This window comes from Rhinolophus hipposideros (assembly GCF_964194185.1).
Source record: "Rhinolophus hipposideros genome assembly, chromosome: 9".
Classification (NCBI taxonomy): domain Eukaryota; kingdom Metazoa; phylum Chordata; class Mammalia; order Chiroptera; family Rhinolophidae; genus Rhinolophus; species Rhinolophus hipposideros.
Genome location: NC_138055.1, coordinates 17,879,522 through 17,951,610, shown reverse-complemented (window position 1 = coordinate 17,951,610; position 72,089 = coordinate 17,879,522). Strand labels below are relative to the sequence as shown.

At 37.7% G+C, this 72,089-nt stretch overlaps 2 protein-coding genes and 1 pseudogene across 3 annotated transcripts in view; 1 reads left to right on the top strand and 2 right to left on the bottom strand.

The window, feature by feature from the left end:
- The window catches only part of ANO4 (anoctamin 4), a 300,178-nt gene extending 294,371 nt beyond the window's left edge, over positions 1-5,807 (top strand). Inside the window, exons 25-27 of the mRNA XM_081061537.1 lie at positions 914-1,019; positions 2,770-2,965; positions 5,041-5,807. Of these exons, the coding sequence (XP_080917663.1) occupies positions 914-1,019; positions 2,770-2,961 (298 nt within the window). The 3' untranslated portion in view covers positions 2,962-2,965; positions 5,041-5,807. The remainder of the gene's footprint in view (positions 1-913; positions 1,020-2,769; positions 2,966-5,040) is intronic.
- Positions 5,808-13,818: 8,011 nt separating this feature from the next.
- On the bottom strand, positions 13,819-61,383 carry SLC5A8 (solute carrier family 5 member 8). Its single transcript, XM_081059521.1, has 15 exons — positions 60,992-61,383; positions 55,861-55,926; positions 53,826-53,877; positions 44,099-44,166; positions 42,954-43,108; positions 40,118-40,258; positions 36,960-37,089; positions 33,250-33,338; positions 32,026-32,138; positions 29,544-29,611; positions 25,534-25,620; positions 22,579-22,766; positions 19,279-19,382; positions 16,580-16,659; positions 13,819-16,106 (listed from the first exon to the last, which is right to left on the bottom strand). The coding sequence occupies exons 1-15, from the start codon at positions 61,340-61,342 to the stop codon at positions 15,981-15,983; spliced, it is 1,818 nt and encodes a 605-aa protein (XP_080915647.1). The 5' UTR covers positions 61,343-61,383; the 3' UTR covers positions 13,819-15,980.
- A 2,536-nt stretch (positions 61,384-63,919) lies between these two features.
- On the bottom strand, positions 63,920-65,899 carry LOC308501827 (la-related protein 7-like; annotated as a pseudogene). The gene is made up of 2 exons: positions 64,984-65,899; positions 63,920-63,988 (listed from the first exon to the last, which is right to left on the bottom strand). The product of its transcript is annotated as a la-related protein 7-like (transcript).
- Between the last annotated feature and the right edge of the window lie 6,190 nt (positions 65,900-72,089).

Here is a 72,089-nt window from a genome sequence, read left to right as displayed (position 1 = left end):
ATCCTGTATCCCCATATGCAAATTAGTGTTGACCTTGAGGTTAGGTACTATCTTAAATGAGAACCTGGATAATCATAATTTTTACTCAAACAAGAGAATTCGGTATGTCCAACAGCATAACTGTTGGAATAACCAATATTTCCAGATCTTTTCACATTTCTAGAGCTAATTAAAAGAACTCTGGATTCAAAACATGAAAACTTTTCAGTTTTCCCACCTGTGATAATAGTAATGGTGTGATAAGGATAAAGTGGAGCCACATGGATTTAAGTTCTTAGGATAATGTTTGGCCCCTAGTAGATGTTCAACAAACATTTGTGGAATTTGATTCTGACTCAAAAGTTACTGTTGGAGATGCATTAGGGAGGGCTCTTCCGTGGAACGTGACAGACATCCAGTATAAACTGACTCAAACAAAAAGAAATTCATTGGTTCAGGTAACTGTCAGTCGGAGGAGAGATATTAACATTAGTAACAGCTAGATCCCAAACCTCTGGCCGTGTCATCAGGACACTGCCCCTCTGCTGGCTCTGCTCTGCTCTGTTGCCTTCATTCTCTCCACGCAGTGCGTGGTGGTCACCAGGAGCTCCAGGCTTTTACCTTCTGTGGGCTGAATGATAAGTCGCTAAGTGATCATTCTAGCTGAAGTCCTGGTGATGAGTGTCGCTGATCCAGTCTGGCTCACCTTCTGAGGGGAGGGGGCAAGCCCTGCCTAATTCACACAGATTAGAGGAGAAGAGATATTCTTTTATCAGGAGAAGAAATACTGGACAAGCAAAACAACAGATATCTAGTATACGGAAGCTTTCTAAACTTTTCTCCCATGGATAAGGGCTACATAGTGGGAAGGAAAGAGATTCGGGAGTCAGGAAAATCACAGTTTGGAATGTAACATTCTCCTGTATATTCATAGATACCGAGACTACCGTGACCCCCCTCATTCGCTGGTGCCCTACGGCTATACACTGCAGTTCTGGCATGTCCTAGCAGCGCGACTGGCTTTTATCATTGTGTTTGAGGTAAGTTTTCTCAACTAATTCCTTTATATCCTTTGACATAATGAAGTAACTAAAAGTAATGAATAAACATGAGTTATGAGAACTTTCAATGGGATTATTTATGTCCGAAAGTAGTATAGTATTATTATGTAATCTCTTTTCCTTAAAGTCCTTGAATTGTCCAAGAAATACTTGGAAGTCCATTATTGATTGTTGATGCGTAAGTCTGGAATCACTGGTCCTAAATTTAATATTCTAGGGCATTGATTCTTAAACTTTTGGGAAATTGCTGGTTTTTCATCCCAACTCCTAGAGATTCTCATACATCATGTCTGTATTTGGCTTTTCACAAGCCCCCCAAGACAGTACTGCTGCAGGTGTTCAGGGACCGCAGTTTGGAAAGGATTGAACTGGGTATTACAAGTGGTAGCCTTGTGTATCAATCATCATGACATTACTTACGCTCAAGCACACAAATAGGTATTCATCATCTAAGACTCAAAGTAGACTTAGAAAGTATAATCTGCCTAGTCATCGCATGTAGTATGTGTCAATAAAAATATATTATCTATTATCTTTAGGTCTTTAAGAACATTGCTGCTAAAAATAGTTTGCATTTCTAACTATACGCATAGAAATTGTATCTCCTGTCACATATATTAAAGCCAAATTAATGCAAGCCAAGGCTGATTTTTAACTTGTTCCAGAAGCTTCTAACCTCTTTGAAAATATTCCTTCACTTTTTTTTTTTTCCTTCACTCCAGAAAACCAGTAGAAGACAATATTAAGCTGCTCTTCCCTGGCAGTTAACTTATCAAATGGCTCAGTCCCTCTTTAAAGAAATTTTAACCCATCACCGTCTTCAAGCTTTTCAGACATAATAGAAACAGGATTGCATTATTATTTGATTTATCAAGTAGAACTTTCCTTTTCAACATTATTGTTTGTAAGCTATTTTTAAAATAAATATATAGAAAATCCTCTTAATTGGCAGGATCATAAGCTATCCCTGAGTCACCAAATATACCAAGTTTTCAATAAAGTTAAGAATACTTAATGGTATCATTTGGACATGATTAATCATTATTTAATACTTTAGAATTGTAAGGGACTTTAAATTGTCTTCTGGTACTTTATCGGTCACCATCATATAGATGAACAGAAGTGACAGTGATTCTAGAGTTTCAGCTGTTAGTATTTCAGGTAAAGAATTTATGGCAGTTTGCCCCCCTGAAAAAAGAAAAAAAAGTTTCTTCCTGAACGATCACTTCTCTAGGCCCATTGATAATTCTTGCAATCCAGAGTAGCAGACCATTTAACAATCTACAAATCATCTTTAAACATTTTCTTATAATTTTCACAATAATACCCATTTTATAGATGAGCAAATTGAGGCCCAAGTGACTTATCTTCAGGTAGACTTACAACTCTTAAGTAGGAAAAGCTACAGAGCTGGGATTCAAACCTGGGTTTTCTGATTCCACAGTATACGTTCTTCTGGGTGTCCTTTGCATTCTTCAACCATTCCTTCTCCGCTTCCTTTTATGACCCTCTTCTCATTTCCTATGTGGTACCATCAGACCAAGTTCAGTTTTCATCTATCCCTGAGATCTTTCCTTACACACACCTCCCCTGGCCTCATCCCACTTTCCAGACATTCCAGACAGTCCATGTTGCCTGAGTAAGAGGAGTTCTTGAACCAATACCCAGAGTTCTTAACAGCTAAGGATGGACAATAGACCTGACTCTGCTGTATTCTCTGTGTTTTTAGCACCTCGTGTTTTGTATAAAGCACCTCATTTCGTATCTGATCCCAGACCTCCCAAAAGATCTAAGAGATCGAATGAGAAGAGAAAAGTACTTGATTCAGGAGATGATGTATGAAGCAGAGCTAGAGCGCCTGCAGAAGGAACGGAAGGAGAGGAAGAAAAATGGAAAAGCTCACCACAATGAGTGGCCATGACCAGGTAGGTGAGAGGTGTGCTCATGGTCTGAAACCTTTCCACGTGGGAGAGGGCGCCTTAAGCGCCCTACTCAAAGCTTGCTATTGTTCTACTGATAGGAATCAAAATTACTCCTGAGTAGCTTCCAAAACCAGCCCGTTGCCTACTTTAATCGCAAATTTAACTTGGTCTTCCCATCACACACAACTCCTGCAACTCTTCTTTGCCTCCTTGCCACACTCTGGCCGGGTAGTCAAGCTTTCATGAGTTGGCCTAGTGTTATCTGAAATCAACATTCCTCTTCTTTCTACCCCAGCCTGGCTATTCACTTTAATAATATCCCTAGGGCAACATGTCCCTTTTTTCTGGTTAAAGTCACCTGTTCATCTATCTAAGATGGCCCTCCCTCCAGTGTCTATTTATTGTTTCCTCCCAGGCTGATCCACGTCATGCCATACCCTCTAAGAAGTTTTCCCCAGACTCATCAGCCCATTAAGACTTAGTCCTTATAAAAGTCTCTGGTGATTGCATCAGTGCATGTAGTGATATATATTGATCTGTATTGCTAATTTATAATTTTCAAATAGTTATCAGGCTTTCCCAGCACAGTTGTAAGCATCTTTAGAAAAGACTCCATGGATGGCAATTTTATTCTCCAAACTAGTTAACACATGGCACCCATTAAATGCACATTCAATAATAATTTGGCTGGATATAGGCTAAAAACATTGTAAGGAAATTCCATAATGTAAGGAAGTTCCATAATGTCACATGTCTTATCTAAAAGTTCTGAAACCTTCTGTCTGGCAAGTCAATTACTAGCTGTGTGTCCTTGGATGAGTTATTTACCTTCTCTGGACCTCAGTTCCCTTGGTGACAGAATGATTAGATGAGTTCTCAGTTTAATACTCTGTGAATCTAATAATGTGTAGCATTTCTTTTGCCTTCCCATCCCTTCCTTTCTCTCTTTCTGCTTGTTTGCAGACTAACTTTGAAAACATTTTCTCAAATTCAGCCTCTAAAAGCCAGGTCTGTGATAAGAGTCCAGGAGATTATTATAAGTTGAATATGAGGGTGGACTTGGGAATCACCTAGACCCCAGGCTCGCAGGGATCACAGTGGTATATAGAGGTTGAACACTGGCCCTACCCTCAATTCCAGAGTAGACTTTGTTTTCCCTACAGGCAAGAAATGTTTTGCTACTTAGTAATTTAGCTATTCCCTAGATCTGCCATTTGGTTATGTGACTTTGGGAAAATTATTTAATTTTTCTGAGCCCGCTTATTAAGAACTAATATTCAGCTCAAATAGGCACTGCATGCAAGACATTTATGAGATAACGAAATGCTATTAAATACTATATGGGATTTGTATTGTTGCTAACTAAGCATTGTGTTGTAGTCTACCCAATTCTGAACCTAGCTTTTCCATTCTCTGGCTATATGACCTGGGATTGAACATTCATGTGGATTCTATGGCCACATTTACAAAAGTAAGAGAGTTGGACTGAAGAAGACTTTAAGAGCCTGTCGTGTTTTAACATTCTGGGATCCTGTAATTTGTTCCAAACCTTTGGTCCTTGGCCCCATTCTGATCACCTCTTCTCTGGCTCTGGTCAGCCTTCGGAGGAGAAAGCTGACTATCCAGACAGCTTTGGTTGGGGTAGGAGGCAGACATTAGTGAAGAGAATTGGTCCTGGGAGCTCCAGTGGCCGGAGACCAAGGGCAGCTGTGGCATTATCCATACCTCTGGGCTGCGGGGCTGTAGGACCAGTAATTAATTGGGAGTTTCTTCTTGGCCTCCTCGTTATGGGCTGCTTTCTCTGTAATGGGGCCATTTCTCATTTTTTATTAAAAGCAATGTTTGCCTGCCTGTTTCTATTCCCTTAACAACTGGCAGGATGGCCCCTTGCTTCAGACTGCCTCTCTGACTCAGCCTGTTCACCTGTAAAGTGGGTACAATAATATGTAGACCATATGTGACTCCGTTCAGGGTTACAAATTCTTTGAATGCCTTTGTTTCATGGTAAGTACACACCATTGCACATTGTGTTCTTAAGCCATCATGTCATAGGATGTTAATGCCTTTTCTCTTTCCAGGTAATAATTCATTTCCAGGCCAAGGACTGGAATTCTGTTTACTTCTCCTGGCTGTGCAGAAGCACATTCAAGTGAATAACTAAAATGCAACCGCAGTGCATGTCGCAGACATTGCAGCAGCAGGGGAGACGGCACCCTGACACGACTGCCTGAGAAATCACGTTGCAGTCCAGCACACAATTGCTATCTATCCATAGACCATTCTTGACCAAGCAAGCATGCACATCACGGGCAGTTACAATCTCGAGTTTTTAAAACCAAGGGGAACTTGTATACCGGGCCTGTTTTTCAGCCTGTTTGCTACCTTTTTTGCATTCTGTCCCATGTGAATTTTACAGACACTGGGCTAATAAAAAGGGTATTCGGACACCAGGACACACATTCCTAGAATGTCATCAGATGGTCCTAATTCCATGTCACCAAACAACACAAACAAGACCCTGTTTACAACCTTTTCTTTCTTTCTTTTTTTTAATTTCAGATCTTTCAGAGGAAATTATTATATATGACATATCTATAGCTATGTGTATGGCCATAGATGTATTTCTGTGTGTACATATGTATAGTCATGTATTCTTACATATGTACATACAAATACAGAGATATATAAAGTACATAAAAATTCCTTACTTGTAAATAGCCAAAAGGTACTGACATGAATGATGAATTTTCACATTTAAATAGTCATCAACATGAAGCCATGTTTAATGCTTGTATAATGTGATGCAATAAAATTTAAAATAAATTTATGCACATGGAATATTTGCAGCTGAGTCTTCTGAAATTCTGTTGTATTTCCTTCTCATAGAATAAGAGGAACCATAGTAGAGTGAGATCTTTAAAGAAAGATCTCTCACTCCCAAACACCCCTCAGAAATCACTTTACCCTGCAGAGAAACATTTTTCTTCCTAACCCATCTTTTCCATCTACTTTCTTAGGGTACCAAGCCGACTAATTAGAAATCACTCCAAAGAGCTCGGGAAATGCTATTGACACAATTTGTTGAGGAAATATGAACTATAACCAATCATACTTACAATGCTTTTGCTTATCCTGCCTACTAGTACACTCTTCTAATCTGAGGAAAGGGGTGTCTGTCTGGGGGGAAATGATGTTTCTCTTCTTCCAGACATTATAGAACCTGCCCTTGAACCGTGTTTTCACCTTTCCTAGGCCAGCTGGGGAGAGGAGAGTGCTCCCATTACATCCACCAAACACTGTCTCATTTTGGCTGTGTGTTCACCTTAGCTGATTGATGTCCGTCCCTCAGATGGCAACAGTCACAGTGGTTTTGGGCCTGCTAGAACTTCAGCCATTCTTTAGTTTCATCTTACTAGCACTCCTTCTGACCTGACGTTCCTGGAAGTGAAATACTAAACCTAGCAGAGCCCAAACTAAGGAGATACACTTTACTGGAACAAAGACAAGAGGCCATTAACAGAGTTTTCTTCTCAATCATTGGCCAATAAATCTGTGAAATATTTCACACCAGTCCCAGGGAGAGGAATTTCCAAGGAAGGTCTCAAGAGAAGAAGTACAAGAGAAGTTACAAAAAGACAAAAAAGATACAATGCTGCTCTACTGAGTCGGCGTTGTAACTTCTGCTTTCTATGCCTGAAGCTCCAACATGACCCAGTTAATCCTGGATTTGACACATCCATAGCTGCTCTCCTACTCCTTCGGGCAAAGGGAGTGGCGGGCAGAGAGACCTTGGGTTTGAAATGGGCTGTGAACTTTCAGAACTAGTAGAGGACCACTCAAGGCACCAGTCAGGATAAAGAAGTGACCATTTATCAAATGCTACTTTCTACCTGCTCTGAACATAAGCTGAACCTAAGCCAACTCCATGGCCACAATTTTTTTCTGTCTGTGGAATTCTGCCTTTGCTATTCCAAGTGTCTCTGGCAGTCACAATTCCTGATAAGTTTATAGTACACAAATCTTTTCTTTCCTTCCTCTCTCCCTTCCACTTTCTTCCCTCCAATCTACCCACTCTTCCTTCATTTCTTTTTAGTGGCACAGCGAATGCACTTATTCACCTTCCCTGTTTTTGGTGCAGGGAATGTGGTGACTATCTTGATGTTTTTCAGGTTCGTTGGGGGAGAAAGGCAAAGAAAGTTGTAGAGGGGAATTTCTGAGGGACTTTTTAAGGATTCAAGTATTGGGAATAATGACACCAAGGTGGTGACATAGGTCATTCCTAACTTTGCTCTCCCTCACAAGAAGACAACTATTCATTAACAAGATATCACTGAGGTAATCCTAGAACACAGGGGTGAGGCTGAAACACCCCCCTGTACCAGAAACCCAAACAGACCTCATTGGAAGGGTGAGAGGAGCGGCTATATGACGACCACATTGCCCCTTCCCCAGGTTGGCATAGCGCCTGACCAAGAGGACTTCCTTGAGCCTACAGTTTCTTCAGGGGTAAAAGAGAGCCCGGTGTGGACATCTAGCTCCCCCAGCATTGTGGGTCACTACTTGGGAGCCCCTCTTCAGTCTCACCCCACAAGGATGACAGGAGAATCTGCACGACTCGACCACTGGGAATCTGACTGTGATGGAGAAGGGGGCAAGGGTTTGTAGCCACCAGCACTCACATCTTTGTGGACTGAGATCCTACCTGCAGTACCCAAGTAGCAGTGCCAACCAATAGCTTTGCTCATCTGCAGGGAACTTGGCAGGGTGCAGGTCTGCCTGATTTGGGTCCTCCAAAGAAGATCCTTTCCATCCCTGGAGACTGGTCTGCTTCCACACAGGCGAGGAAGCTGAGTCGTAGCCCCACCCAATGCTCCGGGCCCCTCCCAACCAGAGAGCACAGCTGGAACTGGAAGCTGTGTAGCCTAGCAACATGCATGCAATGAGTACAGCTGGCACAGCTGATTCACTGCAGAGCAAAGCCCATTGCTTCCCTCGAAACCTCCCAACATTGGGAATCCATTTCTACTTTAGGGGGTCTGAGAACCTAGCTCTCACCTTCCAAGACATTTTTATCCTTATTAACCTATTTGACACTCAAATGCCAAGAAAACCCTCTTTTCTCTGGTAGTGGCTGAAGCATCCTTTTAATGAGTTATAAACATCAAAGACCTGATTATTTGAATGTGAAAAAGAGCCAAGGTGTCAATGGAGTCAAAGGAGCCAGGGAGGGCGAAGGTAATTGCTTAAATTTTATGAATCATCTCGCCACTATACTTTCCCCTGAAGCTCCTCACATACCTCTTCTCTGCTAGATTACTGCCCCTATAGACAGCCTCCTTGAGTCAGCCCCTTGCCTTTCCAACAGCATGTGAAACAAGGTATTTCTTGACTCCCACAATTTTTTTTTAATTTTTAAAATTACAGTTGACATACAATATTATATTGGTTTCAGGTGTACAACACAGTGATTAGACTTTATATACCTGATTACGAAGTGATCACCCCAATAAATCTAGTAATCATCTGACATCATACATAGTTATTACAATATTACTGACAATATTCCCTATGCTGTACTTTACATCTCCTTGACTATTTTGTAACTGCCAGTTTGTACTTCTTAAACTCTTCACCTTTTTAACCCACCCCTCAACCCTGCTCCTATCTGGCAACCATCAGTTTGTTCTCTGTGTCTATAAGTTTGTTTCTGTTTTGTTTGTTCATTTTATTTTTTTAGATTCCAGATATAAGTGAAATCACATTGCATTTGTCTTTCTCTGTCTGACTTATTTCACTTAGCATAATACCCTCTAGGTCCATCCGTGGTGTCACAAATGGCAAGATTTCATGCTTTTTTTATGGCTGAGCAATATTCCATCGTATATATGTACCACATCTTCTTTATCCTGTTGTCTTATCAATGGGCACTTAGGTTGCTTCCATATCTTGGCTATTGTAAATAATAGCATTTGTTTTTGTCATGGAACATTGCTTGAAACAGGATACAGTTGGATAAATACTGGTGTAGGGGTTTGTCTAGTATCCAGCCTACTATAATAGCCCCTCTACAATTTCATGCATATCCCTTCATATCCCTTTTCTCTGAGCCACAGGGCCTCATCTGATACTTTTCCCACTGCACTGAGAAAGTGAAGAGATGATATGAATATATCGAAGTCAAAGAAATCTGTACAAGGCTGTCATTGAACAGTTCTATTTCTTTTACCTTCTTGTCCTTTTTTAAAAGACTTTTATTAAAGATATAGCTAACATACAATATTACATTACTTTCAGGTGTACACCACAGTTATTCAACATTTCTATACCTAAAGAAGCAATCACCATGATAAGCCCAGCAACCATCTGACACCATACTATGTTATCACAACACTATTGACTATATTCCCTATGCTGTATATTACACCCTCATGACTTACTTGTTTTATACCTGGAAATTTGGACCTCTTATTCGCCTTCCTCTTCCCCCTCCTTTAAATATATTAATTAGAGTTGATATTCAATACTATTTTATATTAATTTCAGGTGTACAGCATAGTGGTTAGGCATTTATATAATTTGAGAAGTGATCCCCCTGACTAGTCTAGTACCCACCCGGAACTATACATAGTTATTACCATATTATTGACTATATTCCCTATGCTTTACTTTACATCATCATGACTATTTTGTAACCACCAATTTGTACTTCCTAATACCTTCCCCTTCTTTCACCCATAAGCCCAACCCTTCTCCCATCTGGCAACTATCAAAATCTTTTCTGTATCTATGAGTTTGTTTCTGTTTTGTTTGTTAATGTTTTTCTTAGATTCCACATATAAGTGAAATCACATTGCATCTGTCTTTGTCTGATGTAGTCTCCACTCAGTACAACATTTTCCAGGTCCATTCATGTTGCTGCAGATGGCAAGGGTACCCATTCCCTTCCATGGCTGAGCAATATTCCATTGTATATACAGTATTACCTCCTCTTTAACCATTCTTCCATCAACAGACACCCAGACTGCTTCCACATCTTGACCATTGTAAACAATGTGCAACAAACATATGGATGCCCAGGTCCCCTTGAAGTAGTGTTTTGAGTTTCTTCAGATAAATACCCTGAAGTGGGATTACTGGGTCCTTCATTGTCTCTTATTATAGCCTTTGTTTTAAAGTCTATTTTGTCTGGTATAAGTATTGATACCCCAGCTTTTTTCTTTTTTCATGAAATATCTTTTTCCATCTTTCTACTTTCTGTCTGTGTGTGTCTTTCAATCTGAAGTGAATCTCTTGTTGGCAGCACATGTAAATGTTTTGTTTTCTTATCCACTCAACCTTCCTATGTATTTTCATTGGAGTGTTTAATCCATTTACATTGAAAGTAATTGTTGCTAGATATGTAGCTATTGCCGTTTTATTAGTCATAATTTTGATTTTTTTTTTAATTTTTTTTTTTTTGTCTTAAAGAAGTCCCTCTAACATTCCTTGCAATACTGGTTTGGTGGTGAACTCCTTTAGCTTTTTCTTGTCTGGGAAGCTCTTTATCTGTCCTTCCATTTTAAATGATAATCTTGCTGGCTGCTCATGGAGAAAGTGCCTCCAGCTGTGCGTGAGTTGGGTGAAGTGGGGTCCCAGGTGAGTCAGCAGGGTGGAGCAGTGGAGCTCAAACCTGCCAATCAGGTTCAGATTTCACCTGTGGGGGTGGGCTCAACATAGGAAAGATGGCGCCTGCCTGCCGGCTGCACGGGAGAAGTACCTCTCCCTGGGAAAATGCTGACTGTCCTCCAGCCCTCCACCTGCAGCCACACACCTCAGTCTGCCCCCGGTATGTCTCCCAGACCCCCCCAGAGTCACCGTTCCTCCAGTGGAGCTCAAGGTGAGTGCCTGGAACTGAGTAACCCTGTGCATGGGCCGTTTTAAGAGGATGTCTGTGGTTTTTGCCGCCTTCCATCCCACGCAAACGGTAGGAATCCCCACTGTTTTTCACTGCCAGATGTTGTGGGGACTCCTTTTCCAGTACTCAGGGCTGAGGAGCCTGGTGTGGGAGCCCAGGGTCCCTTGGTCCTCCAGGAGGAACCTCTGTGGACGAGATATACCTCCTGATTCTCAACCTCCACAAGGAGGTTTGGGGCCTGTTTGGCGTCTTCACCCTTCCTACCAGCCTCAATGTGGCTTCTTTATATTTTTAGTTATAGGACTCCTGTTTGGCTAGACTTCAGATGATTATCCAGGTTGATTGTTGTGTAATTTAGTTGTAATTTTAATGTGTTCACAGAAGGACTCAGGCACAGTGTTTATCTACTCTGCCATCTTGGATCTCCTGTCCTACCATTTTTTGAATACTTGTCTTTGGCTGGGTATATTGGATTCCACCCAGCACAGCATTATATAAAAATGCTGTGCACAGCATCAGCTGGAGGGACATCTATGTATTTCTGTGTTTCCTATCTCTTGTCTTTCCACCTCTTTCACCTAGCTCCTTTTTTCTCTCCATCTATCTCAACTGGCACTATTTTAAACTGCATTGTACTTTTTATGTCTTACTTACTGAAACATCACGTTTCTTATGCTGTCTTAAATGTGTGAATAGGAGGCTTTATATCTCTTTATATTTCTCTACTTCAAAATTACATTATACTTTACTTCTGTTTAGATTTTAAGTGACTTTTCTCTGTAATTGTCCAGGATACAGCACATACATATAACAAGATGGATGTCATGAACCAGATTAGGAGACATGGAGGACAGGACAATAAGTTGCAACACTTATCTAATAGGAGTTAAAGAGTTATAGAATAGAGAAAATGGGAGACGGGGTATATTCAAAGTGATAACGACTATGAAATTTCCAGTACTAAAGATATTAGTTTCTACTTTCCAATATAGTTACTTAATTACTTAAAATATAATACATTCTTCAGTGACAAAAATTTGCATGTTTATTTGCTTACAATTGTATAATCTATATGTAGTATGAAGGAAGAGGATTTTTTTTGTGGTAAATAAAGTGGAAAGAACCTTTTGTAAAAGCTGATAGAATTAATTATATTCAATTTGACATTATCCCCCAAGATCAGACAACTGCAAAGACAGTTATAGAGAGTTTAATCAGCCAGTTGAAAAATCAGAAATGCAACCGTGTTTTACATTTTAATGTTTAAGTCACTAAAATTTTTTCACAAACAGTGGACAAACAACATAAGTGTAAAAGTAAATTTTACTGTGAACTTTTAGTAACTAAATGGTCATGCACTCAGCTGACTCTGTATCAACAATCATTATTGGAAAAACTCAGAATTTCCTACAAGAATCAACATAGAGAGTCACTTCCCCCATCGCAACTCCATCCCAGTCCTGTATATCTACATCATAGACAGGCACTCAGTTGTTAACAATAAACTATACTTTCGGGGGTATTTGTAAATAAAACAATATTAGGAAATCTTCATATACATATACTTAATATTTCCTTCATTCTAACGTGTGTAAATGTTGGAAATCATGTTGGGAAACAAAACTCTCTTAAGAGTTGTTTTCATAATGATTCCCAATTCTATAGTCCTTAATATTTTCAAAATGCTGTGAAAATACATGGTCATTATTCTACATCATAACATTTTGTATGCTAGTGATATTTACTCCTCACCTATAGATGAGAAAGATCAGATAGAAGAGTCATGGCAATTTCCCTAAAGGAACACAATCAGGGTGTGTGACTTCAGGAAAATCTAGATTGCAACCTTATCCACTAGGTTTTCAAACTCAGAATCATTTTTTGTTGTGGAGGAGAGCGCTGCTCTGTGCATCTAGGATGTTTAGCAGCATCCCTGAATTCTATCCACTAGGTGCCAGTAGTACCTCCTCACCAGCTGTAACAACAAAAAATATATCTAGATATTTCTAAATATCCCCTGAGGTGCAAAAGTGCCCCACTGAGAACCATTGGGGTAGAGAAAAAATGATTGCATCAACAACCAAATAGGTGAATATACATTTATACTGTATCCTATAGGATTTTATATTCTATATATAAAAATTTCATTCTTTATGGAGTGAATATGATTGTTCTATAGCTTTCTTTAAAGTTTACATTCTCTCTGTTAGAATAAACCTGTTGTGATTCTTAAATATATTTTAATGGCACATATTTTTTTTTAGAGAAGGAGCTATCTCCACATAATTACATTGCAAATTATGAACAGCTCATCTTTTTTTTTAAGCTAGCAAATGACCTTTGTCTCAAATTTTGATTAACACTATTTGAAATTTTAAGTAACACTATTTGAGTTAATAAAGTGCTATCTAATCTTCTACACTCACGTTATTTCTGTGAGGTAGGTAATGTTTAGTGTTATGTTCCATCATTAGAGGAGATTAAGGATAAAATCAAGGTCATACAATTTGTCAGAGAAAAAATAAAAATCAAACAACTTTTCCCTCCTGTTAGGGTTGTTGTGATTGAAAATAATTAAGAACATTAGATTATTTAATTTACATGATAATATAGTAACATTTTACCTCTATTTGATTTTACCCAAAGATTTAGATAAGGTAAGTAATTTTTAATAATTAATAACATCACTTGGATTTCTTACGCATTCTATGTGGCACTCATATATAAAGTAAAATATAAATAGTTCCTACTATCACAAAGGTATACTTTGTTAAAAGAAAATGAACAAGAATGGAAGTACTGTATCTCTCATTAACAATGCATTGCAAAACCTCTTGGCAGTAAGATAAGAGAAAAAAATTATTTAAATAACCTGATTTTGATTTTCAAAATTGAAGAATTCTACACACTTGTGCATTTAGAATTATTAAATAAATAACAATAGTTCAAATCACACTCACATAAAACAAATAAGACTGTATTTTCTTATTCATTAAAAAATTATAGATTTACAAAGTTTGATGTATGCTTATAAATATATTAATTAAAAAATAACATCTATACATATGTAAAATCTATGAATACATTGTTAATTTAAATATTATATAAATCTTTTTGCTTTAGATAAATGCTACTCCCTATTTTTTATTGCTTAAAGTTTTCAATTGGCAAACTCTAAATGTACAGAGCATGCTTACCTAAATATCAGAAAATAAGCAAAATAAAATATTTTAATGTACCTAAATTTTCTGAAATTACTATTTTAAAGCATTATAAAGCTAAAAAAAAAATTCCTAAACATCTAATGTGGGTACTATAGGAAAAAAAAGTTATTGTTAAAAGCCTTACCAAACTCTTAGCTAGAAACATAGCAAAATAAAAATTTAAAAAAAAGAAACTTTGAGACTGCTACTTGTAATTTTAAAACATGAAACAAAGCATATATTTAATATTTCCAATATATTAAAGAAAAATAGTAGTGTTAGCCTATGTAATTTAGATCTCTAACTAGATGAATATAGAATTCAAGATTTCTAAGTATATATACCATTAAATTTAATTGATTGCAAAGTAGTTGACATTCAAAAATTTAACTTAATAGCATTCAATGTCATCATCTAACTCCATGGAGCTTAACCATGTTTAATCATGTAAACATTCTTGGATCATCAAATCCATGAGTACCCATGTTGAAAGTAATTTAGTCAGTATCAGGCTCATGGGTGTTTATAATTCATAGGCTGAGGCTTAGTGAACCAGGATATTGGTTAGCATGATTCAAATGGGGTGTCTTAAGATATACATATGCAAGCCCAAGAAAATAAACAGAAAATTAGAAAGGTAAGCAAAGGTAAAGTGCACAATAAAATCAAAGTTGATGGGTCAGAAACAAGGAATGCAGATAAGAATAAGAGTCTGAGAAAAGTAATACAAGCAGCCAGTGGCCAAGAACTCTAGATAACAAGTAAAAAGGCACAAGAATAGACACACAGAACCAAGAACTTGATCATTGGGCCTATGCTCTGTCCCAAACAGGATAGTTCTTGATTATCACCTGCCTGAGCCAGAATTGGTTCCAAGGCTAATATGTGCCCTGGGCAGATAGGGGTCAATGAGAAGCAAAGATATACATAAAACAGACCTGTCACCTCATTGCTCCCTAAGAATAGAGTATGTAGTAGTAGTGAGAAAAGCTCTTTTTAACATTCGTTATGATTTTGACAAACCCCCAAATTTACATGCTAGCATCAAAGGCATGGAAAATATTTTTAAGAATGCCTGAATTTAAGAATATGCTTTTGGGGCCGGCCCGGTGGCTCAAGCAGTTGGAGCTCCGTGCTCCTAACTCCGAAGGCTGCCGGTTCGATTCCCACATGGGCCAGTGGGCTCTCAACCACAAGGTTGCCAGTTCGATTTCCCGCAAGGGATGGTGGGCAGCGCCCCCTGCAACTAAGATTGAACACGGCACCTTGAGCTGGGCTGCCACTGAGCTCCTGGATGGCTCAGTTGGTTGGAATGCATCCTCTCAAGGTTGCTGGTTCGACTCCCGCAAGGGATGGTGGGCTGTGCCCCCTACAACTAGCAACAGCAACTGGACCTGGAGCTGAGCTGCGCCCTCCACAACTAAGACTGAAAGGACAACAACTTGAAGCTGAAGAGCACCCATCATAACTAAGATTGAAAGGACAACAACTTGGAAAAAAATCCTGAAAAAATACACACTGTTCCCCAATCAAGTCCTGTTCCCCTTCCCCAATTTAAAAAAAAAAAAAAAAGAACTTTTTAAAGAATATGCTTTTGACCATCAAGTATGCATGTACGTATTAGCTTTTCAGCACATATGCAGTCATAACTTCCATAGCTTTCACATCTACAACTTTATGGTAATAAAACAGAAGGAAATGTTGATGTGGAAATACTTAACTCCAGAGTAGCACTGATTAGTGAGTGTAGTTAAGTGAAGAAAATCAGGACTTTGAAAGTCAGGGCTTTAACAAAAATTTATCCCCCAAAAGTTCCCCCCAAAACATGCTAGACCAAAAAAAATCTAAACCTGATCCAATTGTCTTAGAAAACATATAAAACTGGCACACTGTTGTAAGATCATCTAGCATCACAGCTGCTTCACAAACGAGTCCCATCGATCTTGCCACTTTGATCTGTGAAGTTCAATTCAATGTGGTTGAAAGCAGGATTATCAGTTCCACCATCTTCTATCGGATGAGACTTATAGCTTAAAACGCGTTTCTTCTAAAAGAAAATGTTAACATGGTGATTACAAAAATATATATATTCATTTATGCAATTCTAAATAATTGTTACTACTGCTTTTCTTTCACTAAATCAGCTTTGTAGTCTATTGAGGGAGAGATGTACAACAAAAATAGATCGTCAAACAGGGCGAACACCTTTCTCGTCCATCAGAGTTCAAAAGTCTGAAGACCTGGGGGGTGGGAGATGAGGATAAGGGGGATCAAATATATAATGATGGAAGGAGAACTGACTCTGGGTGGTGAACACACAATGGGATTTATAGATGCTGTATTACAGAATTGTACACCTGAAATCTATGTAATTTTACTAACAATTGTCACCCCAATAAATTTAAAAAAGGTTACACGGCAGAAAACCCAATTAAAAAAAGAAGTCTGAAGACCAACTAGTAGTCTATCTAGGTGATAAAAGCAGTCTTACTAATTTGAGGAAAAAGAAAGCTAACTTACTTTCTTACAAATGTCAAAACTGGATAAAACATCCTCTTTGGTCAATAGAAATCTGTGGTCTATGTTTTGTTTTCTTCCTCCTGAAAAACATATAAATTACCTAATTGTTAAAGAGATAACTAGAACCACCCAGTGACGGTCCATCATACAGGCATTTAACTTGTACACATTCAACTCTATGTGCTCATAAAACTCAAAGAGAATGTGAATCTTCTAAATAGTGCTGGAGACAGCCCACTACTTCCCTTCCTTCAGTCGGTCTCACATTCTACAAGGGTCTCACTGTGATAAACCTGAGTTCAGTGTTTAAAGGTAAATGCAAACCAACTAGAGTCATCTGGCCCAATGCTGGTAGGAAAACTGGTTCAAAAGCATTCTTCATGATCTACCAATAAAACATCAAACCATATGCCTCTGTTTCAGACGGTAGAGTTGCCCTTCCCCAATTTAGTGGCCATGAATGTAGATGTGTGTGTGAAGAAATGCAGGAAATTATGAATTGTTGAATAAATTATTTAAATGAAAATCAATATGGTGATTGGTGTTTGATCCAATTCCTCTCACCTAACGTTTTGCTTTATAAAAAAATATCCTTTGGTTTGGTGTTTTATTTGTGGATCAAAGAAGATGCTTTCAAAACCGTGTTGTTCTCAAACTACCTCTACCCAAATCACCTAGGAGATGCGCTAGCAGTTCCCTGGACTCCCACCTGGATTACCCCAGTTAGAACCTCTGGGGTGGGGCCACTGAATCTTGAATTTTACCAAATTTCCAAAGTGATTATTATGTCCTCTAATGTTTGAGAACAAGTTTAATAAAAAATACTAGACTTAATTATGGGAGCCTATGCTGTCCTAGAGATGGGATCAACTGTAAATTAATTGACTCAACATTGTTGAGTGCCTACCCTGTGCTAGAGACCCTACTAGGTGTTCGAGAGGAACAGATGAATAAAACAGTCACTGCACTCACAGTCTAAGTAGCTCACAGTCTACTTAGGGAATCATTTACCCTACTTTTCTGATGAAGAGCTCCACTCATGGTGCACAGTACATGGTTAGGTAAAGCTGAAATGCCCACCAAGTCTGTCTGGCCTGAATTCTTAGATTCTTAGTACCCTACAGTAGATTTTAAAATATATTTCCCAAGGAGTGCCAGGATTTTACATTTCTAGATTTTTTCCAATGTGCTCAATGCTGCTGTGGAATGGGAGTAAATCATTTATGAAATTCATGAAGTTGAAGTGTTTTTCATCACTGCATGCTTACTCACCCAGAAAAAGCATTACTTTTTAAAACACAATATATTGTTGTATATGGTTATCAGAATCAAAGCATTTAAGGGGGGAAAAAGGAGTACTCTAATAGCCCATTCTTAAAGAAAAACAAAAACTGGGTGAACAAGGACCAACGACCAAATAGTACAAGAAAATTGGTTAGGTGTATTCCAAATCTGAACAATTGGGTTAGTGGTGAGAAAAGTTCAAAATCTTCCTTAAAATATATCACAATAGATGAGAGAATAAACCTACTATGCTGGTCATTTTATTTATGAGAAAAAGCACTATCCTTTTTAAAAAGAAAGAGAATAGTTTAAAACAACTGTTTGAGAAGTAACAAATAGGTACAGACTTTATTATAAATGTATAATAAATATATTATAATAATATAATGATGGATATAATTATATTATCACCAGTAATTATTAACATAATTCATTAATTATAAATACAAGTGTCAGAAGTTTGAAAGACAGTGCTGTCCAGGTGCCAAACACAATGATTGATAGCTGGATTCCTTAAAGTGTCACAGTGCTGGTAGCTTTGTAGCATAAGGCAAACCAAGATATCACACGTACTTGCACAAAGTGTAAGACTTCTAACTAGTTATTACACATTTGATAAAGAGGACAGTGAGATGCCTTCTCCTAGTTTGGTTCCTATGGATGTCCACATGGGAGGGAATGTACAAAATTAGAGAGCCCAGCATTTTTCACTAACTCCACACTACTACCCTGGTCTAAGCCACTGGGACTGCTCACCTGGATTCCTGCAATAGCCTTCTACCTGCCCTCCTTCCCTTACAGAATATTCTCAACACGGGATCAGAGTGCTCCTTTGAGAATTATTGGAAAAGTAATTGAAAAAGTATCCCATGTAGTAGACCTAAAAGACACAGAGATGGAAAATTGGAGAGAAAAGATAAGAAAATTAGAAGAACGGTCTAAAAACTCAAACATTTGACTAATTGGAGTTTCCAGAAAGAGAAAATTAGAAAATGGCAGGAAATCATAAAAGAAATAATGCAGGAAAATGCCCTCAAACTGAAGGACCTGGGCCTTCAGATTCACAGGGCCTAGGACAAAGCAGCCACTGTGAAATGGGTCACATGCGAAGGTCAACAGGTAGCATGGCATTCACATTCTCAACAGCAACATGGTAAGCTAGAAGAGCTGGTACAGTGTCACGCGCAAGAGCATAAATTGTTGGCAAAAAGTTCAGGTCGTCTAACTTTTTCACGCAGCCTTTTCAGCACTTCCAAATAGTAAACTTAGTTAACTGTTTGTCCAGATGGTACAAATTCATAATGATTGATCCCTCTGGTATCAAAAAAGGTGAGCAACATCGTTGCAATAAGTTTGAGAACTTAATTGTTAGACCACGTAGAGGTAAATACAGCAATAGTAGTGTTTATAGTTACCTGTTGGTAGACTGATAAGCATTCCCACAAATAATGTTACCAAGGTTCCAAGAGCACTGAAGTACAGATAGGAAATAGAATACCAATTATCCATCAGTGGAGTCCTAAGAGAGAGCAGAAGCAGAACCATAAGATTTCATATAATGCTACTAGCAACTTAGAGTATGTGTCAATAATCCTCGCGGCAGTGTCAAAATACAATACTTAATAATGTTTTAAATGGCATAATTTGCTATCCTAATTTTATCTTATTGGATCAGGTCAAGGTCTTAACCTTTACCATACACTATAATACTAAATATCCACGTGTATTCCTTTAAGTCTGCTTTATGTGCCATGCACGGTTCTTATCATTGGAAAGTCTACCATAAACAAAGTAGATAAGACTCCTTCCCTCATAAAGTTTACATTCTAATGGGGAAAGAAATACAATAAACAAGTAAACTAATAAATATAATAATTTCCACTGATGGAAAGTGCTATACGGAAAATAAAGCAAGGTAGTGTGTCATTAACAGGCTGGAAAGAAGGAACTACACTCTAATGCAGAGTCAGGGACAGCCTGTCTAAAGAAGGGACATTTACCTGAGATCTGAATAACAAAAAGTTCTTATCAAAGCGTCCTAGAGAGAAGTAAACAACAGCTGACCAAAGCACAGTGCACAAGTACTGGGAACTTAAAAAATAAAAACTGAATCTGGGTCATTGACACCCAGAAGCTAAGCTTCTGGTATCTTACTTCATCTTCAGCTGTGTTGTTCCCTCCTCTTGTACACTAGCGATACTGACCTACGACATTGAATTACGTATGGTTTCCCAAGGTGCCATCTGGCTTTGGGCCTTCAGGCCTTTGCATACGTTGCTTTTCCATTTTGCAATCTACATTCCTGCTTCCTTTTGTCCCTCTGCCCAACCTTGATCACCTGATGAACTCCTGCTCATGTAATACTCCTCTAAGAAGGTTTCCTTGACTCCACCCAGGAATAGTTAGGCTCTTCCTCCTCCTGGCTCCCAGGATGGCCTATGAATACCACTTATCACAAAAAATTGTTTATTTTCTTGTCCAACTTTCCTCCTGGTCATTTTCTGTGACAAGAATGATTTTCCAGACCTTCTCTCTCTAGCCAACCTCTGCATTCTTCAAGTAATACTACATCTCTCTTGTTAACCTGCACTCCAAGTTTGTTTATATTCATTCTATTAACAATTATGTATCAAGTATTTATTAGCTATTTACCATGTGCTAGTTATTATACTTATCGTGTTTATTGAGTTAATTGTTTTGTGTATATTGACACATTCTCTCCAGCTAAATTATAATTTTCTATAAGGCAGGAACCACAGAGAATGGGAGGGGAAGACTTTCCATGGGTATTGTATAAACGGCCAGCCCAGGACTGAGTACGTAATTCATGCTCAAAAGTTCTTGTTTATTAGCTATTTTATAAATAAGCTAACATATAAAAGTGATTATTATGGTACCAGGCACACAGTAAACCTCAGCTAATCTATTTGCTTCAGGAATCCAAATAACTATTCTGTCTTAGATTCTTAAATTAAAAGAGACATTTACATAATCAGGACAAATGCTGAGTAAAACTGTGAAACAAGCACATCCTGAAAGTCCTCCCATTTGCTCTTCCATTAATCTTTTCTCCCCTTCTGACTCTCCCTAATGACTTCCTGACATCCCCATTAGTGCTTTCATGCTTGTCCAGACTGCTCCCTGCATTTCCTAACCCCTCTCCCCATAGCAGCGCACCTAGTCAAACCTCCCCCAAATATGCTCCAGGTCTGGAATGACTTTTCTCTCTCCCCATACAGAGTTTACCAGCCTTGAATGCCCACCAGCAAGCATTCTCATAGCTGAAATCCCTCCAGGACATAAACAACTAATAATAATTGTCATATTTCTTCTCTCAGGAGTGTGTCCATTTTAAGAGGGAGGTACTATGTCTTGACCCAAAGGGAATGATTCTTTAATGGTTTCCTTCTAGGCAAGCTGGAACCGGGGCAATACTTTGGGGACAGTGGTCTTATTTTGCATTCCTTGGACATAACTGTGGCATTTATGCTTTAAGGCCAGACATTTATACAGTTGACTCTCGAACAACATGAGGGTTGGGGCGCCAACCCCACCCCCCGCACAGTAGAAAATCGGCATATAACTTTTGATTCCCCCAAAACTTAACTACTAATAGCCTACTGTCGACCGAAGCCTTAACAATAACATAAACAATTGATTAACACATATTTTGTATGTTACATATATTATATACTGTATCTTACAATAAAGTAAACTAGAGAAAAGAAGATGTTATTAAGAAAATCAAAGGAAAAGAAACTATATTTACAGTACTGTACATATTCATTGAAAAAAATCCACATATGAGTGGACCCACACAGTTCAAACTAGAGTTGTTCAAGGGTCAACGTTATACCCACTAAAGAAAGCCTTGCCCTTACTCCACTATACAATTAAACGCTCATCTACCAACAGGTGTTTATCGTTTCATGAAATCAGACATCAGTATCGAAAAGCTCCAAAGTGTACCACTGCATACCGAAAACTCTAGCAGAAGGATCACAGGTGCAACTCATCGCTTGTTCTCTAAAGATTTGGAATCTTCAAAACTAAACAAATAGAAATTTCCAACATATTTAGATAATTGCAGCTTTTAGTCAGTAAGGCTATACAAGCAATGTTTCTTTTATAACGGAGCTTTTCATTGTGTTAGGTTGGTGCAGAAGTCATTGCGTTTTAAAAGGTTAAAAATAATTGCAAAAACCGCAATTACTTTTGCACCACCCTAATCAAAGTTTTTGAGTTGATAAAGACAAGTTTTCATTCAACTAGGACTGGTGGTTGGTAGCATTTACCCATAATGGAATTTTGTTGTTGTTGTTACTATTGAAGTCTTCCCTGGATCTGTAGGTGAGGCAGAAGTTTCTATTGAAGTTAAGAAAATATGCCATTTTTTGCTATTTCTAAACCAAATATTATAGCCAGAAAGCCACATGGACTCTGCTCATTTCAGAATTAGGTAAAAATCACAGGGCTGCAGGCAAGACAAAAGTTAACTAGGGTTCTCTACCTGTCATATATATATATATATATATATATATATATATATATATATATATATATATGTATATATTATATATATACATATATATGTGTATATATATATATCCACACACACATATATATATATATATGTGTGTATATATATATATACATATATATATACACACACACATATATATTTAAATATGACATCATAAAGCTTAATTCAATACCTTTCAGCACTGGTAGAAAACGGCACTTCTGTGGTTGACATCCAATCTGTCTCATTGTGTGTGGCATTACAGCCGTAGGTTTCAAGGCTTAGTGGCATACTTCTCTCAGGAAGCAGAGGATAAATTTGAGCTCCAATTCCAACCCAGAAAGAAATGACAAATCCAGCCAGCACACCAGTAAGCGCTCCCTGCAAAACAAGAGTGCTTTTAAAAAGAACATAACACAGCTTGCTTTGAGATGGAAATTAACATTAGAAGGTCAAAATCAACTTGGTCTAAGCCAAATTTATCAGCTTCCCTCCTAAAACTATTGCCCTTCGAAAGACCCGAGCCTCTGGTCAAGGGCATCATGGACCCCTGCTCCCTCAGCCCAGAGCCATGGGGACACTGTAACCCCATCCCCTTTTTCATATCCCTATCTAGCCAATCACCAATTCCTGTCCATCTTTCTTTTCACATGTCTCATACTTCCATCCCTTCTCCTGTTTGATGGCCAGCCCTCTCTTCTGGCCTCGTCATATCTTCGCACTCAAATAACTATAATGCTCCTGTAGTTGACTCCAGACCAATTGTTCCCTCTATTTGTATTTAATCTGTGAAGAGATGGCATGTCATATGAGCAACAGACTACGAAGAAGAAAGCACACACAGAGTGTATTCCTATACTTAACAACGTACATGACTGTAATTGTGCTGCAGGGTAATTAGGGGGGAAATAGCAAGCAGTTTCACAAGTGATAGCAACAATGCATACAACCAAACCAAATATTTCTAAAGATAAATGGAGACGTCCTCTCTGAAGATATTTGGTTTCCCAATCTGTGGAAGACTTACTTGGGTCCTCTGCTTGTGCTTTTTACCAATGAGTCAGGTGTTCTGCCAGCCCTTGCATGATATAAGCCCTAATTCCAAATGATGAGGACAAAAGCAAACCAAAATACAAAATGGAGCTGGGAAGCCCCTTCCTCTGTGGTGGAATTTCCCCCCTTTCTCTAAGAATAATAATCAGATACGGGAGCCTGTGCCTTGGGCTCCACATAGAGAGGAGGGGGAGAATATCGGCAGTGAGGGGGACACATGAGCAAAACCATGGAGTAGAAACAAACAAACAAACAAACAAACAAACAGTGTGTTGGTGGTAGAACGAGAAGGCTAATGACCAGATCAGAGGATTTATATTGGGAACAAAGACTGTGAGCTCTTTCCTTAAGCTGTGAGCCCCTGAAAGCAGAATTAGGTTTCTTTATTTTTGAGGCCCCAGCACTTAGCATTGCGCTGGGCATATTGTAAGCACACAATAAATACTTTTGAACACTATGAGGTTGAAATAATAGGGTGACCAGCTGTTGACAGGGCAGATTTGCTTAGTCTTAGCACTGTACATGACTTGGTCAAGGGTACATAAAATTACAAAACCCATGAAGGCAGAAATATTCAGTGCTCTCTACTCCCAGGATAGTTCTAGGCCCATGGGTATTCACTGAACAAATGAATGATTGAATGTGAGGGAGGGAAGGAAGGAGGAAAGAGGGAGGATAAGAAGCAAAGGAAGGAAAGGATGGACGGAGAGAAAGAAGGAGGGAGAGAGGGAAGGAAAGAGGGAAGGAGAGAGTGAGAAAAGGAGGAAGTCCTCTCCAAGGTAAGGGTAGATATTCCTCTAGTGAAAAATGTGGATGCAGTAAAAAGAGGTACTTCCCCCTTTTATAAAACTAGTAATCTTACTTCCCTGAAAAAGTGCATGTTGGACCTAGTCATCTACAGTTTTTCTGGAGGCAACTCATGGTGGAAATAAATGTCAAAAACCAAAAGTCAGTCTTTTTAAAATTTTTCATGAACTCAACAAATCACTATGCATTTCATAATACAAAGAGTCTAATCAAAGCTTTAACATTCTGAGGTAGGCACAAACCACTCTCTCATTATAATTAATTTCTACCAAACTAGCTTTTTGTATGATACTTCATTGAGAATTATTATTATTTTTTAATGTTTATTGGGGTGACAATTGTTAGTAACGTTACATAGATTTCAGGTGTACAATTCCGTAATACATCATCTATCTATCACACTGTGTGTTTACCACCCAAAGTCAGTTCTCTTTCCATCACCATATATTTGATCCTTTTAACCCTTATTAATAATAATAATGACATAAAGTCTGTATTAGTATCTGCCTTACTAATTCTTAATGCATTATGAGGAAAATGGAATTCTACATGTAAAGTCATAGTTCTATGGTTATTCTACATTTGTCGGAAACAACCATATACATTAGCAGTTTTTCCTAAACTTCATCATATGGCAGGACTGAACCAGTGGACTTTCTTCTGACTTTCAGAAAAATAATTTCAATTTCATTTATTCCAAACAAAGTTTAGTTCTTTGAAGTACAGATATATCTTTGTAGAAGAACAGAGATATGTCCTCTTTTGGATACTATTCCCAATTATGATCACCCCTTTAGGGCTAGAACCATGTTGTTGGAGATACAGCTTTAAATATGAAGAATAGAAACTTTCTGGCCAAAGTGGTGAGAGCTTATTGCTACGCTTTGCTGTATTCTGGATATTCACAGGTATCCTCAGTTCTATTGCCCTTAAATATCTCAAATATGAGGCTGGCAATCTCCTTTTTTAAATGCTAATGATTAATTTTCAAGAAGGGCACAAAGATAAATGCATAAGAAATGTTGCCCTTTAGCTACATTGTGAATATTTGCAATTGCACTATATTGTTCCGACAGATTCCATTTAGCTTCATACCTGCAGGGTCCCAGTGCACAGTACTTCATTGTATACCCCAGCCAAGTCAATATGAGTAATTTAAGTCATTGAGACAAGTCACTAATGACAGATATCATAGGAACTACATCTTTACAAGTGAGAAAAAAAATGGTAGAGCTGCTAACTGTATTTGAGAAAGCAAGCTTTATACATATTCACTCTTGGTACTTACAATTGAGTTGGCGAAGGGAACCAAAATACCCAAAGTGAACAAGCCCAGAAGTGGTCCACCGACCATGCCAAATATGCTGAGGGCCGCCTATGAAAATGATAAAAAGTCAGCAATTAGGAATGTCGAATCCAAAGTTAAAGTGTTTCCAATTAATTTCATTAGGATGAGGATTTAACGTCTCTAGCCTTCTCCTGAAAAACATGGCAGTCTTGTCACTGGTGAAGAGATCGTTAGAACTTGGAAGCTTTTGCTTCTTAGTCTCAAGTATCTATATGTTCTTTCAGAGACCCTTAAGAAGGGCAGTAAAATGTAAGGAAGGTGGAACATCAAGAGACAATGAGAGCATCTATATGAATGCTTAAGTCAAGAGTGATTACCACTCTTTCGGGCCTTGTTCTCGCAGAAGTGAATAATCAATCACATCATTCTTTTGTGCTTCGATAGTCTCAACACCTCCTCCTCTGCAGGTACTTCCTCCACTGAAGTCTTGAACCCCTCTCCATCATCCATGAGGCTTGGAATCAACTTCTTCCAAACTCCTGTTAATGTTGATATGTTGACCTCTTCCCAGGAATCACAAATGTTTTTAACGGCATAAAGAATGGTGAATCCTTTCCAGAAGGTTTTCCATTTACTTTGCTCAGATCCACCCAAGAAATCACTGTGTATGGTATTTATCACCTTACAAAATGTATTTCTTCAATAGTAAGATTAGAAAGTCAAAATTACTCCTTGATTAATGGGCTGTAGAATGAATGTTGTATTGGCAGGCAGGAAAACATTAATCTTGTAAATCTCCATCAGAGGTCTGGGGTGACCAGGTGCATTGTCAGCAGTAGTAATATTTTGAAAGGGATCTCTTTCTCTGAGCAGTGGTCTCATCTCAACAGTGGGATTAAAATATTCAGTAAATCATGTTGTAAACGTATGTGCTGTCATCCAGGCTTTGCTGCTCCATGTATATAGCACAGGCAGAGTAGATTTCGCATAATTCTTAAGACCCTTAGGATTTGGGGAATAGTAAATGAGTATTAGCTTCAACTTAGTCACCAGCTACATTTTCCTCTAACAAGAGAGCCAGCCTGTCCTTGGAAGCTTTGAAGCCAGGCTCTGACTTCTCCTCTAGCTATCTATCATTTCTATTATATTGTCATCTTTTTCCAATATAAGGCTGTTTCAGCTACACTAAGAATCCGTTGTTTAGTGTAGCCACCTTCAATATTTAGCTAGATCTTCTGGAAAACTTGCTGTACTTGGTGCTTCTCATAACTTTCATGCTTTGGAGAAGGCTCTTTCCTTAAGCCTCATAAACTAACCTCTGCTAGTTTCAAACTTTTTTCTACAGCTTCCTCACCTCTCTCAGCCTTCATAAAAGTGAAGAGAGTTAGGGCCTTTCTATGGATTAGGCTTTGACTTAAGGAATGTTGTGGCTGGTTTGATTTTTCTCCAGACCACTGAAAATCTTCTCTATATCAGCATATCATGTGTTCAGTGGAGTAGCACTTTTAATTATCTTCGAGAATTTTTCCTGTCCATTCACAACTAGCTAACTGGTGTAAGAGGCCCAGTTTTCAGCTTATCTTGGCGTTCCATATGCCTTCCTCACTAAAATTAATAATATCTAGGTTTTGATTTAAAGTTAGAGATGTGCAACTCTTCCTTTCACTTGAACACTTAGAGAACACTGTAGTGTCATTAAGAGGCCTAATTTCAATATTGTTGTGTCTCAGGGAATAGGGCAGCCTGAGTAGAGGGAAAAAGATGAAGGAGCAACTGGTCAGTGGAACAGTCAGAACACACGCTTTTATTGATTACGTTTGCCATATTACATAGGCACAATTTGTGGCACCCCAAAACAAAATAGTAACATCAACAATCACTAATCACAGATCACCATAACAAATATAATAATGGAAAAGTTTTAAATATTGCAAGAATTACCAAAATGTGACACAGAGACATGAAATGAGCAAATGCTGTTGGAAAAAATGGTGCAGATAGACTTGCTTGAATTCAAATCATACAAAATGTATGTTTTCTGACCACATTGAAATGAAACACTGAAATGAAACGGAATCAATAGCAGAAAGATAACACAAAAATCTCCAAACACTTGGAAACTAAATAACATACTTTTAAATAAGCCATCGGTCAAAATGACATCTCAAAGAAAACTTAAATACATATTAAAAAGAAAATACAAAAAGCTGTGGAACACATCTAAACTACTGCTGAGAGTAACTTTTTAGCAATAAGTATACACATTATAAAAAAGGAAAACTCTCAAATAAGGAAAACTCTCAAATCAGTAATCTAAGGTTCTAGTTCAAGCAGAGCAAAATAAACCCAAGGCAATCGGAAGAATATAAGAATTCAGTCTTCCTGAATTCAAGACTTATTATAAAACTATGGTAATCAAGACTATGGTATTACCAAAGGATAGACACATAGATCAATGGAGTAGAATATAGAATCCAGAAATAGTCCACATAAATATGCCCAAATGATTTTTGACAAAAGGTCCAAAGGCAATTCAATGGAAGAAAGATAGCCTTTTCAACAAGTGGTACTGGAACAATCGGACATCCATGAGGGAGAGGAGGGAAGAATGTCAACCTAAGTCTCACACTTTGCACAAAAATTAACTCTAAATGGATCACAGACATAATTATAAAATGTAAAACTCTGAAACTTTTAGAAAAGAAACATAAGAGAAAATCTTCAAGAGCTGGGACAAGGCAAAGAGTTCTTAGACTTGACATCAAAAGCATGATCCATAAGAAAACAACTTAATAAATTGGATTTATTCAAAATAAAAATAACTTTTGCTCTGTAAAAGACCCTGTCAAGAGGGTGAAAAGATAAGCTACAAAGTGAAAAAAATATTTGTAAACCACATGTCTGACAAAGAGCTCTTATCTAGAACATATAAAAAACACTCAAAACTCAACAGTAAAAATAACAAACAATTCAATGAGAACATGAGCAAAAGATAAGAGATATTTTATGAAAGAAGATATACAGTTGGTAAATGACTGGAAAAAAATGTTTAACGTAATCAGCCATTAGGGAAATGCAAATTAATACCACAATGAGATATCACTACACACCTATCTGAATGGCCAAAATAAAAACTAGAGATATTACTAAATGCTGGAAAGGATATTAAGAAACTGGACCATTCATACATGATAATGGAATAAAAATGGTGCAGTCACTCTGGAAAATAGTTTGTCAGTTTTCTTTAAAAGTAAACATGCAACCGCCACTCAGCAATTGACTCTTGGGCATTTATTCTGGAGAAATGAAGACTTAAGTTCACACACAAACCCATACATGAATGCTTACGGTAGATTTATTCATAGTAGCACAAAACTGGAAGCAACCCAAAAGTCCCTTCAACAAGTGAGTGGTTAAAAAAACTGTAGCACATCCATACCAAAGAATACTATGCAACAATAAAGAGGAACCAACTGTCAATACACACAACCTGGATGAATTACAGAGAATTATGCCGAGTGAAAAAAGCCAATCTCAAAAAGTTATGTGCTATATGATTCCAGTTATATAACATTCTTGACATGACAAAATTATAGAACTGGAGAACAAATTAGTGATTGCCATAGGTTAAGGAGGAAGTCGGGGCAGGAGAGAAGTGGCTGTGGCTATAAAAGGGTGATATGAGGGATTCTTGTGGTGATGGAAATATTCCATCTCTGGTCAATATCCTGGTTGCGATAGTGTACTATTATTTTGTGAGATGTTATTGAGGGAAACCAGGTGACGAGTGTATGAGATCTCTGTGTTACTATTTCTTATAATTGCATGTAAATTTACAGTTATCTCAAAATAGAAAGTTAAAGCAAAGTTTTAAGAATTTAGTCCTCTGTTCCTTGCTATATCTATGCGTAGATATATATAAAGAGAAGTCTGGAAAGACGGTCACATCAACATTAAAAATAAAAAGAATTTAGTGATTAGGACTCAAAGTTTTGAGGGTCAACTCTTACCTGTAACAAAGCTCCCATTAGCGATGCCAGTGCAGCCATTCCAATACACAGGACTCCAAACAGCACACCTATATGGGTGACATAGAAGACAGTGTAAAGTCTAGATTCAGAGGATTTGAATTCTCAATAGAATAAGCTACCACACCTTTGATTCAAAGTGAGTAACGTGACTCTGGTAAAGAATGACCACGTACATTAGAGCCAGCAAAATAGGAGGGGGAGGGGTGTTTTCCTACAGGATCAGCAATGTGTAAAGAGGTAAGAAAACACTGATGTTGTGTCCAAGGATTAATTACAACATCAGGTTATATAACAATCCCTAGAATTAACTATAAGGATTTTGATGCGAAGAACTATTGTTATTCATCTAATCCTCCATCAACATTTTTTTATAGAGAAAGGCTCAGGTCTCTGTTTTCTGTTTGGGAAAAATAGGACACAATTCAGCTTTGCTCTGCACAACATTGGTGAGGGAGGAGATAATAAACATTGGAAATTAGAGTCTTCTGACTGTAAGTGTTCATTTCTCCTGGAAAGTGTCAATCCCCACCAGGATATGGTCTCGGACCATTAGCCCTCTCATAATCTCCTTCAACAGACCCAACCCTTTCCTGTTAAACTAGGAAAGAAAGGCAGCTTCAAGACGAGTGCTTCTACTAAATTGTTTCCCCCAAATTTGTTTATAGAAATTCCCAAGCCACCACTGGTGGTCGGATTATGGGACTTTTTTATTTTAAGCTTTTTGGTCTTTTGGCTTTCAGTATTTTCCAGATTTTCCCCAAGTGCATGTTTTATTGTTCAAGTGATAGGAAAACTCCCCCTGACACACTCCAATTTTATTTTTAACAGCTTCCATTCAGCAAAAATCACGTCATTCAATAAAATTAGTGCATTCATTAGATTAGTATGTTATTCCTATATTACTTACACTAACCCTCACATTTTTGTTAAGTATATTAAATAAATAATCTTATTGCATCTAAATGGAAAATCTTACATTAATTTTTTGCAGAGTTCTTATTGCAATTATTTTTTATGCCTCTGAATCCTAAAGTAAATAATATTTCCAACATATTTAATTTGATTCTTCTCCATTTGATAGCTCATGAACTGTCTTCATAGTGGATTCTGATATTCAAAGTCATTGGAAACACAGTCAAATCATCTGCTGTGTTCTTCTCTGTGATATCCTTACTGTAAATATCTTAAGATAATAATTTAATATAAATCTTTCTATTAATCATCATCAGCATCATTCTTTGAGCACCAGCTACTCAAAGGCATTAATACTGGAGGACTCTTGTTTTATATGCATTATCTCTAAACCACATAATATCCCTGCAAGGTGAATTATTTTTTTTCCTATTTTCCATATAAAGAATCAGAGGCTCAAATGGGTTGTTTGCTCAAGCCTAACAGTGAGTATACTGATGAAGCAAGATTGGGTTTAACTGGTTTCAAAAGCTTCTATTCATTCCACTAAACCACCCCCTTTCAATAATCTTGCAATGAGCCAGTCTAAATACTCTTCAGGAAGTATTGTATCATTCTTAAATTATGCTCCAGGATTAAAACTGGGTACATGATAAAATGATGCAATGCTGCTTAAATTTAGGGGACAATGAAGAATACGGGAATAAATTAAGTACTTATTCCAGGCGATAGTCATGACAATTACATACAGAATTATGGCTCAAAACAGAGTACCTTTACAATTTCTTTGAAAGTCTATGAGTGGTACTCTGCTGAGGTTTAGAACCGTTAGCCCTCTCATAAAGTTCTGTTGGTCGTTCATTCCAAAACATGTATACCCAAGATGTCAAAATAAAGAAGGAAGTACACTAGGCAGATTTCTTTGAGACAGATATTACATTTGGGACACCTGGGAACTAGAGGCCTTTAAACCTTTCATTCAAGCTGATATTTAACCCCTAATAACGTTCTATAATCTAAGAATAGAAGTTGAGCTTTCCTTGCACAATTTTATAGACCATCTCCAGGACAGCGTACGTGTGCAGACAAAACAACCAATCAAGTCAGGTCAAAAATCATGATGCTCTGTTTCTTTATCTTCAGTTCATAACACATCGACTATTACCTTAAACTGACAGCTAGCTCCTTCTCAGGTAATACAGAAAAAGTGTGGCTCTTGGTTCCAAACTAAAGATATTTCTTAAAATTGAGGTCTAAAGTTGAAAAGGATTGAATTTTTTTCTGTGGTTAAGAATTTTAACAGATTTGGGTTAGGAAGAAGGCAGGAAAGGAAAACTAAGTAAGACTCCTAGAAATTGTTCTTTGTGGTCCCTAACAATTAGCTGTTTGATGTGTCTCCCAGATCTTGATGGCAAAGTCACAGGCACACACATGTATATATATTTACACTCAGAGGTTCTTCCTCTGTGTCTTCCATGGAAAAGAATTGCTGGTATATCTAAAAATCATCTCCCAGAGCTAAGATGAAATTATGAAAATGGCAACTTACTCAGTCCTTGGGAAATCCAAGAGAGAGACCTTTCTGAAAGAGATTTGAAGTGAGGTTTGACTAGATCTTCCAGAGTTACCGCTGCTAAGGCATTAATACTGGAGGACACTGTGCTGTAAGAGAAAGTAAAATTTTTGTTATAATATTTTAATTTTAATCATACTTTAAGTGGGAAGGAAAAAGGGAAAAACAAATTGTTAATTCTGAAATATAACCAGATTTCTACTATATTATTTTTAGTGATCTTCCGGGAAATTCTTATCCAAGTATGATTCAGGTAACATCCATAGGCTTAATAAAGAAAAAGGATAACTTAACGTTGCTTCCATTTTGCAAGTACTACTCAGTGTCTATGGAAAAAATCTACACAGATTATGCAGAATTTTTAAAAAATATTTTATTACTTTCATGTGTACAAAATACTGTAATAGTTAGGCATTTATCATTTGTAGCCCTCACAAAGTGATAACCTCCTTCCCCCCATCCACTACCCCTCTGACATTGCACACAGCCATTACATTTCCACTGTCTCTATTCCTTATGCTGTACTCCGCTTCTTGTGACCATATATATGTACATATATATAAAGTTATAGTTGACATTCATTATTATTCAGCTTCAGTATTATGCAGTATTATTATATAATGATTTCAAAACATATTTTTCTTCATGCATAGAGAAGATTGCCATGAGTCCTCACTAACATATACCATAAATATTAGTAATATTAATTTCCTGGTTCCTCACTATCATATGCTGCACATGTTAAGAATTCTGTGGAGCAAATACAGAAAACTGCAATGAATAAGTTCAAACACAAAACAAGATTCTTTGGTCAGTGTATATTATTCAGCATGTAAATAGGAGATTTTAATTCTAATTTTCCATTTGACGTGCTTTAGCCACGTGTATATTTAAAACCAAGACTATGAGCACCTGTTTTTGATCCTCAGTGAATGCTACCATCAACTGATTATCATAATTGTGACTCTACAGGGTAGGTGACAGTTTATTAAATAGTAGGGACCAAGTTAAAAGTGGGATAACAGACTGCTAACCCACAGAGACAAGAGTTAGACCGACAGGGAGGATATCCGAGTAGGTTGCCTCTTTTGGAGCCTCTGTGCCCCATGTCTAGAATTCAGCTTTATCCCCCCAAATATCCAATAACAAAAGAAAGATCTCAACAGGGAAACCATGTGTTATTAGGATCAGAGTACATACCTTAATGTTCCACTGTAAGCACAGGCCACAAAAAGTCCAGGAAGTCCAGGATAATCTTGCAGAATGTCCAGTACCAAATACGGCAAGAGCTAAAAAATTCCAAAATTTACTCCTGAGTGCTATTTGCTATCAAATAAAATTTATTAATGCCTCATGTACCTTGTGTTCCGCAAGAAAGGTAGCTATTCCACATAACTGAAACTTCTAAATATCTAAAATTAAACTCTTTGTTTTTAACTGCTGGGACTTAAAGAATAACACAGTAGTTAGGTTTGCCGCCTCTGGATTCAGACAGATGTGGCTTTTGTTACTTAATTTCTCTAGCCTCAGTTTTCTCATCTGTAGAGTAGGGGCAATAATACTAACCTCATAGAGTTGCTATAGAATTTGAATTAGAGAATCTCTATAAAGCTCTTAGTATGGGACATGGAATATAGTATTTTAAATGCTTGATAAAAAGGTAGTTATTCTCATTCTTTGAAATAACAAATCCATTTAAAGGGAACATTTTACACATCTGTGTGCTTAAGTGAGCAACATTCACTTAATTTAACTTTACTTGATGACTCAAAGATGTCCTTGTGAACTTTAATCACTGCCCGGGACTGAAAATGTCATTATAGCTGCATGAGACAGACTGACAAGTGGAAAGTAACCTCGTTAAATTCCTGAAATGTGCTTCTTTTCACAAAGTTCCTCATATCAACTTGCTGTTTAATAAGTTACTTTTTAAAACTTAAATATTATATAAGGATGGGAAGGTATATGATTTCAGCACCATGTTACATGGCAGTCCTTCAGCAAGTTTGATTTTTCAATCAAAAGGGTCCTAAGTGGATAGTTTTCCAGAAAAATGTCCTCTCATTTGCAATGAAAGATTACTGATTCCTTCTCCCATAGGGGAGTGTAGAAGACAGGCTCCACCTTAACAGCCTCTTTGATTTCATTTAACAATGGTTTGGCAATGGAACATGGCAGAACATCATCCTTTGTTGCAGGGGTCTGTGTTGAATTGTTTGAGCAATGCTTCCTCCTTGTTCTCCAAAGCTTACTAACTATTCACAGAAAAAGAGACTAGCACTTCTCTCTATACAAGATTACGACCTCATTTTTCCAAGATATCTTAAAACTTTAACTTCACGAGGTATTCTATACATAAGCAAAAGTCAAGTTTCTATTGTCAGTACCATAACAAGATCTAAAATTCTCTAACCTATCATCAACTTTCTTAAAATCTTTGGTTTGATGTTTCATATTCTGAATAGTCTCCTCAGGAATAATAGGTAGTATCAACGAGGTAAGACTGATATAGAAAAAATAGTAGTAAAACTCCATCTAGGCACTGATCCTATTTCCTTGGCGTGAGCTCCAGCAGAGTGTAGCAGAAATATATCTTCGCATTCCTCAGGTAAAGATTTTGACCTCATCTTCAACTGACTCTGCCTTATTTGCACTGTATCCCCAGCGAAATATTAATTGAACTAACCCAATAACAAACAACACTGTACTGGAAACATCCTGTGAGGAGAAAACCTCTTTCTTTCTCAAAAAATTTAGTATACACTCTCTAAGTGATAGGTGCATGCATGCAAGAGACCCTTGAATGGTTTCTATGACAAGAAGTCTCAAGGTTAGGAAGTTGTAGAGATTTTTTTTTCCCCCTCAGGGTAAAGGGAAGATATATCAGAAACATTTTTTTAAATCCTTATTGTCTTCATGATACAAACTACAGATGATAAAGATTGACAAACATCACAAATAATCTTGACTAGGAGGAATATAACGGAAAAGTGCTTCCATGTTCAGTGTAACCACGATTCTTGGATTCTCTGAACAAATAGGAAGGATCTGTTTACCGAAAGGAGGGCATGTGTTAAGATAGGGTTGAGATATGTAGCTCAAGGGTGCTCTCTCATTTTCTAATCCCACAAAGTTGTAGTTTGGGGGGAATATGAGGTCTGACAATTAAGTTCACGAACTGGTTGCAATGATGTTGCTGACCTTTTCTAATATCAGAGGGATTATTCATTATGAATTTATACCAGCTGGACAAACAGTTAACCAAGTTTACTATTTGGAAGTGCTGAAAAGGCTGCGTGAAAAAGTTAGATGAAAATGACCTGAACTTTTTGCCAGCAATTCATGCCTCTTGCATCACAACAATGCACCAGCTCACAGGGCACTGTCTGTGAGGGAGTTTTCAGCCAGTAAATAAATAACTGTATTGGAACACCCTCCCTACTCACCTGATCTGGCCCCCAATGACTTCTTTCTTTACCCAAAGATAAAGGAAATATTGAAAGAAAGACATTTTGATGACACTCAGGACATCAAGGGTAATACGACGACAGTTCTGATGTCCATTCCAGAAAAAGAGTTCCAAAATTGCTTTGAAGGGTAGACTAGGCACTGGCATTGGGTGCACAGCTTCCCAAGGGGAGTACTTTGAAGGTGACCGTAGTGATACTCAGCAATGAGGCATGCCGCCTTTTTCTAGGATGAGTTCGCAAACTTAATTGTCAAGCGTTGTATGTAATGCATTTGCACCAACATAAAAGTCAGCCTTTCTTCATTCTAATAAATTGCTCTGGCTCTTAATTTACAAACGAGTCTTAGAAAATAATTTTGGGAAGAACTGAGAACAAGAACTCAGGCTTTGGAGTCTGGCAGTCCTGGGTTTGAATTCTAGCTATACTTTCTGAAGAAGGTACATGGCATAGAGGTTCAAAGTTACGATTCTGTTGGCAGGCTGCCTGGGTTTGAATTCTGGCTCCAGGTTTACTAGCTGATTACTTAACTTCTCTGTGTCTCAGTTTCATCATCTTTAAAAGGGAAATAATCATGCAACCTACCTCAGAGTGTAGCTGTGAGGATTAAAAGTTGAAATTTATACAAAACACTTATGATAGTGCCTGGCCCAATGGCAAATATCTGATGAGTGCTTGCAGTTATTCTTTCTTATTAGCTATGTGACCGGGGCAAGTTATGTAACCTCTATGAGATTCATTCATTTCCTCATCTATAAAATTAGAATTACAGGGTTGTGAGGACTAATACTGCAAAGCACTTGGCACAGAATCTCATCACATGGTATTCACTGAATGTTTACTTATTAGATCCATTTCTCTATCATTTAAAAACTGGAAGGTAAGGAGAATATAGTCAATGATATTGTGGTAAATTTGCACGGTGACAGATGATTATTAGAATTAGCGGGGCAATCACGTACTAAGGTACAAAAATGTCGAATCTCTACAATAATATACCTGAAACTAATAAAGCTAATGTTACATTGTGTACCAACTATACTTAAATTTTAAAAAAAATTAAATAAAAACTGGAAGGTAAACTGTAAATGAACAATCTAACAATACTGACAAAATATTCTTCAGTAACACGGTTTGTGTATAGTTTTGGTTTTCTTTTAAACTATGTTCGCAAACTTTTCTACTCCTAGCCTGGACTATTTCTTTTTAACACTTGGCTTGACATTTTCTCAGGTATTTGAATATGTTAATCTTGGGTACAGCAGTCTTCATTCCTGCTATATCTGCTAAAATAAAATTTTGCCAAATGCTTCATAAAAATGAAAGACGATTATATTGTACCTATTTACTGTTTCTCTACAAGAACATGAATATTCTTTCCTCCCAACTAATAAGCTTTCTGAATGTCATTCATGCACACGTAAGAAAGACATGGTACTGAACCTGGTCTGGTGCCGATACTTTCTTGGCTGTCCAAGGATCACAATCATGGTACCTAGAATATAGAGCGAGCCCAGAAAACACTGCGCAGACCAGGATTGTCCAGAGTCCCACAAGATTTATGTAGAGAGACCTAAAGAAGTGGGGGGAAAACAAAAACAAAAAACAGCCAATGGCAATTGTAATTCCCATCCCAACAATTAGGAAACTTATTATATAAACAGAAAAGGCTTTCATAATTAGATTCAATGAATGCATACTATCTTTTGTTTATCAAAAAGGCTATTTATTTTATCCTGGCCTAACCAGGCCATCATATACTTATGATGTCAATCAATAATGTGTTTGGAAATACTTAGACTAGGTGAGGTTTTCCCACTGAATGAATGTGTTCTCCTGGTCAGAGTTCCAGGTGCATTATTAGCTTTATAATGGTATCTAATTACACTACTTCAGGGCTTCTTGTCATAAAACAAAGATTTTTAATAGTCAACAGATCAGTAACTATACCTCATTTACCTTTTAAAAGTAATACTAAACTGCTAAACATAGTTATCATCTACATAGCAACTCATCAAACATGTTTGAATGTAGTTTGTAACGCCGTACATTAGGTATGAAAGGCAAACCTGTATTCCTTGGACAGTATCTTCCCAAACAGTCTTCATCATTGTAATACATGGTATGTGCTCCAGTAGAGTGCAAAAGTTTACGTAACAACACTGGAGTCAGACATAAGCATAAATCCTGGCTCCACCCACCATATGTGACCCTGGGAAAGTCCTTTAGTCTCTCGGTTTCTCAGTTTCTTCATTCACACCCAGAGAGAACAATGTCTACCTCACAGAGTTATAAGATGAAATGAAATGGCATATGTTATACAGCACAGTGCTTAACAGGTAATCAACACTTGTTGAATGGTAGTTATTGAGATTGTCAGTATTTATGCCATTGAATGCCATGTCTTGATAATCAGTGACAAATAAACATTGCTCTCACTCAGGGGGCCACATGTTTTTCCCCAGTGGTGCTATAGTAGACACTGTGATGAGCTGCCTTAGGATGAAGAGCGATATCACCCTCCAAGTCATGCTTCCTTCCCTGGAGCACCTCAGTCTAATGACTCATGGATTCAGATGTTTAAAGGCCCTCACCCTCATTCGGGATAAGTCTGAAGAATCATCTCAGCTTTAGAGCTCCCCTGAGGCCTGTGTTGAGACTGCATTACAGTCCAACTTCTTCCTCAAGCCAATCCTGCTTTCTTCCCTTCCTTTTCTTCTACAGATGGTGATTCCCTAGTAGACTCTGGCATGCTTACCTCCATCTCAAAGTCTGGTTTCGGGAGAACCCACACTATAAGAGCTGCCAAACAACAGACTGGTAGCCTTTTCCCTTGATTGGCTAAATTTACTCTATATTTTGTTATTGTCTAAAAATGGGATAAGTAACTATATCACACCTCCAAATCATCATAAAATATACCCAGACACTTTCCTACTCAGACGCCCCCCTCGCTTATATATGAGTTTAATACTTCACTACATTGTTTTATTTCACTTTAATGCCATTCAAATAGATCACTTATCAACATCTGATATTGTTCCCAGTCAATCAATGTCAGTAGGTCTTGACTTTTGAGCTGGGATTCATTCTTCTCATGGAGCCAGTGCTAGGAAGCCAGAGAAAATAGTTCCCCTGAACTCAGGGAGTCTGCCTTGTTAAGGTCCATGGGGCTATTCTGAAGGAAATTATTTCTTTTTAAGAAAGCTCTCATGCTCTTCTTTTAGTTATAAAATTGGCCTTCTTGAGCTTCATGTTCCCAATGAAACAGAAGAGCATGTGCACAATTACTTTGGGAAAGGCATCAGTTCCAGTACAGATTTAAAGTCCGGTGGATTGCTGGATATATAAATGACATTCTTTCAAAATTCCTCAGACTAGCACAACTCTTAAGCTCGCCTTTCAGGGTCTGCGTATCCAGTCAGTGTACTCATATTCGTATAGATCTTTCATTGTGGAATTTCCCAAAGACAGATAATGTCTAAAAAAGTTTATTCTCAGTATACCGAGTTCAGACATGTCACATAACAGTATTTTCATGTTCTCCTTTAAATAGAAACAGAATCGCCACTTCTTTTCCTGCTCCAACCACCCTGTTACTCGTAATCAATCTATGTAGTTTTTAAGCCCCTAAATGCGTGTGGGGACCCAGTTAGCCTTATCTATCAGCGTGCAGAGTGGTGATCACCAAGCTTATCTGAGGCCTTCTGAGAAAGAACCAGCCACTGTTGATATTCTTTTGCTCAAGCCAAGATGGGCTTGAGAATTCCCTGATTCCCTGACCATGTCATCCTTCCGACCTCTGTGCTTTGTCCAAATTACTCTGTCTGCCTGAAATGCTCTCCCACTCTTTTCCCCCTGCCCACATCTGATCATTCTTCAGGCTCTGCCTAGTTCACAGGAATCTCTCAACCAAGATTCACATCCCATGATTTGATTTGGAAAAAGTAATTCACACTTACTGGACCCCTACCACGTGTGTGTTGAACACAGTATTTTATAATACCTCCCGTGAGATGTATAATATTTCTTCTGCTCATTTCACAACTTTAGAAATTAAAGTTCAGCTAGACTAAGTAATTTGCCCAGGATCACTCAAATAGCAAGAATTAGAGCAGTGTTCTAAACCCATGACTGTGTTTGAAAATAAAATACACCAGCCCATCTGGCATTGTAATGCTCTGGAACATTTCCTCAATTGTTATATTTTTTCATGGAACTGTCATACCTCTCTAGTGTTACTTTGCTTTTCATATGCTTGCATATATTTTCCTAATTTGCTGCTCAGTTATTTCATAACAAGAGCCATATATTTATGATTTTCTTTCCCCATAATTCTTGATACAAACATGCATAATAAATGCCAGTGTATTTGATAAGATTTGTTTTACTTTATAATTCATATACATATTTTTAAATATCTGATTTAAAACATACAGTACAACTTTACTTGGTCCTTTTGTAAGTAAGTATATCATTTATCTCTTGGAAGTTCATTTAAAACAAAAGACTTAAAATTTGAGCAAAGCTTGACTTATGAAAGAGTGTCCATAAAAACAACTAATGGTTATTAATGATACATATAGTATAGTTTGGCTTACAGTTTTCCCTGGGCTCTGCTTTTGCAGGAAATAAATCTCTGCACTTGGGACTGGTTGATACCATATATGCTGGTCCACGTGAAGGTCCCTCCTATAACAATTGTCCAGAATGTGTGTCTTTGCAAAGGGTTAGGATCAAAACTAAATAAAAACAAACAGAAAACAAATCTCAACTATTGATAGAAAAACTACAGAAATCCTCTCAGAGTATTTTTGGAAGCAAGCAGTGTATAAATACATGAATATATACAAATGCATAAATATGTACAAATTTATTAAGTATTATAAAAGGTAGAAATATTCCTAACTTCAGTTCAATGAAATAAAATTGATACTTCCAGAGATGTGGGAATTCTGGATGAGACTGCGGGGAAATGAATATTCTGATCATTCTGAGCATTTATATAAATTTTTCTCCCATGGCCATAGGAAATAATTTAAACAAGTCCACCATGCTGTAATCAAAGAGCATGAAGCTGAAAAAAGAGAGAAAGAGAAAGGTTCCTAAGTATTAGGTTGATGCAAAAGTAATCGCAGTTTTTGCAATTTTTAACCTTTTAAACTGCAATTACTTTGACACCAGCCTAATTATACCACAGCGATAATAGATATGATCCTGAAATGAACACAAAATTGACACATTTTGTGTGAATAATTCCTCTAGCACATGTATCATCATAGTTCTAATTTACATTCAAGCTTAAGAATTCAATTAATAGTTTAAAGGTTTTCATGTTCTACAACTGACATGCCATTATAATCATGATTTCTTAAAATGCTGTGTGCACAAGCTAAATACTAATAGTTGAAAGTCACCTTATGACATGTACAAAATATTGTTACAAAAAAAGCACATTGGATACATCTTTTAACCCTTCTTAGTGTATCACCTTAGAAGGAATGATTCTGTTCATTTCTAATGTACAACATAAGCTTGAAAAGTTTCTGCAAAATTGGCTTTCATGGAAATTTTCTGAACATTATGAAATTCTGCAAATCCATTTAAAATCTATATTTGAGATCAGTTAAATAAAGTGTTCCAATATTATGCATATTCCAGCAATCCTATGGGAAGATGAGAGTCTCTGTTCCATTCTCTAACATGTATTATCAAAGTCTAAGTATTTCAAGAGTGTTGATCCTTCCTCCCATAGAGAAAGTAACTACTCTATTAGCTAATGGAAGTCAAAAGCCAAAAGGATTCAGCGCGCTACTTGAGAGAATACAAGATTTAGAATACCCCATTCAGTAGTGTTAGGCCATACAGAATACTTGGGCCAACTACAAACTGTACAGAAAAATAGCAACCCAAAATCCATCTCTTCATTGATCTCAAACAGAACAGATCTTTTACCCACATTATTCTTAGACTATATCTGAATAACAAGGAATATACAGTAAGTCTTTTCATTATTACTTAATTGGTTGGCAACCTTCAAAGTAAAGGTCATTAAAATGTCTAATCTTTTACTTTTTAGAATCTCTTACTGATGTATCATTTATCACTTCACATTTATCACTTCAATGTGTATCTTTTGTATAAAGTGACAGTTACCTTCCAGAAAAAGGATTGTCTCTATACCCTCTCTCTACTAGGAAGAAATTTGGGAGTAAACAAGGTCTGCTGAGTGGCCACTGGTTGTTTCTGCTTCTTGGTATCTATTCCTCCCTCTCTGGTAACAGCAACCCAGGTCTGTTCTGGGGAAACTACCATTTCTCCATTAAATAGTCTAAATGGCTGTCAATCAAAATGTCCTGCTCTGTCCTAGCTAGGGGATAGAATCACAGCCAAGCTAAGCCAATTAGAAGCTCTCTTCCTTGGAATTTTAAACTTGTGGTAAAAGAAAAAATATATGTTGAAAACAGCTGAAGTTGATTCTCTGTAATACATTCTTGCAAATTAACACATTGGCCCTGTTCAATTTATGAAAAAGCTCTTCTCAAACATTAGCTGGCTATTTTCAGAAAGCCAGAAGAGAGCCACCAGGAGCAAAATTTTTCTTCTTGACAGTGATTTCAGATTCCCTGTCTCAAAAGAGAGCTGTTTAAAGAGAGAAAAAGTGGTTCTCCACATTGAACATGATGTATAAGAATGACACTAATGACCTAAAAGATAAGGTGTTTTAAAGATCCTTTTAAATTGTGTGATATATTTGTGGTGAAATATCAAGTTTCGCCATTAGTCTTTGTTTAGGAAAACTGAATAGCTGTTTATGACACGTTATATCTCATGCTGTACTGACATTTGAAATATCAGTCATAGCTCTTCTTGTCAATTCTCTTAAAATAATACATAATAGTATATAATGCAGATTATATGTTATATATGGCAAAATAGTAATATACTATATATTTCCAGGGCAATATCAAAAGAGAAATTCTCCAGTCTGCTTGAGACACAGAACTGTCAAAATGGAATCACTGTTTTAGTGTTTTCCTCTTAGGAGGTTTCCTTTTCCTATCTCCACTAGCTTATTCCTTTATCACCCTACCTCACCCTTCAATCTACGCACTAGCTAATTACCTTATCACCCAGGGTGGGGTGGGGTGATAAGGTAATTAGCTAGTGCTATCTGTGGAAAATACTCTTTGCTATCAATCCCTTCCCTGGAGAAAGCACCATCCTAAGTACCAAGTAGATAAGTACCATCTGACTGTTTTAAGCCCCTTACAGACCTGGTGAAAACTCCTTACACATTTACTTGCCAGCTTCAAATTTCTGTACCACACCCTTACTGGTTTGTTTGTTTTCTAATGTAAACTTACTATTTCAATAAAGAGATTATTTTTACAGAAAAGGAAAGTTCTATTAACTAAGAGGTAAATAGCAACTTACTTCCAGAAGTTTAATCTTCCACCATTATAGGCATCATTTAGAATAGTGCTGATTCCACCTTGAATCAGTACAGCTTTTATAATCACAGACACAAATCCAGCCAACATGATCCCAATTTGAAAAACATCTGTCCAGATGACTGCTTTAAGGCCACCCTTTGAGGGGAAAGAGTATTAAGATTAATACTTGTATCAGACATTGCTAAGCAACTGTATGCTTATACATTACGCTTGACAGAGTTAATGAATACATGGATCTTGGCCAAGAAGTGCAGCCAAGGGAAATAGTAAAGTTGGGAGAGCCTTCAAGAGAAAGTGATATTTAAGCCAAACCTTTAAGACAGGCCAAGAAGGAACGTCCTCCCAGAAGAGAAAACAGCAAGGAGTAAGTATAGATAGGTCAAAGTACATGGCATGTTGAATGTGACCATATATATATATGAGTAGATGGAGTGGTATGAAGTAGGTGGAGAGACTATTGGGAAGAAAATGCAGAGTCAAATTTCAGACAGCAATATCATAGATTTTATCCCATAGGCAGGGTTGATATTCAACTAGTATGCACACAGAAGGTCACACTAGTTGTTGAAAAACTAAAATTGTTTTGTACTAGCCACTGCCACAAATTTCCCAGGTATCCCCCTCCAGTCCCTTTGACCTTGGCTGAACCAGCCCTTTCTTAAAGATGCAGCAATCAAAAGTTTAATACCTAGACGATCAAGGACCCCTTAAGATTTGCACTACTGCTGAGGACCAGCCTCCATTATGCTGTCAGTGCCCTTGCCATACTGGTTCTTAGATATTTTCACTGTCTTACTTAAAGACAACAGGAAGTCATCTCAGGTTTCTAAGAGCTGAGGAATAATATAAACAAAGCTATAATTTGGCAACTGTAAAAACGAATTAGAAGACAAGATTAGGGACCATGGCATGGTTCAGATGAAAAAAAAAATTCATTTAAGAGCAGTGTTCTACAAAGGATCAAATTTTACCCCAAACTGAATATTCCTTAAAAAAAAAAAGTTACATTGTGGGAGATAGGAGAGTAGGTATGAACAACCCAGACGGCAGCACACAACTACTGGAATTTTCAATTTGGCAAAGCAAATATGTAGAATGCAAGGAGAAATAATGTTCTTGACATACCAGAGTGCAGTAGAATGTGCAGACCACCCCTGTCGATACCACTGCACCCCACAGATGAAATCCTGTGACTGTAGAAGAAAGGAAAATGCACATATAACTGTGAAACCTGATTAATGAAAGTACTACTGAAAGAAGCAGGGGGGAAGTTATATCATTTATTGGGCACCTACCTCTATACCCACTTGCCTAAAACTAATCCACATCTCATGAAATGTACAAAAACAGTTTAATAGACCTAGTTTTCACCCTCAGACACCATACATGGATCTAACATGGGCTAAATTAAATATACAAAAAAGAGTTTACATTGTATTTAAGCTAAGAAACTGCTTAATATTATGAGGTGGTTATTCAGACAGAATGGAGTCCTAGGGTATTTGTCATTATGGTTGAAGTAAATACAGTATCTTTACCAGTCCTTGAAAGACAAGTTGTGCATGTTACTAAAATGGGACCAAGACAGATAAAAGTCCATATAATTTGTTACCATTTATCTAAGAAGTGGATGGGCATATTATATGTGTGTGTGTGTGTGTGTGTGTGTGTGTGTGTGTGTGTGTGTGTGTATATACATACATACATATATATATATAATGGGCATATATATATGTATGTGTATATGTATATATATATATATATTTAAAATAGAAGGATAACAACTTTATGCCCACAAATTTGACAATGGACCGATTTCTTGAAAGACACAACCTGCCACAACTCACACAAGAAGACATGGATGATCTGAATAGGCCAAAATCTGTCAAAGAAATTGAATCAATAGTAAATAATCTTCCAAAAGAGAAAGCTCCAGGCCCAGATGGGTTCACCAGTAAATCCTAGCAAACATTTAAGGAAGAAATGATACCAACTCTACAATCTCTTTCAGAGGATAGAAACAGAGGAAATACTTCCTATCTCATTCTATGGGGCCAGCATTACCCTAACATCAAAACCAGATAAAGACATTACAGGAAAAGGAAACTGCAGCCCAATATCTCTCATGAACATAGATACAAAAACCTTCAACAAAATCAGCAAATCAAATAAAAAATGTTTAAAAAATACTATACAACACGACCAAGTGGGATTTATCCCAGGTATGCAAGGCTGATTCAACATTTTTAAATCAACTAGTGGAATCCATCCCATCAACAGACTAAAAATTAAAAATCATATTATCATATCAATAGACACAGAAAAAGCATTTGGCAAAATCCAACACATCATGCATGATAAAAACTCAGTAACCTAGGAATAGAAGGAAATATCTTGACTTGATAAAGACTACCTACAAAAAAGTCTACTTTGTTTTGCTAATATTATAATTCATGATGATAAAATGGAAGCTTTCCCACTAAGGCTGGATACAAGGCAAAGATGTCCCCTCTTACTGCTGCTTTTCAACATCATACTGGAAGATCTTGCTAATATAATAAGGCAAAAAAAAAACAAAAGGAAACAAAAGGTATACAGATTGGGAAAAAAGAAGTAAAACTCTCCTTGTTCACAGATGGCATGATCATCTATGTAGAAAAGCTGAAAGAACCAACCAAATGTCTCCTGGAACGAATACATAATTATAGGAAAGTTGCGGGATACAGGTTAATATACGAAAGTCAATTGCTTTCCTACTTACCAACAATGAACAGTGGAATTTTAAATTAAAAATACATTACTATTTACATTAGCCCTAAAAGAAATACTTAGCTATAAATCTAACAGAGTATATATAAGATCTATATGAGGAAAACTATAAAATTCAGATGAATAAAATGAAAAAAGAGCTAATTAAATGGAGAGATAGTCCCTATTTATGGATAGAAAGACTCAATATTGTCAAGATGTCACTTCTTCCCTATTTAATATATAGAGTCAATGCAATCCCAATCAAAATACCAGCAAGTTATTTTGTATATAATGACAAACTACGTAGAATTAACAAACTGATTCTGAAGTTTTATGGAGGGGCAAAAGACTCTGAATAGCCAACACGATATTGAAGGAGAAGAACAAAGTTGGAGAATTGATTCTACCTGATTTCAATTACTAAAAAGCTGTAAGAATCAAGACAGTGTGGTATTGGTGCAAAAATAGACAAGTGGATCAATGAAGAAGAAGAGAGAGCCCAGAATAGTTCCCATAAACATAGTCAACTAATCTTTGGCAGAGGAGCAAAGGCAATATAATTGGGCAAAGAAAGTTTCTTCAATAAATGGTGCTGGAACAACTGGACGTGCACAAGAAAAAAAAATAAATCTAGATCCAGACCTTATGCTCTTTACCAAAATTAAATCAAGATGGCTCATGGACTTAAATGTAAGCTATTAAACTCCTAGAATATAACATAGGAGAAAATCAGGATACCTTGGGTATGGTGATACCTTTTTAAATGCAACACCAAAGACATAATCCAGAGAAGAAGTAATTGATCCGCTGGACTTCATTAAATTTAAAACACCTGCTCTATGAAGAGATAATATCAAGAAAATTAGAAGACAAGCCATAACTGGGAGAAAATTTTGCAAAAGACACATCTGAAAAAGGACTGTTATCCAAAATATACAAAAAAAAAAAACCTCTTAAAATTCGACAATAAGGCAATGACCTGATTAAAAAATGGGCCAAAGATTTTAACAGACATTTCACCAAAGAAGATATATAGATGGCAAATAAGCACACTCCACATCATATGTGATCAGGAAAATTCAAATTTTTAAAAAATGAAGTATCATTACACACCTATTTGAAGAGCCAAAATCTGGAACACCAACACTACCAAATGCTGGTGAGAATGTGGAGCAACAGAATTCTTTCATACCGTGCTGGTAAGAATGCAAAATGGTAGCAGCCACTTTGAAAGACAGTTTGACGGTTTCTAACAAAACTCTACTCTTACCATTCAAACAGCAATTGTGCTCCTTGGTATTTACCCAAAAGAGTTGAAAACCATGACTACAGCAATATCTGCACACAGATGTTTATAGCAGCTTTATTCATAACTGCCACAACTTAGAAACAAGATGTCCTTCAAGAGGCAAATAAATGGATAAATAAATTGTGCTATATCCAGACAAGAGAATATTATTCAGCACTAAAAAGAAATAAGCTACTCAGACTTCAAACAACACACAGGAACCTTAGATGCATATTACTGAGTAAAAGAAGCCAATCTAAGAAGGTTACACACTGTATGATTCCAACTACATGCTTTCTGAAAAAGACAAAATTATGGCCACACCCAAGGGAAAAAGAGAACTTCAAAGAAATGAATCTTAACTGTTTTTGGCCATCACATTATTAGTAAAAATAATGGAATTGCTAATGTAAAACTATTACATTAGTATTTCCCAACTTTGTACATTAAAATCACCAGAGATTTTAAAATTCCCAATGACTTGTGCACTCAACAGGCCAATTAATTCAGAATCACAAGAAGTGAGAGCTAGGAATTGGTGTTTTTTAAAACTCTGCAGGTGAATCCAGTGTGCAGCCAAAGTTGAGAAAGCAATATATACATATATGAGTATATATTTGTATAAAGAAAATAAATAATCTCACTAATATTTTTTAAAATAACAATAGTTTCAGCATAAAATAAAAGAGACAAAATATAAAACCGAAGTCGTGAGGCAAACACTCTATAATACAAAATTTGAATTTGAAAAATTGGAAATATTAGTACGACTTCTTAATTTAGTTTTTCTTTAATATACAACCTTCAGTTCTGTTCACTGAAAAGACCTAGAATAAATGACTGACTCAGTCGAATGAATACCTCTACTATGTAGATTGTGGTCTCTAAATACCATTTCTCCCTAAAAAGATTAGCAGATACCTGGACTGGGCCAGGATATTTACAAGGTAAGCCTGAAACATCTGGCCATTCCACAAAGCAAAGTAACTATTAAATACTACTGGAATCATGTCAAAAGGATTCAGAAGACAACTTAAGAAGGCTCCTGCTGGACAAAAATGAGATAATATGAGCATCAATAATTATAACCATAATGATACGAACTAACATCAGCTGTTTAAATCCATGCATTCATAATGATTTTTTTTAAAAAAACCCTTGTTACCTGCAGAGAATAGTAGGGAACCAATTTATAATTTGTTTTGTTTTGTTTTCAAATCATGGTGGGACTTTATTATTTCTCTTATTAGTTTCCGGTGTACAAAACAACATAATAATTAGACATTTTATCCTTCACAAAGTGATAACCCACCTCCCCCAGTCTATTGCCCCTCTGATATAGTATATATCTATTACAAATAAAACTGATAAATAAAGGTGGAAAATCAGACATTTATGCTGCCTTTTCTATACAAACTATATTTCATGGTAACCAAACAGTTGATAAGATGAAGTATCTCTCTATAGGAGTATTCTATCTAATGAAGATGGAATCATAGAATTAGAATACCCATTTTATAAGTCCTAATGAAATAATAGACCTAGAGTGATCATTAATGGCTACTAATAAAAAAAAATAAAGGCTGTCATTCTGTGCCTTCTGAAGGAAGTAAATGAAACCATCTATGAAATATTCTTTCCAAAAAGTTGAACCGGAGTCTGAAAAAGCTTCTAGTTCCAACTACTAGTTTACAAGAAACACAGAGGACTGGGAACATTAACCCCATGCTGATGTAGTCAGTGAAACCAAGAACCTAGAAAACCTGACAGAACAAATGATCCAATTTCTTCAACAAATAAATTGCAATTTAAAAAAAGGAGGGATATTATAAATTAAAAGAGATTTTAAAAGAGCTTCAAAATACATCTAGTAAAAATTGACAGGACAGGAGAAAAGGAAAACTTAGCAGTTATATTTGGAAATTTTAACATCCCTATTCCATAACTGATGCAAGTAAAAAAAATGGTAAAGACATAGAAGATCTGAACAACACTATTAATTAACTGAACCTTTCACAGTTGTAAAACATGACACCCAACACAATACACATTCTTTATAAGAGTACATGGGATGTTTGGCAAGATAGGCCATATCCTGGGCCATGAAACAAATCTCAATAAATTTCAAAGGATTAAAATCATAATAATGATCTGACCAAAGTATTATTACTTTAGAAATTAATAACAAAAAGATATGTTAGAAAATCACCCACTATTGGAACATTATGTAACACACTCCTAAACAACCTGTGGGTAAAAGAAATAGAAAAAAATTAGAAAATGTTTTAAAATGAATGGTAATAAATACACATGTATCAACATCTGTGGGATGCAGATGAAACAGCGCTTAAAGAAAAATTTATAACTTTAAATGTTTACATTAGAAAATAAAAATTTTAAATCAATAATCTAAGTTTCTACTTTGAGAAGCTAGAAAATTTAAACCCAAAGTAGAAGAAAAACATCATAACCATACTAGCACAAATTAATGAAATAGAAAGCAAAAACAAGTAAATCAACAAAGCCAAAAATTGGTTCTTAGAAAAAATTAAAACATCAATAAAAGATTAATAAGATAGCAAGGAAAAAAATAGAAAGGATATCTTATCAACATTAAGAATAATTAGGAGGGACTATGGATATTACAAACATTAAACAGATAAGAGGATATTATAAAGAAATTTATGCCAATGAATTTGATAAGTTAGACAAAATGAATTAATTCCCTGAAAAACAGTTCACCAAGACCAATTCACTAAGAATTAGAAATATGAGTAACTATGTTTGCTTTAAAAATCTAATCCATAAACTAAAACCTATCCACAAAAACAAACACATCAGGCCCAGAGACCTTCACTGTGAATTCTATCAAGCATTTAAGAAATACACAATTTTACACAAACTCTTTCAGAAAATAGAAAAGGGCACACTTTCCAACTCATTTACAAATCAGCATAACTGATACAAAAATCCTGATAAAGACATTGAAGGAAAAGTAAATTTCAGATCAATATTCCTCATGGACTGTAAAAATCCTTAACAAAATATTACAAAACAAATCCAGCAATATATAAAAAGGTTAATACACTATGACCAAGTGAAGTTTATCCCATGAATGCAAAATTGGTTTAATATTTGAAAATTAATGTAATTTCCCACACTAACAGTGCAGTAAGACAAAAAAGAGAAATAAAAGGAATACAATTGGAAAAGAAGTACTAAAACTGTCTCTATTCATAAACAACATAAAAATCCTAAAAAATTTACCAAAAACCTACTTGAATTAGTAAGTAAATTTAGCAAGTTCTCTGGATAAAAGATCAACATATAGGAGGGTCAGATAGTTCAGTTGTTCCAGCTCTGAACAACAATGTTGCCGGTTTGATTCCCACAGGGGCCAGTGAGCTGAGCCCTCCACAACTACATTGAAGACAACGAGCTGCCGCTGAACTTTCGGAGGGGAGGCCATTCAATTCCCACATGGGATGGTGGGCTGCCCCCTCTGCAACTAAAGATTGAAAATGGCGACTGGACTTGGAACTGAGCTGCGCCCTCCACAACTAGATTGAAGGACAACAACGTGGAGCTGATGGGCCCTGAAGAAACACACTGTCCCCCGATATTCCCCAATAAAATTAAAAAAAAAGATCAACATATAAAAGTCGACTGTATTTTTTTATATACTTGCAATGATGAATAATTAGAAAATGATATTATAAAACAGTACCACTTGCAATTGCATCAAAAACATCAATTATCTAGGAATGAATCTAAGAGATATGTACAAGACTTCAATATCAAAAACCATAAAACGTTACTGAGAGAAATTTTAAAAGGTCTGTGTAAATGAATAAATGGGAGTAAAATGAATAAATCCATTTAATGGATTGAAAGAATAGTTGCTTTTGTAAATTGTTCAAGTCTTTGGACTACTTGTTACTAGTCTTTTTGTATTTATTTTATTCTTCCATGACCAGTAAGCTCAACATTAGTAGTCATCAGGAAAATGCAAATTAAAACCACAATAAGATAATAGACCATACAACTAGAGCAGCTAAAATTGAAAGACAAATATAAAATGTTGGCAAGAATGTGCAGTAACTGGAACTCGTATACATTGTGGGGTGGGCATGTAAAATGGAACAACCATTTTGCTAAGTAGAGCAGCTATTGGGCAGTTTCTCTTTAAATTTCCTATATGCATCTACCCTGTGGTAGGTCAGAACAGATACATATTTAACTTTATATTGCTTCTAGGTATTCACCTAATAGAAATGAAAATGTGTGTCAAAAAGCAAAGCAAAGTGAAATGAAACCTGTACAAGAATGTTCTTAACACCTTAATTCATCCTGGCCTAAAACTGGAGACACGCCAAAGTCCATCAACAAGAGAACAGACAAAGAGATTTTGGTAGGTGCATATCGTAAAATACTAACAATAAAAAAAGAATGAACTCCTGATACATGTAGCAACATGAATAAATGTCTCAAAAATATTTTGTTGAGGAAAAGAAACCAGATGCAAAGAGGCACTACGTGATTCCATTTATTAAAAAAAAAAAATCTAAGAACAAGGGAAATGAATTTATGGTAATAAAAATCAGAAACTGGCTGCTCAGAATGGTAGGGGGGATTTATTAGAAAGAAGCACAAGAAAATTTTCTGGAATTGGATGATGGAAATATTCTATCCCTTGAATTGAGTGGTGGACACACAAGTGTATAAAACTGTCAAAACTCATCCAATTGTACACTTAAGTTCTGTGCATTTTATTGTATATAAGCTATATCTCAGCAAAAATAGTTTTCAGTTTTAAAAAGCAAGAAAGAAAAACTTAAGAGACAAATCAACAAATACAATTAATAAGCTTATTTGGATCCCAATTCTAACAAACTCTGGGGGGGGAAATTCAGGAAAATCTGAACACTGACTTCATGTTGATGATATTAAAAAGTTAATGTCTTAGATATGATGGTAGTGTAACTGTATTTTAAAAAAGCACATCCTGGTACAAACTTCCAGTTATAGAATATATGAGTCATGGGAATGTAATGTACAGCATGGTTACCATAGTTAACAGTACTGTTATTGCATATTTGAAAGTTGCTAAGGGAGTAGATCTTAAAAGCGCTTTTCACAAGAAAAAAAAATTGTGTATGTATGGTGATGGATGTTAACTAGACTTGTTGTGGAGATCATTTTGCAAAATAGAAAAATATCCAATCACTATGTTTTACACCTGAAACTAACATAATGTCAATTAAATCTCGAGGGGAGGGGGAAACACATCCTTATTTTTAAAAGAGATAATAAATTCAGATGAAATGATAAAGTATCTCAGATTCACAGCAAAACAATCTAGTGAGGGAAACGGGGAGTGAATTAACCAAGAGTTGATAATTATTAGTGCAGAGTTAAAGGTATATTAGGATTCAATACACTATTCTCTTTGTCTTAGTACATGTTTGAAGTTTCCATATTAAAAATAAAACAAAAAAAGACTAGACCTAGAAAATGTGAAGTTTTAATTCAGTTAAACCAGTTTCTACTGCGCACCTTTTTCAAACCAAGTAACATGTCTATGCTTGTGCCTACTGCCTTCCTCACAGTGAAATCCACAATTGATATTGAAGTGGGCAAAATGCAGTCCCCAGGTTCTAATAGATTCCAAGGAAGTGGATCAATAAACTGATAAGAATCGAGTCCTCGATTTCTTCACAGATTGAAGGTAGTGCTCTCTTTTTGCCAGAAATGCAGTTTAAAACTCTACAACCAACATCTTTAATTACACTTAAAGCCAATAGGTAACTTATTAAGTTTACCGCTGAGTTTTTTGCATATGAAATGATGCATTCATGATGTTGGTAATATTGACATGGAACATACCTACCATTTAGAATTCAAGAGCACGTTATATAATGGAGTTCTTTGTAATGATCCTGTTGTGTTTTATAATAACATAGGTGATAACGCCTCTCTTCCAGTCATGAAATTTAAAACTTAAGAGTGTGGAGTTAGCAAGGTTTTTTTTTTTTTTTCCAATTTATATTAACTCCAGGAACTATACCACATCCTTCCCATCACAAAGTCCACTTGTGCATTTTACAAGGAAGTTTTCGAGGTAAACTCCCTTGTGATTGATAAGAAGTCAAAGGATAGAGGGTTTCCCTGAAGCCGTTTGAGGGTATAACACACACCTATATCTCAATAAACTATCCCAGCTTCACTGCTATTATCTGCCCAAATCTAGAGCATATAGTAATTTGTTGATCAGCACAACCTTAATATATTTGTGTATAAGGACACTATAGCCATCTGTCCTTTTGTTCCTAGAGCAATCTGATATTTCAGATCACAGATCTGTTTGTTTTGCATTTTGGACCACATTAGAAATGGGGAGAAGAAAAATCTTCTCTCCCTGTCAGATTTTACAATGTAACTCAGCCCAAACAACATAAAAGCCCCTTGGAGATGTGCTCCTGGTGATAACCACAAAGGGAGGAAGCACAGTCATTCATGATTTAGATTAGAGGAGGTGCTCATTCTGAAGGAATGGAGAATGGCTGTTTGGCACATCCTAGGGAATCATTGCCCAGTGAGGTCTGTCCCTTTACTAAGCTACAGAGCTTTTGGAGCTACGGACCCAGAAACCCAAAGAACCTGCTAGTGTAGACACTGAACCCACCTTTCCCACGTCAAGCTGATGCAAGACACTGGAAACATTCCTCCATCTCCCCATCTCCCCAAAGAGAGAATAGGGTCTATTAAAAATGAATTCCAAAATGTGACATAATTGGTAACTCTAAAACGTACCTTGATTCAAAGCCAGGGCAGGGGCATAAATAACAATTCCTGTATACAGAACCTAGGGGGAAAAAGAAAATAAATAAATACTATGAATTACAAAATAAAATATCAGTATTTTTTTCTATAAATTCAATTATGAATTAAAATAGAAGTTTCAATATACTTAATAAAATTTGTTTATAACTTGAAAAGTGTTAAAGTTGATTCTTGTTTTCCATTTATGGTGTGGTCATAGCTTACAAAATATTTTATGACCAATTTTGTGTAAAAATATGGACTTTTCATGTGATTTGAGTAGTCACTAATCCATCAACTCAAGTTTAAAATCAATTATCCTAGATCTAAAATGGAGAATGAAAGAATACAAATTTTAAAGTGGATGGCCCCTCATCCTTCAAACTATTATTGGTGATCACCATATAATTAATTAGGAAAACAGTGAAAATTTTAGAAACTCGTTTGTAAAATTTTGCATGCCCATTAAACAAAAGTGAAAATTTGTACTAAAAATTCCTGAAAGCCAACCAAAACTGTATTCCATCTTTTTCATGTTGTTTATTTTTTTTCATTTACACATTTAACAAACATTCAGTAATCGGGGGTACAACAGTAAGTAAGATAAATAAGGTATTTTTTCTCAGAATATCATTGCCATTGTACATGATCTTTCAAATATATCAAATAGAAGCTAATTCTATGATTATTTTATAAAAACATAAAAATACCATATTATGTAGTATTTGAATATTTGATTATATTACATGGTTAGATCTATGGAAGTAAATCCTCAAATGGGAGATACTAAAGCTCCCCTCTTTTTACAAGGATGAACTACCTTTCCAGAATCATTATTCTATCCAAGTTGAAGATGTGAAAACGTGACCATAGGCCAGCTTCTAATACTAGCCCCCACTTTTCATCTGTATTGACATTTCTAACAGTGATCCAAAGAGGGTCTGAATTGTTAGAGAGTACAAGCTACCAGCCTCAGCTCTGTGCCAGAATCTCTACCAGACCCCAAAGGGCCCCTTCCTTTTACACTGTAAGTGTTAAAGGACTGATATAATTTAAGTGATATAATTTACAAAGATATAAAATAGAGTTGAGTTAAATAATTTACAAAGGCACTCTCTTGTGCTGTAGCAAATGCTTAGGTAGCTTTTGATTAGAGAAATGGCATTGTAAATAGAGATGGGAATGAAAACTTTCTAGACTTCTATTATCAAACCCATCCCTAGAGCACTTAGCTGCCAAGAGGAAGATAGACATAAATCATGTGACAATAATGATGACAAGCCTCCAGCAGCCTGGATGAAGGGTGGGAAGCATTCTCTGTCACTGACTGCTTGGCAAATCTCTGCTTTCCATTTGGGTCAATCAGTAAATCTATACTTGCATATTCTTGAATTACTGGACTGTTATTTGGCTTTAAAAACACCTCCAGAGTGCATGGTTCTGTTGTTTTACACTCAGTGACTGCTTCAATTGGGTCTATGTTTCAATTTTTCAAAAGAGATTACTGATTCATTTTTAAACTATGCCTTCAAACAAAGAAAAGTATTTCCTAATGTCTCTGTATGTCAGTTAATTTTTTCAAACCTATTCAACATGTTGCAAAATACTATGAAGCATATAATTTGTTTTCCCTTTGTTACAATTCCTACTCTCAGCTACTTAGTTCTTTCAAATATCTTTGTCATCTTAATAATGCCCTTACAGAGATTTTGGTGAGGAAGTGGGATAGGGAAAAGCATATTTTCCTAAAACAACATAACTGTTGCTTAATCAATATAATGTTTAACATTCATTGAAATCATTCTGTTTTTCCAGGAAGTAATATATTTGCTAAAACACTGGTTAGTGATCTTAAGGATTAATGCTGTGTAGTGACTAGTGTTTTTCCTTTTTTGTTTTCTCCTACTTTCAACATTTCTTTATTTACCTCTCAAGGATTCCGTGCCAAAAAAACTTGCCACCGATGCCTTGGTTACAAATATTTTAGATGATAAAAGATCAAATAAATTAATGGAGAGCTACTTACTGTTTGAATAATGTAGAAGATTGTTCCACAGAGACGAACATATTTGTTAAATCGAAGTTCTAAATACTGTTTCCAAAAAAGAAAACACGGTTAATATGTTTAACCTCTGGACACCTTTTTTTCTTAAATCAGCAGCTTAGGAAGTAAAGGAGTTAGAAATGTAAAGCAATTGCATAGCTAGTTTGTATTCTCTATTTCACTATTATTTTTATTTACATGTAGCAAAATTGACTCTTGTTTTAGAGTACAGTTCAGTGGGTTTTATCACATACAGAACAGTTCCCTCACCCCCAGAAAACTCCCTCAAGTTGCTCCATTGTAGTCAAACCCTCCTCCACCTCTTAACCTTGGCAATCACTAATCTGTTCTCCACCCCTAGTTTTGCTTTTTCCATAACATCATATAAATGGAATTTATATTCTGCATTTTTTTAGATGAGCAAAATGTTGATTCCCCCTGCTTTTGGTATCTACTCCATTCATTTCCTTTAATTAACTTAGTAAACTAACCCTCTCCCACTGCAGACAATTGGAATGGGATTGTCAATCAAGGTGCCCTGCATCACATTACCCAAGCTCAGCCAATCAGCTTCTCTTCCCAATGGGTATTTGAATCTTAGAGGCAAGATACTGTGTTGGTGCAAAAGTAATGTGGTTTAAAAGGTTAAAAATAATTGCAAAAACTGCAATTACTTTTGCACCAACCTAATATAAAGACAGAAAATGATTGGAGCAAAAGCAGGTTGATTCTGACAAGGGGGCCTGACAAGAGTTTGCCCTGGCTTTTGTCCTTTTCACAGTCTGTGCAGCTTTTCCCTGTTACATGTGCTACTCCCATATTCTTCCAATATTTTTTTTAACTTAAATACACCCAAGTCAGTTTCTGTTCAGAGCCAACGACCCTGCCAATTCTTCCTACTCTCCTTGACATCTGCTATATCTTATGATACAATCTGCTTATCTCCTACATTATATATCATAATGCATTATAGAGTGAGAATTCTAGAATTTCAGAGCTGGAAGGAACCTGGGGTCCAAGATATTCTTTAACTTAAAGATTATCACTACATGTAGAGAGAATTTTCAGGCTGACAATAATCTTTTCATACAGCAGAGGGGAAAAGAGGAAAGAAAAACTGACATTAGGTCATAGCCAGAGAAAAAACACAGGATATTTTTGCTCCATAACCACAGCTAACATTTATAGATTATTTTCTTTGTACATTGTCCTCTCAACAATTCCGCAGGCAGGTTCTATGTATAAGTGCATGAGAACACAAAAGCTCAGAGAGAACACCAAGGTTACAACCTAATAATCATTACAGCCAGCACAGTGCAAATCTAGCATCATTTGATGGAAAAAAATCTGTACATGTAACCACGACATTATTCAAAATAAACAAGTAAACAAACTGACTCATACAGAGTGAGTGGGTAGCACGGACATATAGTAGGACCTCCAAAAATAACTGACAGGTAAAATATATATATAAATATAAATATAAATATATACATATACACACACACACACACACACACACACACACACACACACACAGTGCAGTGTAGCACCTAAGGAGAAGAGTTCCAGCCCTTGTCCCAGCCTTCCTCCGGACTCCACAAGCTTGGGGCAGTCATTCAAAATCTCAGGTTCCTCCTCTTGAAAATGAGGATCCTAGAAATAAATCTTTCCACTCTGGCTTTGCAGAGTTTTGGAGACTATCAAATGCTATAAATGTTGTAAACTGTTCATTCAGAAGTAAGACGAGAAGAAGCTGGTATCCAAATCACAGGCCTTGAGAATCTGAATCTCAGTGAATTACGTGTTGTCAAAATCATCCAAGGATAATCCAAGGAAGGCATTTAGAAAACTCAAGAAGTGTCTTGAAGCCTGGAAACAATGCAGTGTTATCTCTTCAGACTTATTTTGTAAAATTCTAGTAAGAAATGAAAGTACATGAATAGAGAAGTTTTGGCCTTTTCTGGGTACATAAATCCACATTGCTAGACTAAAGAAAATGGAAGAGAGAATGTAATAAAAGTAAAAATGTAGCAAGTTGAACCAAATAACTTGAGTGTGTGTGTGGATTTTTCCCCCAAAATCAGCTGGATCCAGGCAAACCTATGGATTTAAGCTCACAGAAGACCACCTCAAGACAGAATCAAAAAGTCTACTATCAGCTATCAGTGTTACTGGGCTGCTAAAGAAATACCCGGAGGCCTCCCAGAAGCCCAAGTCACTGAGCTATTAATATACATAGGCTCTAGGATTTCCAGACAAAACTACAGAATAATAGAAGGTACCTATAGCAACAAAGATCTCTCACAGTCCTCAGAACTTTGAATAACTTAGGGACTCTAAGACTTCTACTGAATAATTAAGAAGAGGAGGAGGGGGGAGGGGAGGGGTGAAAAAGGGGGAGGATGAGGAGAAGGAGGAGGAGGAGGAGGAGGAGGAGGAGGAGGAGGAGGAGGAGAAGGAGAAGAAGGAGAAGAAAAAGAGTCTGGACAACTCAGTTCAAACACCCAGATTTTGCTGGATCCAGAAAGATACTGCAGAAGTGGTGAATGAAATCCCCTTCCTGCATTTGACTTCTTATTTGTGGGTCTGGGGGCTGTTAAACACCTACCAGGCCTATACTTTGAAGGCAGTGATAGATATCAAAAATGCTCTGAACAGCCAGTTTTAGCTAACGAACTGTAAATGGGGAGACATTTCCTACTTGAGCAAGAATGCCAGTATCACTCCATGCTAGACTTCTCATTCTGTATGGATGGCTCTACCTCTCAGCATAAAACAAACAAATATTCTTCAAGAAGCCTCACCAGAACCTTCCGAAGCAACCAAGACGCACGACGGCACAGCCTCTAGGAAAGTGTCCCCTTTGCTTCACGCTCTCTTCTGTGGCTTAACTTACTCTGAGTCTCTTGGGCTGCAAAATGGGGCTCTCAGAGTACCTCCCTTACAAGGCCTGTTTTGAGGACTGAGTTAGATAACGTATGTGAAACATTCAGCCCAGGGCCCAGCATCGATTAAACATTCAATAAAACTTAGCTTTTTGCTATTTTAACCTGGAACCCTGCTAACGTAGGCTCCACCATTGGAAATGTGTGGAAAATCTGTTGCTGGTGGAGTTAACGTTGCTGGCCTGGAGAGGCACACCACAGTGACAAGGAGAACAGCACTCATCTGTGGGGTCTGAGGTCATCTTGCCAGGTTCTTCAAAGCCTTTCTGAGATTTGCAGTTGGTGAACGACAGATCAGAGGTCACAGACCCAAATGTCTATTGGTCACAGACTCAATGTCCCATGAGGTAACATACGTGAGTGACATTGGCCAGGTGTTCACATACTAATGTGTTGGAATAGTCCTCATAGCCACTATGAAATATGTTCTCTCACCACTCCCTTGAAATAAGAACTCCCTTCACCCCTGTCCATTTTCCCTTTTGTTTTTTTGATAAAGACATTAAGTGCAGATAAAGATTTCTCTGTCATAAGAAAGTAACCATGCAAACACAATGATGGGTCCTCAGTATAGACTGACAGCAACGGCCAGAAACTGCCTTCCTGTGGCCACAGGGAAAGTGGGCCCAAGGTCACCAGTCTCTTGGGTTTTCAAAAGAAGCCAGAATCTGGAGTTTTATTTAACTTCTCATCATCATTAAATGCTTTTTTTAAAAAACACCCTAAGGATAAAAAATTTTTAAAAAATGACTGAAGACTGAGTTTGGCCTGGGGCAACCAGTTTGTTATCTTTGAGCAAATCAGGACATTCCATCCTGCTCACTTCTGGGGTAAAGACTTCACTCTCCCACATACAACGACCAGACGGAGTACAAGGCAATGCAATCCCAGGGGTGCCTTGCCCTAGATGACGTCACTAGAGCCCATGGAATTTGTCACCAACACTTATAGTGGCACTGGGGCCGTTGAACCAGCCTCACTAGGAAACCACCTTCCAGTAGCTCTGGATTGGAGCAAACACCATACACACTCAAGGACAGAGAAAGCTGCTGAGAATGAGACTCAGAGCCATCTGGATAATGGCCTATCAGAGAAGACACTTCTGCATGTGTGTGTATGTGGCTCACGGGTTAGCACCTGACTGAAGGAGACCACTGAGGACAATGAACTGAATCCTACCGATCCCCTGAGATTTTGTCCTCCCCAACATTCCCATTCAACAGCTCTTTAAACCAAACAGTCACCATCTTTGCAAAGCCCTTTCCTGCAGGCAACTTGAGAAAACCTATACCTGGTGGACCTGTGCAATAGGAAAGATGGTTTTCCTTAATCATCTTCCAGAGAGATGGCAGGTAGAGCTGTTTGAAAACCTTGCAGCCAAATTTTCCTAGTGATCCCAAGATAACCACCTCTACCAGCACCACCACAACAAAACTTATAGCCAATATTTACTCAGCACAGACCCTGTGCCAGACACTATTCTAAATGCTACACTTGTATTATGTCATTTAATCCTCGCAACAACCACATGAGGTAAGTGGTATTATTTTCATTTTGAGATGGAAAACTAGGCACAAAAGGTTAAATACGTCACCCAAGTTTACCCAGCTAGTTAAGAGGCAGAATTTGATCTCAAACTCAACTCAGGTACTGGGACAAGAGATACAGCATCTTAACCACTGGAGGGCCAGCCTCCCTTTGGAAGGTGTGTCTGTGAAGACGGGAGAGGGGAAACTACAAATGTTTCCACCAACTATCCTGGAAAAGTGAGCTTTGCCTGAGGATCTGGAACAAGGGGATTCATTTCAAGGAGGAGGCGCTGAAACTTGCATGACTTACCCTGCACCAAGATAAAACGTTTTCAAATCTTTCCCCTTGACTCAGAATTAAAGATGTGAAAGCAGAAAAAGCCTTAAGGAACACGAGTCTTAATCGCTTTGGAAGTCTGTCTCGGTCACTGAGACCCCGGGAGTACCTCCCAAGATTTTTTTCTCCTTTAAAGGACACCTCTTCCCAAAGGGGGGGGGGTGTCGGGGGGAGGAAGGCAATGGACCTGCACACCGGGAGACATTTCGACTTGGTGGTGAGTCTGCCCTCGGGAAGATCCCTCCAGGAGCTAGAAGAGTCCTCGCCTCTCCCTCCCCCAGCCCACCCTCGCCCGTTACCTCGTAGGTGCTGGTAATTCCCAGTTTGTAGAACACAGGGAGGAAGACCTCCGCGGTGATGACCACCACGAGAAAGTAGGTGAGGCCGAAGAGGCTGTATATCATCCCAAAACGGTAGACCTCGGCGGGGGTGCCCAGGACGGTGACGGCTGACATGAAGCTGGCGGTGAGGGACAGCGCCACGGGCACGGCGTGCATTCTGCGGCCGCCCATCAGGAAGTCCTTGGAGGTCTCCCGGCTGTCCCCGGCGAAGGCGTAGTAGATGCCGATGGCGGCCGAGATCAGCAGCACGGCGGCGAACACCACGTAGTCCCACACGGTGAAGGTGCCGATACCCCGGGACGCGTCCATGGCCGCGCGGTGTCCTCCAAGCGCGCAGCCTGCACCGGGGCTTTACCTGCGCTGCCTGGCGCTCACTTCTTATTTCCCCGCGCGGCGGGCGCGGCGGGCGTGGCGCCTTCGGGGATTGGAGGCGTCCTCAGGTGTCGGTCCCGGACGGCCTGGCGAGGGGGGGCGGCGGGCACGCGCCCTCAGCCACCTCTGCACCCCCCGCAGCCAACGGAGACCTTCGCGCCTGAGGCCTCGGGAGGCTCCCACGCCGCGCGGAGCGCTCACCAGGGGCCACGGCGCGTTGGCCCGGATCTCCCGGGCGCCGCGGACACCTGGGCAGGTGAAAACTGGATCCTCCTCCACGTCTGGCGAAGCCACAGGGAGCGCGCGGCGCAAATGTTATCAACTGCGCGGGATGGGACGCACCATTTAAGAGAGCAGGCGACCGATGGGCAGTTGTCACCTTTCCTTTTTTAGCTTTCCAGTTCAAAAGTCCGGGTCCTCATAAGAAGATACCCCTGGAGTTTTTAGATCGCCTTATTTGACAAATTAATGAGCGATGGGAGTGGGGGGAGAGGGAGGACAGTGTGCGCTGGGCCGAGGTATCAGTCCTGAGGCAGGTAAGCCATTATAAAGGAGAGGGACAAGGCTGTGCTATTGGAGACATGCTTTTTCACTCAACAATTATTTTTGATGCCCAGCAGTCTCTCATGGAAATCATAGTTGCTGTAATATGAAGGAGCCTTACCTACTATGTAATGAGCCTTACCGTGTGATACATTAACGCGCTCGGCACTTTATACATCAACTAGTGTAGTTCTTGCTATTATCCTTGTTGAGATAGGAATCATATCCATTTTTCAAATGACGAAACTGGTTTAGAAAGGTTAAATCACTTGCCCAAGGAAATGCTGGAGATTAAGGTTTCTAATCCAGTTAGGATTTCAGAATGTGTTCTCTTAATCATTTGCTGTATGTTGTAGATCCCAAACGTAGATAATGTGTTCAATGTAGGCCTAAATGTGTGGTGCATTTACATGACGGCACTTGAAAACATATGGAAGACAAGATCATCGCCAGTATCAGTACTCAGGACATATTTTAAGTGGCTTGCCTTAGAAATGTTACTAACAACGCATGAGTCACGCTTGTAAAGCAATGCAATTCTCGGGTTTTTCTTTTAAAATGGACACTCCAGCCACATGTGCCCAGACATAGGTCTATTTCAGGCCATGCTTGTTCATTTTTGTACATCTGTATAATTTGGTCCTTGATAAAACAAGCCTTGGTAAACAGAATATATTTAGCTGAGCCCAGTATGTGAAGAGGAAATAGAAGTGAAATCCAAGTAAAGCAATCATTTAAACAAATATGTGGCTTAGAATTGTGTCGCAATTGTGTGAAGTTCACGCTATCATACATATACATATACATACATATATATGTGTGTGTATACATATATGTATGTATATGTATATATACGTATATATTTATCTATACCTACATATATATATACATACATATATGAGGTCAATTAAGTTTGCAAACTCATCCTAAAAAAAGTGCTACATACCTCATTGCTGAATATCACTACAGTCACCTTCCCAGTACTCCCCTTGGGAAGCTATGCACTGACGCCAGTGCCTAGTTCACCCTTCAAGGCAATTTTGGAACTCTTTTTCTGGAATGGCAATCAGAGCTGTCATCTTACTACCTTCGATGTCCTGAATGTCATCAAAATGTCTTTCTTTCAATATTTCCTTTGTCTTTGGGTAAAGAAAGAAGTCTTTTGGGGCCAGATCAGGTGAGTAGGGAGGGTGTTCCAATACAGTTATTTGTTTACTGGCTATAAACTCCCTCACAGACAGTGCCGTGCGAGCTGGTGCATTATCGTGATGCAAGAGCCATGAATTGTTGGTGAAAATTTCAGGTTGTCTAACTTTTTTACACAGCCTTTTCAGCACTTCCAAATAGTACACTTGGTTAACTGCTTGTCCAGTTGGTACAAATTCATAATGAAAAATCCCTCTACTATCAAAAAAGGTTAGTAACATCACTGCAACAAGTTTGTGAACTTAATTGTCAGAAAATATATAGACAATATATAGTATAGAAAATATATATAATATATACAGAAGGTGCCAAGAAAATGTATACACATTTTAAGAAAGGAAAACTGTATTAAAAGTGTAATAACATATACCAATAACAAGTCACATTTGACTTCTGCAATTACAAGAGGTGTCCAAAGTGGTTACCATCAGTGTCCAGACACTTCTGATGACAGAAAACTACTGCTTGAGCAATGCTGACCAAAATAGCTACTTGTATATATTTTTTTGGCACCCCCAATATATAAACAACCTGTAAGCGTAACACAGGAATCCAGCTCGGGAAACTTTCTAGTAATTAAATGCATTTTCTGGGAACTTCCTTTAAAGCCAATAGCCCTAGATACGAGAAAATGCTATTTAAACAAAACTTGTGTTTTTTTTAATTTTTTTTTTAATATCTAGAGTTAAGAACAGAACCTCAGGCAGCTAATTACCAATATATCTTTGCAGTCATGTTAGAGAAAGAACAGCTCGAGGTTAAACTCTAGACTCTGAAGCCATCCACAAGCCGTGATATCTTGGGCAAGTACTTCTGTGCCTTAGCTTCCCACATCTAAAATGCAGATAATAATTCTTTTCTCATAGTGTTGTAGAGGATTAGATGAGACTATCTGCAAATATCCCTGGCACTGTAAGTGCTGGCATTATATAACTCTTTAGCTGCTTTCGAATTTATTGATATTGGGGCTGAGGTAAAAGATGTTTTGGAAGTACCGCTGTTAGAAACAGCCTGTGTTCCCTATTTTCCCTTGCTTTATTACTTTTACAGAATACCATGAACTATGTATAATCTATACCCTGTTCTTTCAGATCTTGCAAATGTCTGATATACTTAGTCAGTGTTTTCAAAAAGAATTCATGAATTCTCTATTCTCCAAGTCTTTGCCTATATAATGTTGTTTATCTGGTATTTTCACACATGAAAAGAAAATTCAGCTGAGAAAACCTAGGTCATAATCTTCTTATTCAAAATTTGTAGATATTTTCCTATTGTCCTTTCAAAATTAAAAAAAAAATTATTCAATTACAGTTCACATTCAATATTATATTAGTTTCAGGTGTACAGCATCGTGGTTAGACATTTATATAACTTATGAAGTGATTCTCCCAATAAGTCTACTACCTACCTGACACCATACATAGTTATTACAATATTATTGACTATATTCCCTATGCTATACATTACATCCCCCTGACTACTCTGTAACTGCCAATTTGCATGTCTGTTTTTTTTTAATGGTAATGTTGAAAACATTTATTTACTAAATCACTTTGAGGTTGAATTATGTAAGATAATTTCAACAAATGTTTAATGAAAAATTGTGGTATACAATATACTTGTCTCTAGAAAAAAAGTCTAATTTACAAGTCAAAGAAAAAAAGGTATTTAAGTAAATGTAGGGTTTTTTTAAAAAAAAACAAACATTCATTATACATTACTACCATAATCAAAATGGGTTTCCTAAAAATAGCTCGAGCAGCCAATGAAATCTTAAGAAGTGAACCAAAATATTTTTCAGTCATATCCAGAAAATCTAATATGCTTACTTGCATGTTGAGTCTTTGCCAGTCTAATCTTGGTATAACCTGTTCTCCCATTCTGTGCCTCTCTTTATGTTTTATCTCAGGCGTCCTTTTTGTTTTTAAGATGCATCCGTCTTTTATATTTCCAGTATCCTTTTCCTCGTCAGTAGAGTCTTCTAAATCTTCGTATTCTTTGACCATTTCTGAGGCTCTTTTAAGTTTGTCTTTCTGCGCCGTTTTCTTGACTTTTGATCTGGGAGTGAAGCATTCTGCATCTTCAGAACTACTTTTCTTCCTCTTCCCTGTTCTGACCTAAGGTGAGCTGGTTACTTCAGCTCTTTCCTGTTTCTTCCTTTCCTTTGAGGGTGGCTTCTGGGATTCAGTGACCTCTCATTCAGAGCCCTCAGACTTGGTCCTGGAGCTCTTCACTCTGCAGCCACTGCTCTCTTTCCCTGTGTCCACGTTCAGCCTTTTGGTCTGGAGACTGTCTTCCTTCTTCCCTCGCTCTTTCTTCTGCTTTTTCGTTTCTTCACCTACTCTAAGGGCAGGAATGGGCTTATTTTTTTGTGGTTTTAGGAAACATACCCGGTTTTCTTGGTGCTTTCTCTGGTGGGTTGTTAAGACACTCAATAGCTTTTGCTGCTTGTTCTTTTGTTTCAAATTCCACAAAGGCAAATCCCTTTGGATCTCCAGTAGATTTATAATGTGTTATACTTACATAAACAACATTGCCCCTTTTCCCAAATACTCTTTGAATCCAGCTGTGATTAGTATTTTGGGGAAGTAATTCCACATACACTGTCTATTCATCCTCATCCTGTGGTCTTTCGCCCAAAGGCTTTTTTCTCCTGGTCCCGGTGCCTTTTAAACCCAGCTCTACAACAGCTGACGTTTTCAGTGCTCTGGCTATTAGCTTCCCATCAGTGGTCAATTTTCTCATTTTGTTACAAGACATGAGAAGTGATATATCAACATACCCCCATCTCTATATTTTTCTATGTGCTCTCAAAGAAATCTACCCTTGTGAAAATTTGCATCTCCAAACCAGAAGTCCACTTGCTTAGTAATACCTGCAAGCACCTGTTTAACTTGAGACTCTTTCTTTTCTTTCTACTTCTTTTTTTCTTTTCAGCACCTTCCAGAGAGACTCTGGACAGAGGACACAGGGCACAACTGTGGGCAAACTTCTATCCTGAAACCTGGGAACTAAGGTTTGTCCACATACTCAAAAAAAGAGCAGACTCCCTGTACCCTTCGCCCATTCATCTCTTTCCCAAACTCTTTCCCCAAGACTGTAAATCTCCACTCAGTGTGTTTCAATACATCAGGTAATCACTGTGAACTGTTTGCTCTCTAGACCTGTGGCACAGTTATTTCCTTGGGATCTCAGTGTATTATACTCTGGGGATATTCCCTGTCTTTATCCAGTTGACCTCTTATTTCTTGAATCTCATGTTTCTTCTTTGGTATGTTTGTCTTGGCTGTATACACCATCCAGCAGCTTCTGGAGAAAGAGTTCACAGGAGCTATTTCTTGAGAGGCAGCATGTCTGAAAGCCTTCATTCTCCTCTCACACTTGGTGGATTGCTGGGTAGAAGCTCGTCAACAACAGTCACGCACCGCGTAACAGTGTTCCGGTTAGCAATGGAGCGCAAATACAATGGCAATCCCATAAAATTATAATGGAACTGAAAAATTCCTATTGCCTGGTGACGTTGTAGCCATGGTGACATAGTGTAATGCGTTACTCACCGCTACTAATAAGGATGTAAAGAAATATTTTTGTACAGCTATACAAGGCGTTTGTGTTCAGCTAAGTGTTATTATGAAAGTCCAAAAGTTAAAGAAATTAAAAAGTTTGTAAAGTGAAAAAGTTACAGTAAGCTAAGGTTAACTTATTATTGAAGAAAAGTATTTTTATAAATGTAGTGTAGCCTAGGTGCACAGTGTTTATAAAGTCTACAATGTACAGTATGTCCTCGGCCTTCACATTCACTCACTCACTCACTCACTCACCCAGAGCAATGGCCAGTCCTGCAAGCTCCATTCGTGGTAAGTGCTCAGGTCTTGGTCATAGCCAGCAAGGCCTTTCCTAACCTAGCACCTGGCTACTTGACCAGCATTAGCTCCTGCTACTTTGCCTCCCTCGTTGGGCTGCCTCACACCAGCCTCCTTGCCATTCCTTGAGCACATCAAACAAGCTCTGTTCCAGAGCCTTTGCAGTTACTGTTGTCTTACCGGAATGTTCTTTCCCCAAATAGTTCCATGGCTCACTCTCTCACATCATTCACAGCTGTACTGAAATGTCACCTCGACCAGTCAGAACTTCCTTTCCCTAATTATTCTGTATTAGATGTGACCTTCCTCCTCTACCCCCATTACTCCCTTTCCTCTTGATACATGTTTTATTTATATACAGAGAGATGTATATATTATATACATAACATATATCATATACATATAAATATACATAGTATTATATGTTTTGTTTTCCCTCCATTTATCACGACCTGCCATTATACTACTCAGTCCTGCCCTGTATAGAACTGTTGGGGTGGGGGTGGGGTACAGATGTTACAAGAAGTAGGGTTAATCCGTTTTACTTAATACCTCCTCTTTGGCTTATGAATCATTCTTCACATTTAGAGGATGGATTTGGATTTCTCAGGCTAGGAAGCCACAGGCACGTGGCCATGTGTCATCCTTACAGCCTTGGAAACCATGCAGGTTGCCTTAAGTTTCTTCCTTTAGAGTACTCATGGAACTATTCATTTTGTGCATCATTTTCTTTCACGTCTTTAGTCTTTATGGTTCATCTTTTTTTTTTTCATTCAACATTCAATTATATAAATACTGGGTATCATACGGATGCTCTGTGAGCACAGACATGTCTTCTGATAATTATTTGCCTATGATATAACTTGTCTATTTTAATGGGATTGGTGTTGTTTTCAGCATAAATGGGTGTTAATTTCAGGATTCAAGAGAAAAAAGTGTTCCTGTGTTGCATCCCACTCAACGAGGGTTGTGGGGAGCGAGGAGGGTTGCTCAGGGTTAAGAAAAGACAGTAGCCATGAATAGAGTTTAAGTGGGGCCAAGGGTCAAGCAGCCTCAAGGACTGGAGGCTCCTAATCCGACCTACGCATTAGCTTTTATTAGGTGGGGATAAAGCTTGTCAATCTCAAGATCTGTGAATTCCATGCACCATAATAGGAAACTGATTCAAGCCAATCACCCTTGCCTGCAGGCTGCTGGATGCAAGTCTCAGGATGTTTGTACTTCCCCAAGGGACAAAACCTATATGCATATGAATAAATGGAGAGCACATCACTGAATCACTTCCCTTGCAGGTTTTGGGAAGGAATATGGCCACACAGGCAGAGGTTTATCTCAGCCTGGGGAAGGTGGGGGGCTGTGCCCACCTCTACGAACCCCGAACCCCGTGGGTTCTCCTGTTGATCCCCACTCGACTGCGCTTGGCTTGAATTGTCCTCCCCCCCCCCATGGGGAATCTTACTCGTCATTGGCTGACCAGCCGTCTTTCTGGGGCCAAACAGGGAGACATAAGGTGCAAACACAAAGATGAAGCAAGGTCCCTGAAAGGATCTGTCTCACAGACTCTCCTTTCTTTAGGGGCAGGTACAAGGAGACAGATGGGTAGGCTGATGCATGGCGACATTCCTGTTGAAATTAATGTTAGTTACATTTTTCAGCCTATGAGAAAATGAGCTACATTTTCTCTCCATCAGGGCCTGTATTCAGGAACATTTATCCACATTGGTTGGGGAATATTACACATTACTTACTTGTTTATATACGTCTGAATGTTAGTTCTGTGGGACAGTGATATTGTTTTATGTAAAACAATACCCGGTACATGTAGGCATTCAATAAATAAATATGAATAAACGTTAAAAGTTACTTAAATTGCAATGAGAAAATACTTTTTCTTGTTTTCAAAAATAGAGACATGAATGGTTAATGATTATCATTATATTAAACATATGAGAACAAAGACGTATTGGAAGAAAAAATACAAAAACGATAGTAGTTATTGGAAAGTTGTGATTATGGAGGACTTTTTTTTTTGATAAAATTTCTAAGTTTCCTGAAGTGTTATATTGTTTTATTTTTTTTAAAAAAAGTCATGCCTCAAGTGAAAGCACATTGAATTTGAAAGTCCAGAGATCTGGATTCTAGTACTGACAGTGCTGTGTGATAGGCAAGTCTCTGAATTTCTCTGTGCCTTTGTTTTCTCTTTGGGAAGTAGAAGGTCTTAGGACTTCCCAGCTCCAAAATTCTGACACTCCTTTCTGCCAACATTAGCCATTCCCACCACTTTCCTCTGTAGTGCCTAGTCTTCACTGTGAGCCAGAAGGTAGAAACGTTCTAGAATGGCAGTAGACCAATCTAAATAGGGGGAATTGTTTTCATTGCTAATGATCTTTCTGATTATTATTTTCTTTAAAGTGATAGCTTCTGCTGTAGCTGCAGTGACTACTCCAGTTTCTGGCAGCGTGGTATGACCTGTTCTCCCAATTTCATTCTCCCTGAGTTTCAGGAATACCTCAGGAAGCCGCAAGTCCAACTGGTGGCTGGTGGGAGGAGGAAGCACAGCACATTCCATAGCATTAGGCTCCTGCTTTTCTGGTTTGGGTGGAGTGATGGGTCGGCCTCGGGCTGCCGAAGACTTCTCTTTGCTTTCATTACGTACGATTTTTTTTTTTTTTTTTTTTTTTGCTTCCCTGGAGACACTAGAGAATCACAAGTAGGGTAAACTAGCTTCCACTGCCCATCTGATGGGGCAGTACTCAGCGCTAGCAGGCCAACCTCAAAAACCCCTGTATGTTATAGGCTGCTTTTCAATTTACATAGAGTCATTGAAAGTGCATGTGTGATCCCTCTGTGCTTCACAAGATGAATTAGTCAGTCAGGGTACTCCTTGGCGATTTCTCATCTAGTGGACAAGTTCTCTTCATGCCAGGAAGCAGTCTGGAACTCAATTGATTCGTAGTTTCAAAATCTCTAATCATAAGAAAGAATTTCTTTAGTTCATTTGCTCCTCTACTTATGACACATACAAGTCCCAATTTCATAGTACCGTAAAGGCACACCTTTGTGTCAATATAGTGACCATTTCCCCAAAGTCTTTCAAATGAATGTACAAGGGTTACTGCATCACTATGACCGGAATCAAAAAGTACGTCAGTCTGCTTACATGAAATCAGGAAATGATCCAACTTTTGAGCACAGGATGTTTCTCAAGACAATGTTGATACACCTGTGATTAGAAGAATCATTTTTTGGATTAAATAAGCGAACACATGTAAAGCAGTTCCTGGCATATAGTACGTGCTCAAAAAAAGTTAGCTTCGGTTGATTGATTGATTATTACTTTCAAATACATTTGTGGCCCCTTTTTCCTCTAGGAGGGGAGAAGGTTGTTGAGGGCAGAGATTATCCCCCATCCCCAATCATCATAGAAAAATTAGAATATGCAAATAAGCAAAAAAAGAAGACCTGATATGCCCTCAATCCGACCCAGGTTTTTATTATAGATATTCCTCAGTATTTTATATAGAGGGAGTAAAGTATTTGTAAATGTCATCATCAACACACAGTATATATTCAGTACCTATCATGTATAAGATATGGGCTAGAAACCGAGATTTAAAAAATGTATTACACAATCGTTGACTTCAAGGCCTTATATTCTAGTTGTGGAGATAGGACTTAGGAGGGAAGTTTTAAAAAAATATCTATAATAGCAGAAAATCATCCATAAAAATAGTTGTGATTTTTTTTTTAGTTAGCATTTATATCCAGGCCTGAAAATGATGTATGTGGAACTTTTATCATCTAAGAAGTCCTGTGACAAATCGTTTTGTAAAGTCACCTATCTCAAAGCAAATATCCATTCATTAAGTTACTTTGTAACTCAATTTTTATATTTCAAGCTTATATAAAGTGTGCTTCTATTCCTCCTGAGATCTAGAAATGCCTAAGGGAGGTGTCTTATGAATGTGGCACCCTAGCAGCAAACTGTACTTGACTTTCAAGCTCCACTTGACACGGGCTCTCACTGGAGATTTTGTCAAGGGTCCAGTCCAGTCCTCTCTGTGACAGAACTATCTTTCTCCTGCAGCAAATGGGCCTAGAGCCTCTAGATAAGGTTAAGGGCCATTAGCAGAGAACAAACAGAATAAATTTCCTTTCTTATAAAGATAAAAGGGAAGGAACAGATCCCTACATTGCAAGAGCTCTGCTCACTGGCACTGAGTGTCTCCTCTGCCCCTTTATTTTCCCAAAGGCAGCCACCTGGACCAGGTGGTGTGTTAGAACTTTCACTGGCCAGTCGGTATTTGATACCAAACGATAACCAGTTCCTGGGGTGAAACTTGGCCTCACACAGCTATGAGAAATGCTCCCAGCTCAGCCCTGGCTGCTTTTCCAATTCTAGTAGTTGGAGAGATTTTGCTAGCCCAGTGGAAAGCACATGCAACCTAGTCTAAACCCAAAGCTAAACCTAGTAGCTAAGAGCTTTCTCTTGTCCTCAGAAATTTGAAGCTTCACTGAAGAATTCTGAAAGTTGGTAAAGTACCATTAAGCTGAATCTATTGTTCATTTAACTTATTTCCCATAGCACCCTATGTGCTTAATCTGGCAAAAGCTCTCCCCCTCGAGTGTCATTACAAGCCCCTTAACCTTTTTGAAAAGAGCAAAGAAAGGAAAGAGGCATGAGTTTCCCAGCTCATTTTAAGATCAGAAAAGGGCCTACAAGTTTTCAAAACTTCATTCCCATGTTAATTTCCAGAAGAACTGAATTAGATGGACCTAGACATGTTAGCTTTGCTAAGGCTGGTGCTTTGCAATCCTCCAAGAGCAATGCTGTTCACTCCTAGCAAGTAACGAGAAAGAATTGAACAAGGGGACAAGTGGGGGGAAGCCAGGTTATATCTAGAACCTCCTAAGGCAAATCTAGTATTATTATTGCATGTGAAATGCAGAAAATCCCATCCTTATAGGAACTTTTAGGAACAGGTTATGTTCCAAAAACCTTTTAGGAACAGGTTATGTTCCTAAAACCTTTTAGGAACAGGTTATGTTCCTAAAATCTATTTATTTACAAA

Excerpts from the sequence above, each read along its gene's own strand:
- SLC5A8 (XM_081059521.1), bottom strand. The coding sequence starts at position 61,342 with ATGGACGCGTCCCGGGGTATCGGCACCTTCACCGTGTGGGACTACGTG. Across the intron at positions 44,167-53,825 it reads TGCCCTGGCTTTGAATCAAG|TCACAGGATTTCATCTGTGG; the intron begins GTACGTTTTAGA and ends TTTCTTCTACAG. Across the intron at positions 19,383-22,578 it reads TTTTCTACCAGTGCTGAAAG|GACTCCACTGATGGATAATT; the intron begins GTATTGAATTAA and ends GCTCTCTCTTAG.